Genomic DNA, 72,089 nt, shown 5'->3' with positions numbered 1-72,089 from the left:
TTTTGAAAATTTTGGCCTTGAAAAATGAAGAAAGCCGAGAGCAAACAATGAAGAACAAGGCCTTGGTTGATTTTTTGATTTTGATGAAATGATTTGCTAGTTGGTTGACTTGGTTTTGTATTTGATTTAGCAAATTACCACCTTGCCCTTGAATTTGTGTGGTCCTTAATCAACCACACCTCCCTTCTTCCATGTCATGCTTACCTCATCCACATGATGTCATCCTTCCTTCCTTGTCTTCTTTCTATTGGTGGGATGACATCATTCCTACTAATCCCTTTTGATTAACTTCCTAATCGTTTGCCTAATGACCGCTGATCTGTTATGCGGTTCGCTTAACTTTCGTTCTCGTTTATCGTTTGAAGGATCATACCCGGGATCTTATTACTTAGGTTCCCTTAACCTTTCTCAATACATTATATTCCTTTTTATGATCCTCTATTATAATCCTTTAATTTAAATCCTTTTTATCCTGTTACCTTATACTCAATTCTCTCCGTATCTTGTGGATTTCCGGGAAAAACCAAAGTGTTCGGAATTGGATTCTGACGATCTTTACATACACTTATATACTTCATAGAGTACTAATAATATCCCAGAATATCCATAACAGAATCCCTACATAGTGTGGCGCGAAAAGTTTTCTCATTCAGCTAAAACACTATTCATAAGGGTTACAAAAAGTTGAAAATTTTGGGGTTATTACAATAATATTCCTCACAATCGAGGGAATAAAATAACAATTATTTAAAACAATAGTCTTGCCTGTAGGCATATGTAAATGAAATGATCCTACAGCTTCAGCAGCAACTCTTTCTCCTTTTCCCATCCGTAGAATCACCTCCTCTTCCTCAAGAGTCCTACTTCTCCTTAGTCCCTGCAACGAATTGCAAATGTGAGAACCACAGGCAGTATCTAATACCCAAGTAGAAATTTGATTTAATGACATATTCAATTCAATCATGAACATACCTGAAACAGAAGTGGTAGTCTCACTACCCTTATTTTTCTTCAATTCTACAAGGTAAACCTTGCAATTCCTCTTCCAGTGCCCCACCTTGTTACAGTGAAAGCAAACAGCTTTGCTCTTGGGGTCTTCAGCTTTTGGTGGAACCGGATTTTTCTCACCTACTTTCTTCTTCTTGGAAGGGTTCTTCTTCCTTTTCTTAGGATTGGAACCTTCACCAATTAGAAGAACAGAACTCTTCTTAGGGGGAAAATTCGATTCCGCAGTCTTCAACATGTTGTGGAGTTCAGGCAGGCTGACATCCAGCTTATTCATGTGAAAGTTCACAACAAACTGCGAGAACGAACCCGGAAGTTATTGCAAGACCAAGTCTTGGCTCAGCTCCCCATCCATGGCAAAACCAAGTTGTCCAAGACGTTCAATTAAATTGATCATCTTAAGTACATGGTCATTCACAGATGATCCCTCAGACATCCTACAACCGAACAGCTCCTTCGATATCTCCTATCGAGCTGTCCTCCCTGCCACATCATACAACTCTTGTAGATGCATAAGGATAGTGTGAGCATCTATATGCTCATGCTGCTTCTGTAGCTCAATGTTCATGGAAGCTAGCATGATGCATTGAGCAACATTTGCATCATCTATCCACTTATGATACACAATATGTTCATCATTATGTGCATCGCTAGCAGGTTCAGTAGGTTTAGGTGAGTCAAGCACATATTCCAGTTTCTCAACCCTGAGAACAATTTTCAAGTTTCGAAGCCAGTCAGCAAAATTAGGACCAGTCAACTTGTGAGCATCTAGTATACTCCGGAGTGATAGTGCAGAAGACATAACGTATATAGTAAATCTGTAAATGATGAACACATAACAATACTTAGCAAATATTCAATTTCATTTCAAAACACTATATGAATCGGGTCTTTATTCATAAGTGGCTCCCACTAGTTTATCTAAATTATATAACCCTCTTAAGTGAAAAATTAAACATTCATAATGCTAGTGGGAATAGGGATCCTACATTTCATCACACAACCTCAGCTGTAGCACGAAACGTCATGTGATGTTCAATAGGCAGACAACTCTTGTCAATTACATCTTATGTTATTCCCTAATAAAACTTTAGCCTCTTGAATAATTGAGTCACGGCTGTAGCACGACAGACTCAATATTCTAAGTCAAGTCTAACCCAATATTTCGTACAATTGAATCAGTCTCCAACGGCCCACAGCTGCAGCACGTAACGACCTTTAGATTCTAATTCAATGTACACATCTCTATGTAATAGACAAGTATTTCTTATTTCGAAATGAAAGCCCTCGGCTGTAGCACGAAACAACAATGATTTAAAAATAAGAACTACTTTCTACCATGTTGGAAGGCTTTGATCGACACAAGCCTGTTGTGTCATTGGCCAATTACTACTTGATATTATTTAATTTTAGAGGGATTATATTATGTTACAATCATAATCTTATAATAAAGAGATTCTTCCTTTTAAGTTAAATATTTCAAATCAATAATCGATAATCAGATGATTCCCAGATCGGGGGGAGCATTGTCAAGATGCGTCACTTAATACCCCTTTCTTACAGATAGAAATCTGCTTTTGACAGAATCATCCTTTCTCTCAATATTGAAAATTCGTATTCAATTATGTGTTTCATAAACACAAGAATCTCATGATTGTATTCATAATATTTATATTAAGGTCATGAAATAATTTCACTATACTAGATTGTCTAACATACGCCTTATGTTGATTAAGTTCACCTAAATCTATCATCGCATGATAAGTTAAGCATATATCACATATATAAGCATGAATAAATGTAAAGGTAGGCATGTTAAATCATGTAGCATATTAGTCTAAGCATTATACATCTCTATGTATCACATGAGGCATTTAAAAGTAATTAAAACAGTTAAAAACAGCTTTAATACACTACTGTTAGCTATAAACAGTCCGAAACAATTTCAGAAAATACAATATAATATACCATTAGATGCGTCTCGAAAAGACGAATCCAACGGCACCAAGCACGCCCCAATCTGACCACACACGCGCCCTGAGAAACTCAGCCACGCGCCCCCACGCGCACACGCACTGTCAGGCGCGTGTCTGACAGTCATCCACGCGCCCCCACGCGCACACGCGCCTCACGCGCCCCAAACGCTGAGCTGACGTCAGCATGACGTCATATGATGACGTCAGGATGACGTCAGCACAAGCACTGACCGTTGACCGCGCGTATCTGACACGCGCCGCGCGTGACACACGAGCGCGTGAGCCCCATGCGCGCTAGCCAGTCGCGCGGCCCTTTGCCCGTTTCAGACTCCAGCCGCCTTTTTTTTATTATTAATCAACTGCTGCCGCCTTTGGAACTCCGTGCCACCATCAACATCAGTAAACCATTGATGTTTCAGCAGCAAACAAATATATATATACAACAGATTACAAATATATATACATATTTAATTACGAATTTTAATTAAAACAACTTCAAAAAATCATAATAATTAATCCACACATCAGAAAATTATGAAAAAATACCCAGACGATCTACAACACTTGTAGAACCCAGATCTACAGTCAAAACAATTTTGAGAAACAATTTCTAATCAGTCATAATTAATCCATGATATAACTTGCAAAAATCATAATAAATTCATACAAGATCATAAAATTCTGAAATTTTTATCACAGATCTATATGTATACAACCTATGCTCTGATACCGTTGTGGGATTTTATACATCACAGAAGCATGGTAAAACAATTTTCTTGATATAAAATCCAAATAAAGGCATACAAATCGTGATTAAATCATATGGGATCGATTTCTAACCTTTAAAAGCGATCCAAGAACGATGAGCGGAGATCCCTAGCAGCTGCTCCTCAAGTGTGAAGCACTCCACCGGTATCCACCAAGAGATCAATGTAATGGAGGAGGAAGGGGTGGGAGAATTAGGGTTTGCTTAACCTTTTTGGGTTGAGGCAAATAGGGTTTATAATAGTATATTTATAGGCAAAATTTTCAACTGAAAATTTTCCCATACAATTTTATTATTATTAACCCTTTAATTGATTATTCTTATTAACCAATTAACTAATAATTAAAACACCTTTTAATCATTAATCCCTTTTCTAAACACTTTAGAAAAATAATTCTCTCACTTGATTTAATTTTCAAAATTAAATTCTTAATTTATAATATTAAGAACTTTTCTTAATTAATTTATAATTAATTAAATCTCATTTAATCAATTATTAAATTTTCTAATTAATTATTTATTTCATAAATAAATAATTACCAGTCATTATTAATTAATTCCTCCACCATTAAATCATTCTCTTTTATGGTGTGACCCTGTAGGTTCAATATTAAGCCGGTAGTAGAAATAAATAATAATAAAACTATTTTATCATTATTTATATAAATTCTCTAATTAGTTAAATATGATTAATTAATAAATTAATCATGTTTATTCTACATCGTGAGAGATACTTCTCAGCATATCGCGACTATCCGGATAATACAAATTCACTACTTAGAATACCAAGAACCTATTCAGTGAATAGTTACCATACAATTAATTCCTTCTACCCTGCAATGTCATGATTAAATATAAGGCATGGAACTCGTGTCAAGCCTATCTTATTTAATCATATGTTTTCCCATTCACTATGCTTAGTTCTAATTAATGTGAATTAGAAACTCCTTTCTAATTTCATTCACTCTGGCCAGAGATTCCTGAACTAACATAAGTGGATCAGCATTGAACATTCTCTTCCTTCACTGGAAGGGGTAGATCCTTTATTGATCATACACTATCTTCGTGTACGAATTCTTACACCCAGTAGAGCCCTTATTATTGTCCCTAGAGACTAAGAACTAAACCAAAGTATAGTTCAGTGTATACAAGATGACTATGATGACCTCAAGTCTAAGGATACTTGTACAACTATCACTATGTGAACATCTGCTGACACGTGAGTGAACTCCATCAATTGTTCAGCTGTGTGAGTCATGTTCAGTGAACTTATTCTATAATAAGCACCTACATACTAGCTATAGTGTCACCACACAAATATCTATGAGAATAGACATCCTTCATAATGAAGCAAGCATAGTATGTACCGATCTTTGTGGATTACTAATTACCAGTTAGTAATCCTACGACCAGGAAATATTTAAGTTCAGAGTTATCATCTTTTAGGTCTCATTATTATGATCTCATCATAATCCATAAAAAGATTTACTCTAAACTATGGTATATCTTATTTAAACACTTAAATAGATAAAGTCCGCAATAAAACCAAAACAAGTCTTTTATTAATATCAATGAAATCAAAACAGATTACATAAAAGTTATTCCTAAATCATCATACATGATTGGACTTAGGACACATCTCTTTCATAACCTTCTAGAGGATCAAGTATCTCTAGACTTTAATCTCAAATAGCTTTTAGCATTTAATCCATTTAGTACAAAAATAGAATAAATTCATGTCGAATTTATTCTAGAATTGTTCTAAGTAGTTTGAGAATAAAACCTTGTAATATGTACTGTATTTGTAACACCCTTCAAGTTTAATATAAATTATATTTAACTTGAACCTTGTTTTATTTTTATTCCGCAATTAATTCGAGAAAATGGTATAGTGTGTATTCAACCCCCCCCCCCTCTACAAACATATTGGGACCTAACATCCTATATCTAATCTTAAGTTTTATATACCTATGAGAATCATGCTAACGCACTATTCTCTTTACTACGTTACTTAAGGCATAACAAGCCTCTAGTGTTTCCTGACCCTAAATTATGAGTTCTCACCTAGGGTACCAGTTTACACTCATACCCTTAGTAATAATCACAAAGTATCTAATTATAACATAAAAACTATGCCAGCTTACTCACCATTTCCATCAAAAGTTACTTCTACATATATATAACACATTTTAATATACAAGTCGCCTTTACACACATTTAACATATTAAAAGCAATGTGAGGGACATCTAGGCAATAGCGGTACCTAGGGTACTCACAACTTGTCTCTATCCTCCTAGGCTCACCTGTACTAGCCAATTTCATGGTCCGCACCGTGACCAACACCTATATTTTTGTGGGTTTATACCGGGGTTAACATCCCAACCAGAACCTATATTTCTATAGGTTTTTCCACATTTTCTTGTGCAATCTCCTTGCACTCCATTCCAGTCCATACTTATGTAAGACTTCACGGGATCTACACTCACTCAGTTTTCCTGAGGTCGGCGTGCACCTGTGGAAAGGGATTTCCTCCATATCCAAAGATTCATACCTTCAAATGAATCTATCCAATGAGGTTCACATACTGATATGAACCCAATTCAGGAGTTGCGTATCCTCATAGACTCATCCAATAAACATATTTATATTCCTGCATTAGTTAAACCTTACCACCCACAAGAAATTACGTAGGTTAAATAAGGACCTCACCGACTTAAAGGCTTCACGTGGGTCAACAACTGGGATCTGTCCCAAATCCATGTACAAACCATACATGCTTGGTGTATTATCCATACACCCTACCATTTATGATATACGTTCTCACATATATCTCACACACAACCTGTATGTGATTCCATATCCAGGTACAAAATCCTTTGCGTATATCCATGAGGTACGTTCCTACGTACTGAGCACATATAATCTATATAATTTTTATAAATCCAGGTACGCATACCTTTGCGTACATCTTTTATCATCCAAGTATTATGTTTATTTTGAGGTACGCAAGCCATCGCATATTCATGATATAAAAGTCATCTACTAATATCTAAGCGTACCTCCATGCCATTTACATATTTTCAGGGTTCATATCCATATTAACCCCTTGTTTTCCATATTAACCATACATATCCATAATCCAAGTTCTTAAATTTGTTCAAAAATTTAATAATTTTCCAAGTTTGCTATATTTTCCATATACATATACCGCCCCTAGTTCTTTATCACTAACATGTCATGGTGAAGAACTAAAGTAGTACGTCCAATGCAAATAAATTCATACATGCATACATTTTTAAACCAAGATCATATAATATATTAAGCCAGGTATGTGAAGTAAATTTCATTTTATTTATTTCAAATGAGAAACCCTATCGGTGGGGGTGTACATGCACTACCCCCCGAGTCTACGAGCATTGCAATTACTCATAAAAACCTAAACGTATCATGGCAGTTACAACTATTTAACTGCTTTTATTTTTTAAAACCTGAAAGAGGTCTATTTATAACGAAAATAAGGAATTACGTATACCTTTTGAGGTGTTCAACATTCCAAGCCATTGGGATAAGTTTCCCATTCATATTCGTGAGATGATAGGTTCCTTCTCAGAGAACCGTTTTGATGATGTAAGCACCCACCCAGTTTGCACCAAAGTTTTTCTAAAAGATTTAGTAAATCTTTCATCCTCCTCAAAACCAAATCCCCAACCCTCAAGGGTCGAGCACGAACCTTCTTATCCAAATATTTCCTTGTTCTCTGCTGGTATGCAGCCAGCTTCAGTTGTACATTCACACATACCTCTACCACTAGATCGAGGTGCAACCGATGATTGAGCTCATTGTCACTAGGATCATAATTATCCCTTTTAAAGGAAACATCATCGATCTGCACAGGAACCATAGCTTCACACCCATATGTTAAAATGAAAGGTGATTCACATGTAGTAGTTCGGGGTGTGGCATTGTAGGACCACAACACCCTAGGCAATTCCTTAGTACAATTCCCTTTTGTTTCCTACAACTTAAATTTCAGAGTATGTTTAATGATTTTATTTATGGCTTCAGTTTGACCATTACTTTATGGGTGATATACTGCAGAGAACCCCTTTTGTATGTGGAGGTCCTCACAAAGCTTCTTCATCTCCTTGCTATCAAACCGTTTTCGGTTATCCGAGATCAATTTGTAGGGTACACCATATCTACATACTATAGCCTTGAAAATAAATTCCTTAAACTTCGCAGCTATGATGGTAGCTATGGGTTCAACTTTAGCCCACGTGGTGAAGTAATCAACTACAACCACCGCATACTTCACCCCTCCTTTCCCCTTAGCTACCTTTCCTATCAGATCAATACCCCAAACTACAAATGACGATGGACTGGTAAGGGGCTTCAATGGCACATCAGAGCTACTATTAAGGTTTGCGAATCTCCAGTAGCAGTTACAGGACCTAGTGTAGAGGTGACAGTCTTTTTGCAAGTCAGGCCAATAGTACCCCTGACGAAGTATCTTATGAGCCAAAGATGTTCCACCTTCATGAACCTCTCCCATAATATATTCACACTGGCTTCCTGAGATGCACCTTAACAGGGGGTTTGTTGAAACCTCTTTTATATAGGTTATCATCGTATACCACGTATCTCGATGCCTTGTATTTAAGCCTCTTAGCCTCTTCTTGTCATTCTGGAAGAATCCCCTTAGTTATATAATCCATAATTGGGGTTATGCATGAAGCCTTAGCTGGATTTTAAAATGATGTCACCTTCAACTTGGGGATACTTGGTTGATACTGTACCTCCAAAGGAATGAACCCCAAAAGTGTAGCCTCCTTCTGGGACCCTAGATTAGCTATGGCATTTTAATTAGCATTTTATGCCCTTGGAATTTGCTCTAAATGTACTTCCCAGAATTTGCTCATCAATTCTTAAGAGTATCCCATGTACAGATCTGTGAGAGGACCCCGAGCTTGGAACCCTCCTCGAATGTGCCATACCACAAGAATAGAATCACTGAAGATATTGAGATTCTCAACCCTCATTTCTAAGGCCATTTTTTAACCCGCAATTAGGGCTTCATACTTTGCATCATTGTTCGTAGCATAAAAATCAAAGTGAATGGAACTCTATAGGCGATGCCCCTCGGGGCTAATGAGTACCACACATGTGCCAACTCCCTTTCCATTTACTGCCCTCATCAACATATAGTGTCCACCAAGGGGAGCAGTTTTCATCAATCAATTCTTGGATGGGGTTCAGCTGAACATTCATTCTCCTCCACATGAAAAGTTTCGGGGAATTCTAATAAGAAATTCGCAAGAGCCTGATCTTTTATAGTTGTCATTGGTTTGTAATCCACATCAAACTGCCCCAACTCAAACGCCTATTTCAACAATCTCCCCGAGGCTTCGGGTGTATGTAATACCTGCCTTAGGGGGTACGAGGTGCGCATCTCTACCTTATAAGCCTAGAAATAAGGACGAAGTTTTCTTACATCTAGAATCAATGAGTAGGACAACTTCTCCATATTAGTATAACGGGTTTCAGATATCAACAACCTTTTGTTAATATAATAGACATGAAATTGAACTTGTCCTTCTTCCCGTACTAGCACCACACTAATTGAGTACTCTGAGACTGCTAGATAAAGAATGAGAACTTCTCCCTCAATTGGCTTAGACAATAACTGGGGGCTTCCTAACTAGAAATTCAGCTTCTAAAACATAGCCTCGCATTCTGGGGTCCATTAGAAGTTATTTCCTTTATTAATTTCCGCAAAGAATTTCTTGCACCTATCTAAAGATTTAGACACAAATCGGTTAAAGGCTACCACCCTTCCAACGAGACACTTACCTCCTTCATATTACGAGGTGAACACATCTCAATTAAAACCTTTATCTTTGCAGGGTTTGCTTCAATGCCGCGGTGATTCACTATAAACCCCAAAAACTTTCCAGACTCCACCCCAAACACACATTTTTGGGGGTTCAGCTTCATCCAAAATTTTCTCAAAATACTAAACATTTCTGAGAGGTGGGCTACGCGATCAGTAGCCGTCATTGACTTCACCAGCATATCATCCACATAAACTTCCATTATTTTCCCAATTTGATCTTTAAATATTCAATTAACCGACCTTTGATATATTACTCCAGCATTAAGTAGGCCGAATGTCATTCAAGTATAATAATCAAACCTCTATCAGTGATAAATGAGGTGTGCTCCTCATCAAGTTTGTACATGGGAATCTGGTTATACCCAGAGTAGGTGTCCATGAAGCTGATGAGTGCGTGTCCTGCCATTGCGTCAACCAACTGATCTATCATGGGCAAATAAAAGCTGTCTTTTGGGTATGCATTGTTAATATTAGTGAAATCCACACAAGTATGCCATTTTCTATTGGGTTTTCTTACGAGAACCGGGTTAGCAACCCACTTGGGGTAGAAAGACTCCCTTACCAACTTGGCTTCCAGTAGTCTGTCAATTTCCTCCTTGAGAGTAGTAACCCTCTCTCCATTAATGGCTCTCCTCTTTTACCGTACAACTCTCTTTTTTATGTCAATATTAAGACGATGACACATCACCTTTGGGTTAATACCAATCATATCATAATGATACTATACAAAAATATCTAGGTTCGCCTTTAGGAACGTAGCCAGACCCTCATTTACCCCAGCTTTCAGCTGCAGTCTAATTTTTAATTCTTTAGATGGGTTAGTTGCATCCACCTTCATGGAGAGGGTGCCACCAACTGCCCCTGTCACCTCCTTGGCCTCCGACATTCGAGGATCCAAATCAATCTCTACTTGAACCCCCTACAGGTGGTACTAGGGGTTGATGTTCCTCATCAAGACCTTCAAATCACTTTCATTTACTTCTTTCACGGTCCCATCAACCATCGGGTCATCATCTCTAAAAAAAATTGTTGGGGGTGCTTCAAGCATCAAAACCTCCCTAGGCGTATCTACCCCCGAAGAAAAGGAAACATTTGAATACATATCTTCTCTAGGATGTTGAATGATCATAATCACATAACAGGTATACCTCGCACTTTTTTGCCCAACTTGGTGGTCACCGTCTTTCTGGGATACCCCCACATACTTGTAGGAGTTGTTTGGAAGAGGACCCCCATATCCAAGAAATAAATTCTTGTAAGTCTATTCAGCAGTACGAAGGGATTTTGTATAACAAGACCTCGATTCACTCTGACATCCCTGGTAAACAACCTATCCCATTAGGAGTTGAAAATTTAATGGAAATATGATAAATTAAGGTAATCACCCTCATTTCCTTCAACAATGGTCTGGCAATTATAGCATTATAAGATATGTCTTCGTTGACTACCATGAATTCTTCTACCTGGGTAGCACATAGAGGTTCCTCTCCCAATATCATGGGAAGTTTCACCCTTCCAATAATATCAATCGGTCCTCCAGTGAACCCGTATAACTGATTGTATGATGGGTAACACTATTTATCTAATAATCTCATTTTCTGGTAAGTCTCATAAGACAAGATGTTGTAGGAGCTTCCATTATCCACCAGGACCCTATGGACGTCCAAACCTCCAGCCATCACTAGGGCATCATTGTGAGGGTGATAAACATATCTTGCATCTTCCTCGGTGAAGGTGATATCAGCATCTTCACACTGAAAATACCTGGGTGGCCTTTCATGCAGATGAAATACATTGGTGAGTGGTCGACCTCGGGCTTCCCGTGAGTACTTCTTCATCGAGTTCCTTGTTGAACCTCTATAATAAGGACCACAAATGACAGTATTAATGCTCTTGGATCTCATGGTACGTTCGGGGAATAACCTTTTCACCATTTTTTTTAGTCTTGTCCATCCTTATATTTCTTTGCTTCCTGGTTTACGAACTCAGTCAAGTATACCCCCTATAGATGAGGTCCTCAATATGATCTTTCAAGTGACGACATTCAGCAGTGTTAATGCCCATTAACATCATGAAATGCGCAATACCTTCCCTCATATTTTTTTTCAAGTGAGCCGGTTCTTGGGGACTTCCTGAATATACCAGCTTTATCCTTACCTCAAAGATATGATCAAGTGGAGCTTTTATAAGCGTGTATTCCGAATACTTTGCACGCTCTCCTTGACTAGGGGTACACGTACCCTAAGCCCTTTGTAGAAGTGGTGGTATTGGTTGTGATTTGGGTAGTCTTATTATCATGATGATCTTCTCTAGATGCACCCCCACCAAACATAGACCTCTTAGCGTACCCCCTGTCTCTCGGGCTGAAGGATCTATTTCTCTTATTTTTGGTCCAATATCCAAAAGTACTAGTATTCTTCTTGAGGTTCTCCAAGGATTCCTCAACAACTTTGTGTGACTCAGCCCGTTTATAAAAGTCACTAAGAGTTTTGGGCTCTTCGAGCTGAAGCTCCTTCCAGAACTCTGTGCCCCGCCTCACTCTAACAATTAAGAAATTTTTATAAGTCTCATCAGGAGATTTTCTTACCTTAGACACCTCATAGTGGAAGCGTTTGAAGTATTCCCTTAGTGTCTCATTTTCACGTTACTTGATGTTTGCCAACGTGTAGGTGGGTAGAGCAAAAATAACTGAAGCCTAAAAAATGGGTGATAAAGATCTCACACATCTGCCTCCAGGATCGAATTGAGTTTTCAGAAAGCCTCTTGAACCACTGTGAGCATTCTCCCTTAGTGTGGTAGCCAACAATCTATACTTGGTCAAGTTTTTCACCTGGTAGACTTTCATTTCAGTGTTAAAATGGCTGAGGTACTCCACCGGATCAGCACCCCTGTCAAACTTCAAGTCACCTACCCCCTGTATGAACAGGGAGGAGGTGAATCTTGAATTTTCTTTGTGAAGGGGGATTCCACTGTTAAGCCTGAAATCCCTTTCTTTTTTGCCTTAATTTTCTCCAATACCTTATGGAGGTCCTTCTACTTATATGTACCCCATCCTCCATATGAAACTTGCTCATCATTTTCATTCCCTTCACTGAAACCAGTGGTATTATGGGCAAATTTTTTAGTGAAACTAGAGCCACTATTACCCTCAACTTGCGTGGGTACGCGCTGAGATGCAGACTTGCGGTCCCGAGACTGACCTGTGACTGTTTCTTTTCCTTCCTTGGACCCCTCGAACCCCTAGAACCTAAAACTTCAGGCCACTCCTTTCTAGTGGACCTTTCCTTCTTTCTATCCAACTCGAACCTGAGGTCCTTGTTAGTGAGTCTTTTCCTGGTGCATTCAAAGACACTCACGCTATGTGCGACTGGGGGTTTAACTTCTTCATCATTCTTCTTTTCAGGGTCCCATTCCTCATTTTCCTGACTAGTTTCTACATCAAAGAATGTAGGCTTATCTTTCTCAGGGTCTGATTCTTCTTTCTCATCTTCAAAGTCTAAATGAACAAGGTCAACCCTAAGTTTCTCCACAAGATTCTGCTTCCTGATTCGCCTACTCATCTTCGTGGACTTCTTCTCCAATGACTCAATCATGTCACTCATTTGCTGTAAATGATTTAAGTTGTCGTTGTTGGTCACTTTTCCATTAGGGTCTCCATCATTTCCATTTCGACCTCTTCTCGGTGTTCGTTCCACGTCAGAATTGTCCGACATCTTCCTCTCTCAGAAAATATTTTAGGAGTCTCATCCTTCTAGTGCCAAAAATATTGTGAGAGAAATTTGGTTACAACACCTCGTGATTATCGTACTGAAATAGTTGTTTAGCCCTTGGTTCTCGGGTTTAGGACTGCTGCTATAACCGGGGTAATGGTGGTGCAGCGGTAGCGGCGTAGCGGAAAGTGTATGGTGGTTGAGCTGAATTGGTAAAGATAACCAGTACAAATGGTTGAGAATAATCTTTCTCAGTCCGACCAAAAGTACTCGGTAAATAATTACTATGGTTACACGTGTCAATTCGTGTAGATTGTGAAAATCCGAACCCATTTATCAACTGCCTACATACTCTGTATATAAGAATCAAGCTCAATGTAATTCTCTAAGGTTGGACTCCTATCCTTGAGCAACAAGTCGCGTTGCTAATAAGACAAAATCCAGTCCAATAGCCGGCCCAACTGCTTCCCAAGTAGGCTCCCAAAGTCCATGCGTAGAAAAACTCCTTAAACCCATTAAATCCGTAAAATATAATCAGTATCCATGATTCCATGTATCTATCAAATAAATATAAGTAATTATCACGTTTTAAAGTGATTGATTCTTGTTTAAAAATCATTCATTTATGATAAGATATATCTTTTTCCTTTATTTTAGGAGGTACAGTCTCTGTCCAACACTGATACCGTGATAGGGGTACGCATGTACTCCTGCTCCTGCACCCATTCAGCCTCATTGGTTATAGAGGTACTTTCAGTGCCTCTCCCGCCGTCATGAGTTTTACCTTGCACATAATTGCACCTTCCATCCATATGAGCCAGCCTGAACCCTGCCAAGAGGTTCGCAAGACAGATGAAGCCCCTCCTTAAGGATCCCTAATTTCCACCGGTTTACAAGATGGCTCTATGTATCTATTTCCATGGGCCTTTAGTCATGCTAAAGCATTTTAATTATTATCAAACAAACCCAAAATCACTCACAACCTTAAATCGAGTCTATGTAAAATTTTGGGCACTAGCATTTCTGTGAATCATTTTCATTTATATATCTTATATATCGAGTTATTTCATATTTCCATGTTTGATTTGATGTATATCTTATGTATGTAAACAAGAAGGTTGCTCAAACCAAACGAATATCAGTGGATATACCAGTTGTAACAAATTTGCTTCAAAAGCATAACTTAATTATATCGAATTTCATAAGATCCCAAATTCCCGGTTGCACTGAGCTCGCAGACGTAGTTAAAAAGTAAGATTATTTATGTGACAAAATCTTTGCCAGTTCTTTTTTTACGCACACTCAAATCATTGTAATATTTTCGATCAAAGAATATTTAAATATGTGTAAAAAATCAAGCGCTATAGTATAATAAAAAAAACTAGGGGAGTAATGTACAACCATGGTTTAATCGAATTGTAACATTGTATAAAAGAAAAAGTACAAGTTTTAACGTAAACATGCCAGTATATTATATATTTGTCATTTTGTATTTTATAATAACGATGTGCGATATTGTTTTCATTAATTTACAATCTTCAAGCATAAAGGAGATTTAGGATGTTAATCTCCATTGTAAAGAATAGCGATTCGTACAAGATTAAACAATGTCAAGCTGGTTCATCTTTTACAGTTTAAAATAAAATTAATTTCCGAACATGGACACCTCGGCTTTATGTGTACTGCAGGCTGCCGCATAAGTGCATAACAATAAAACATGCAAGACATGACAAATCAACTATAGTGGAGACCGCAAGAAGATCGTATAAATACATGTACTTGTTCATGTGTTTACACAAACCAGCACTTTCAAATCCAGATTAACATTACCAACACTATTCAGTTACCCCAGAATAACCGTAACTGATCAAGTAATGGCTGGTTTAGCAAGGATGAACAGCTTGATTCTGGCGGTGTTAGTGGTGGCCATGACGGCGAGTTGGGTAACAGAAGCACAAACCCTTCCATCGTGCGTTCAAAATCTGATAGGTTGCGCTGATTCTCTCAACACCACGACCAAACCGCCAGAGACTTGTTGCGCACCACTCAAAGAAGCTTTAACTAATGAGCTTCCGTGTCTGTGTAAACTCTATACCAACACTGATTTGCTTAAATCTTTCAGTATTAATGTTACACAGTCTATGGAGATTCCTGCTCGGTGTGGCCTCGATGCCAATCTCGATGCATGCAGCGGTTTGTAATTCCATATATTTATAGATTTTATTTTGGTACCAGTTTTGTTCAATATGTATTTGTTTAGTTTATTTAGGTTCTCTGGAAATTTCTAATTATTTTCTTTTTTTCCAGCAGCATTATCTCCGTCTCCAGGTACCAGATGTTTTTCATTAGTTCCAATTTAATTACGTATCTTTTTATCTGAATTTGCAGAAGTGATACAGTTGCAAGTTTTTGAATTGCATCCGTTTCTTGTTCTGGATGCAATATTATAAAGATATGCTTTATGCTTACACTTAAGTTTCTGAGCCAGTTTAGATTCGTGACATTACGAATAGAAAGTACTCAAACAAGGTGCAATCAAGTACATTAGTTCCATGGAATTATAAGAAACAATTCCATAAATACTAAAGCCTCGAGGCAGCTGTACTCATTCATCTTTTTTCGAACATTTAAACAAGATAAAAGGCATAGCCGGAGCCAGGAAGCATCAAATTATCTGAGTAGACAATTATAGCATTACAATTCTGCAATATATTGTCTTCACACTCTGATCTTGACTAAATCATTCCAATTCATCACTTCTTTTTTATTCTTTTTTTTTTTGGTTGCCTTTTAGGACCTTCGAGCAATGTCGGCAGGATTGCATCAACCGGAATATTTAGCTCATTAATGATTTTGGCTGCTGCAATGGTCTTTTGAGTAACACTTTCGATGATCTGGGATTTCTCCAGCCATTTGAGAATTCATAACGGAAGTAGAAGATACCGAGCTTAACTAATTGGTGTTCTCATTTTCTCCTTTATTGTATCATTTATACATGTATCAAAATAATCAAGTAGTATCATGTATTCCTATTTAATCTCATGTGTAACCTCTGTTAAACTATGCCATTTTCAGCACGCATCTGTTATTTTGCAGTCGTAAACTTGTAGTCCAACAAATTTCTAGCAAAGTTTACCTTTGTTTGATCCGTCTGAGCAAGATAGATAGCCTCTAGCAATAATATGATACTTCAAATGAAGCAAGTGTAGCTTTGGATGTTAACACATTTATCCCAAACAAAATCTAAATTTTTTATATACCCCCAATTTTTAAGAAATAGATGGGATAATAATTTAGCTAGTCATTTGTTAATGGATGCTGGTTCGTCAAATTAAAAAATTGTTCCTTTCCGGAATTTTTTTCTCAGATAAGTTTAAATAAATTAAATATCGATTGAGTGAAATATGACTAATTAAATCATTTAATTTTTTATTTTTCCGCAAAAGTTTAAAGATAAATTTTAAAATAAATTAAATACCAATTGAGTGAAATGTGACTAAACCATTCAATATTAAGTGTCCGTTTGGAAAATTTTAAAATTAGTAACTTACGACTTAAAATGAATAATTGACTTATAAGTGGTAAGTAGATGAATACTTATAAGTTATATAAGTGTTTGGATAATTTTACTTATAAGTAAGATTTTTTTTACTTAAATAAATAAAAAATGATAATTTTTAAATATAATTATCTTAATTCGTGAATTTTGATTTAGATTAACATTAAATAATATATATTTTAAAACTAAAGTTGATAGAAAAAAATGATAATTCAAAATAAGTTGAAAAAAAATACGTCATTACTAAGGGCCCGTTTGGGATTCCTTAAAAGATGTAATTTATAAGTTAAAGTCGGAAAGTGCCACATTAGAGATATGTAAATTATTTCATATAAGTTATTTAGGTGTTTGGATAATTTTACTTATAAGTTGGTGATGTGTTTGGTAAATATTCGACTTATAAGTTATATTTTTACAAAAAAAACAAATTTTTCAATATAAAAATTTAATACATGAATATAAAATTAAAAAGATAATATAATAAGACATAATTAGAAAACATAGAATTGAAAATTAAATCACTTAAAAAGAAGGATTAACGAAAATTTACTACATTTACAAAAATTTAAGTGGGAAATTGAAAACTAAAAACATAATATGTGAAATAACCGTGCTTACAGATTTCGAAAATAGGAACTATTCAGTTGAATTACCGATTTATAATTTATCGGACAATTTTAAAAAATCGGATAATTTACCGAAAATCGATCAAATCGGACAAATATTTTTAACATACATTTTGAAAGTAAATAATTATTTATTTTTTTAATCATTTACAATATTTATTACATATGCGTACACGGGATATACATTCATATATTAAATTATTATATAAAAAAATTGAATTTATAATAATGACTATTACAAACCAAATAAACAAAAGTTTAATGACAAATGTTGGGTTTCTACACTTTCTATATTTGATGATATATGACCGATTTCACGTCTCATAAATTGATTGCCAAATAGCTCATTAAAATGTGCAATGGTCTTTTGGCCTAATAACGGTCATTTTGCCTTTACCCAAACAGACACTAACATTCAACTTATCAAATTAATTTATAATTTATAAGTTGGTTCAACAAACACTCGTCAATAAGTAATTACGGACTTATAAATGAATAAATAACATTTTAAAAATCAGCCAAACAAGCCCTAAGTTTTTCGGCAATAGTTTATCTCACCCTTTACTATTTCTGTAGAAATAGGTTTGAATTTTGAATTGGGGAGAAATAATGGGAAAACTAAAATAGACCAAAGTTTCCCCAAAAACTGGGCAAACTTTTTTTATCTATGCTGACTCGGATAAAACAGAACAATTTATTATCAAAATAAAAAATTATTTGACGTTGTACGTAGGGGTAGGGGTGAGCAAAAAACCGAATTAAAACCGAAACCGAACCGAAACCGGCCAAAACCGAACCGAAAAAACCGAAACCGAAACCAAACCGGCGGTTGCGGTTTTTAATTTTTAAAAACCGAGACTTTCGGTTCCGGTTCCGGTTATAGGTTAAAACCGAACCGACTAAAACCGAACCGAACCGATTATTAAAATAAATAAATAAATAAATATATAATTTATATAATTTATATGTATTCTTAAAATTAATATTTGTTGTTATTATTATTATTATTATTATTATTATTATTATTATTATTATTGTTGTTGTTGTTGTTGTAAGTTGCAAGCTAGTGAGTGATGCAGTGTCGGTACCTAGAGGTATTTAAAAAGTGATTATACTGTAACATAATATTATAATACTATATACGAAAATTACAATTTACAAGAGAAGAGGCAGAAATACTATATACGCATAAGAGATGAAATTAAAATAAACCACATATGACCATGATTTATATTGACGTTTAAGTTAAATTATTTATCAAATCAATGCAATGTCCCGGTAAAATGAGAATGATAATGAGAATTATTAATAGACAAAACTGCATATTCCAGTGACTAAGAGCACTACAGCATATTTACCAGCTTCATTCATTTTATTGGAAGGTTCTTTCCGCTTCCCTTTCCCGTGATGAGGTTTGTTTTTTATTTTCATCCGGTTTTAAAACCGAAACCGAACCGTTACAAACCGAACCGGGGTTTTGAAACCGAAACCGAAACCGAACCCGAACCGGTGGTTGCGGTTTTCGATTTTAGAAACCGGGGATCTATGGTTCCGGTTCCGGTTTTACCCTAAAACCGGACCGAACCGGCCCATGCTCTACCCTACGTAGGGGTGTACACGGTTTGGCCAACCCGACCAATCCAAACCGAACCGACCCTATTTCGGCCGAACCAAACCGATTTTTTTCAACCCGATATATAGTTGGGTTGAAAAAATGTCAACCCGATTTAATTGGTTTGAATATGGTTTTCGATAATTTTAAACCAATCCAACCCAACCCGATTAAAATATATATGTACATGCTAATAAGTTAATCCAAAATTATGTTTAGGCTATTTACATAGATCCATATATCTCTAAATCTAAATGTAACTTATAACCTCCGTGTTCATAGTTCATTTCGTAACAACAATAGATGTTTGATTAGTGTTATATTTTTGCATTTATGATTCATTCCAATATTTAAAGCGTAAGCAATATTATTAGTACTTTTGATGTCGAAAATTAGATGCTTAAGACTATTTAATATGTAGGATTGTAATATTGTTTTGAACTATTTTCAAGTATTTTAAACTTTGAAACCTTATGTTTTATTATAATTTTTTATATTAATTTTGTATATTTAATAAATCGATCAAACCGAACCAAACCGAACAATACAAATTGGTTTGGGTTACAAATTTAAACGGTTTGGGTTGGTTTGAAATTTTGAAAACCCGAACTAGTTGGGTTGGGTTGCTAAATTCTCCCAACCCGCCCAACCCGATCCGTGTACAACCTAGTTGTACGAAACCAAAAGCAAGAAAATCAGAACATTCCGGAGTTCATGTCCTTTATTAATAAAAAAATACTTGGGCAACAAGCTAGGGGTAGTTAAGACATTTCCTCCCTAAACCTCTTCCTTTTCATCTCACAAAAACCAAACACTTTTGTTGTCTTGTCTTTTGAAACCCTACTGTAGTAAAATGGAAGCTGAAAAACTGAGCAACTTGAAGGACTTCATCCAACAATGCAAAGCTGATCCTTCTCTTCTCACTCATCCTTGTCTCTCCTAAACTGATTATCTCCACAGGTTTCTCATTTTAACTTTACTAATTTTCGACTTCTCCTTTTGTTTGTTTCTCGCAAAATATTGTGTTTCGGGAAATATTTGGTATAGAAAATAAAATAAAATGAAATAATCTTCGTGTCGTTTTGTTTATTTCAGTTTAAATATTGTGTTTCTTCACTCTTAGCTCCATGGATATATCATTTTAACTTCACTAATTTTTGACTTCTCGTTTCATTTATTTCTAGCAAAATATTGTGTTTCGAAAAATATTAGGTATAGAAAATAAACTTATATAAGTTGTTTTTTCTTGATCTTCGTGTCGTTTCGTTTATTTCTCTTAAAATATTGTGTTTCTTCACTCTTAACTCCATTGATATATCATTTTATGTTTACTAATTTTGGACTTCTCGTTTGGTTTGTTTCTCGTAAAATATTGTGTTTCGGAAAATATTGGCATATAATGTTTGTAATGATATTTTACTAACTCCTTTGAGAGATTTTGCCTAAATTATTTAGTTAATATTTTTCTCGATTTTCGTGCCAGCTTTGGTTGCAAGCTTCCTCAATCTGCTCACAGATCTGGAGGCAACAAATCGGTAAATCTTATAAATAAATTAATATTCATTAAATTTGAGGATGACATTACAACTTTGTTTAGCTGAGTATGGTGTTCATGTGCTGTATCTGTTTTTTTGTAAATTGTGAACTTTTTATTTACGAGTTGTTAACGATATTTTGGGGTTTCGATGATATATTTAATAGTGAATATTCCAGACGCTTATAAATTTTTAGTGTAACATGATTATTTTTTTAACTGTTAACAAACTGTATGTGGTTTACAAAAGACTTGTGAAGAAGACGAGAGTGATGAGGATGACAGCGATGAGGATATGGATGAAGTGGAGGAAGTGGGAGAGGCTGAATGTAAGACGTTTTACGAAGATGAAGTTGAGGAGGACGAGATAATTGAATCTGATGTTGAATTTGATGCTGAAATGGTTGAGCCTGATAATGATCCTCCGCAAAAGGTGTCTTGTTTAATGACATTGCAGTAATTTTTTGCGTACAATTTGTGTAAGGTGTTGAGATTGAGTTATTTTTTGATTTGGTTGTAGATGGGAGATTCTTCTGTTGAGTCTAGTGAGGAAGATCGTGATGCTGCTCAAGAAGCCAAGGGGAAAGCAATGAGAGCATTCTCTGAAGGTAATAAATAAGCTTTCGGTTTTCTGTGTGTGTGGAATAGAGCAGATTCAGACAATGTATGAAAACAATTTCTTTTGTAGAAATGTCGATTAGATGTAACAAACGAGACTTCAGCTCATAATTTGAAAACAGTCCAAATCTAGACGGTATATATATATAGCAATTGTCGTTTTGGCTGTAATTAAAATTGGTCAATTATAGTTCTACAAGTGACTATGGATAATCATTTGTAATGTTTCTCAAAACTGCCAAACAAAAATCTTTGATTGAACTTCAATGGTTACGTGGATGGAACTTTACAAGCTTTGTATAATTGTATTTAAATATTAATCAATAACACATGCAACTGTAATATGATACGAAAATCTAATTTAGTGAAGAAGTGTTCAGGTAACCATGAGGAAGCAATTGAGCACCTTACGCATGCTATCTTGCTCTGCCCAATATCAGCTATGATGTATGCTACCAGAGGTATATGTAAGGCTAAAGCTCCATTGCAGAACAACTGTGATTCAGTCGTTTTTAGTAACTTCTCACTTTCTCCTGTTGATTTTTTGTACAGCCACTGTGTACATTAAAATGAAAAAACCAAATGCTGCAATTCGAGATGCCAATGCTGCTCTAGAGGTAGTTCTCAGCTTTCTTGATGTGCCCTGGAAAATGAAGAGCTATGCATAGTTTCCGAAATTTTCAGTATTTTTTTTTAATTCATTGGAATTGTTAGTGTCCTTAATACCATTTTGTCCTTGCAACTCTACTGCTAATTGTAGTTGCATTTTCTTGGTTAATCTAATATTTCAACTTAAGGGGCCCTAAATGGGAACGACATAAAACTCTTTTGAAACGAATTCATTGGTGTTCACTTTTACGTGTCCAAACTCCAAAGTTTCATATTTTAAAAATAACATCCAAGTAATTATGTCATTATTATCTGAGGATTTATGAATTGGCAACTCTTATTCCAGATTAATCCTGATTCTGCCAAAGGCCATAAAGCTCGAGGAATGGCACTAGCAATGCTGGGCCAGTGGACGGAGGCTGCAAAGGATCTTCATGTAGCTTCCAACATAGACTATGATGAGGAGATAAGTGATGTACTTAAAAAGGTTGGCTTATGCCACTGTAGTTCACATCTACTTGTGTGTAGTTACTTTGTTTCTGCTTGTTTCTCTAAATAAGATGTCAAGGGAAAAAAGTAGTTAACTGTATATTGTTTGATACTGGAACTTAATTGCTATGCTTGTTTACAGGGTAGATATCATATATTTTATTTTTATTGACGCTTTTGTATCTTATGCCAATTTTTGTCGATGCAAGGTGGAACCCAATGCTCATAAAATCGAGGAGCACAGACGGAAATATGACAGGCTGCACAAAGAGAGAGAGGACAGAATGGTTGAAAGGGATAGACAATGCCGCAAAGCTCAGGCTCAGGTGAATTTCTTTACTCTATAACTTATCTCTTAACCCTTTTTTTTTCTTTTGCGAATTTGTGCCTAAAAACTGGCACTACTTTAACAGGCTGCTTATGAAAAGTCTAAGAAGCAAGAAAAGACATCTTCAAGTAGAGGGTCTGCTGGAGTGCGTGGAGGCTTTCCCAGTGGAAATCCTGGAGGCATTCCTGGTGGCATGCCCAGAGGCTTTGGGGGTATGCCTGGTGGCGGTAATATGGCTAGAGCTGGGGGTATGCCAGCTGGCATGCCTGGAGCTGGGAGTATGCCAGCTGGTTTTGACTATAGCAGAATATTCAGTTCTATGTATAATGTAAGTTAGTATTGATTGTTACTGTTGTCTGACATCATTTACATTGTTCCTCCTTAGGTCTTGTGATCGTGATTCATTTGAACATAGCTTTTGAAAATGATAGTACATGTTTATTCAACTGTCATGGTCTGGGGTAAAATTATTTACTCTTAATTGCTAATGATATCCTTAATTCTGTTTATTTGACTAGGACCCTGAGATGATGGCGGCAATGAAGAATCTAGAAATCATTGCTGCTCTTCAAGAAGGTACTTGTTATTTCTATAAAATTTATAACTGTCAGGCTTGTTTCCCTTGTTTATGCCTCAATAATAAATGAATTGAAATGGCGTCAAGTCGCATACAGTTTTTTCAGAGGTATTGTAGTAGACCTATTGTATCGGGGATGCAGTTCAAGGAAAAAGCTGCAGACCTTGCTCTTAAACTACTCTATAGTAAATTGTAGTAACCATTTGTTGTCAAATTTGGAGGGTCAGAAGTTATTGTTGTTTTTATCGCTTTAAATTAATGGCAGATAGAGTTTAATTTTAGTTACTAGTGAGCATTTTGGGTGGTAAGGAGTCCTGTCATATGTCTGGCGTGGTTGCGTAATGTAAAAAATATTATAAGCCTCAATATATGCTCAGATTAGAATATCTTATTGAGGAACTATGGTGCAAATATCGATTACATCAGCAAAACTTCAATGTTTATTTCCCCAGCTTACAATTACCAAACTTATTTCTTGTCAGTCTAAGTTGTTGCATATCTCATTTGATATCATGTGTGCTGGAAACTAGCCTGTCAAATATAACTGTGCTGGATTGTTTGTTTAAAGTTACTGTATGTATTATCTAACCTCCGTAAATTTTCCTGCAGTGTCAAAAGATGCAGAGAATTTCGAGAAGTATGAGCACAATCCCAGGGTAGGTCCAATGCTTAAAAAGATGTTTGACCTCTACCGTGGCTAAATCTTATTAGTTCTTTTTATCAGAATCCATGATACCATTAATAAGCCTTAATGTTTTTAATAGTCTTTTGAAACAATTAACTTGGGCTATGAATTGGTTTTAGCGGTTCTTTCTTGATTCTTCTCTGTTTAAAGTTGATGAAACAAGTTACTCGTGTTACAGAGTTTTTGTAGTACAGTGGATTGTCTTCGAAGATGGATATTATGGTTATATGTATCTAGAATTTCTTTTGCATTAATATTCTGATCTCTTGTTTTTCTTGAAAAGGAAGAGAGGTATGAAAAGTGGGTAAATGAAGAATGACTAAATGAGTGGTTCTGTTAACTAATGCAGTGGATAGGCCAATGTTTAGTTGAAAGAAGCATATTAAAACATAACAAAGAGAAAAAGAGAAAAACAATAACAAGGTTCATGAGGAATGCAATAAAAATTGATCAAAAACGTCATTTGAAAGAAATAAAATATAGTACTGTAAAATGCCATAAAGAAAAAAGAAAAGGAATGGGGAATCTAATTGCAAACACTCGATTTACCTCCTGGATGAATTTATTAACGGTAAATCACGTCAATAAGAAGTAAATTTCAAATATATTGTCATTGTTTTAGTATAGTTATCATGGCCAACCTTCCACCAAGGTCCATATTATATAGAGGTATATAGAGAACCCCTCATTTAATGTCAGCCCTTAGATTAGAAATAAAGTTAACGGTCCAGATTTTTTAATAATTAAATATTAAATATTTGAGACAAAAGCGGTGATAGTTGTATCTAGAGAATTTATCAAAAATATACTAACTTTTCTAAATTTTTTTGCAATTTTACTATCTTCTGATTTTTTTGGCAAAAATACGGAATCGACCAAAATCAACCAGATATACAACCAGTTGAATAAAATTTTTTTTATTGTTTTAAGGTTGCAGAAACTCGTCAAAACTTGTATGTAGTTGATTCGAGTTGCCAAAAAATCGTATTTTTACAAAAAAAAATTGAAAAATAGTATTTTTGCAAATTAAAAAGTATTTTTGTAATTTTTTTTTTAAAATGATAGTATTTTTTAAAAAAATGATAATATTTTTACAAAAATATTTTTAAATTTGGGTATTTTTCAAAAAAGCCCATGTATTATATGCTGATAGTTAGATACACACACGTGATTACTGTTGATCCGACGATCTCCCTCCGACGAGCTCCCTGCGACCATCTATCTCTCTACATCTCTCTCAATTTATGCGATTAGGCCTTTTCTTCAAATCAAACTTAAAATTTGGATTTTGCAGCTTCATCAGGTTTCTCTCTTCATAGGTTTCTCTCTTCATCCTTTATTTTGAGATCTTCAAATTTGTTAATTGAAGTCTGTTTCAATTTTAACCTTTAATTTATGGTATTTATATCTATATTCTTGAAATTTAACTTCGTATTTGTACGTGGTTGCTTAATTTGATGTACTAGTCATTTTTATTCTCTTTTAGAATTTTAATCTACATTTAAATTGAAATTTGTTAATTTGTTGTTAATAAGTTGATTGACAATCACATAATAAGTTTATTTGTATATATTTAAGGTTTTTGATAGTGTTTTATATTCATAAGTTTTTAATTCTACATTAGAATCAAATTAAGTTATGAACATAAAAATATTTATTTTTCTAAAACACATTTATTTTAGGGTTCTCGAATGTAATCAAAATTATATAAACTCGATCGGATAAGGATAGGTATAAGAATATTTTTAGTGTTCTAAAATAATTTTTTTGTGAGTTGGAATCAATTTGTTGTTAATATGTTGATTCGACTATCATAAAATACATATTTTTACGGGTACATTTTTTTGATTCAATAGTAGAATCAAAAAATATATATTTTATTTGTTTTTTATAATTTCTGGCAGTGATTACTGTTATTTTTTTTTTGGCAGTAGTTTTGATTGTAATTGAACAGAACTAATATACTAATTTTACAGTACAAGTATTGATGGGTGCAACTTTCCATCTACAGCTTACGAACTTGAGTATTATGCTTCCAAATTTTAAATTGTAAATGAATCTAAAACTAAATTATTAAAGGTATACATCGGAAAATGGGTCTGTAAATATCATTGGAGTGTTGGGTTCAGCTAGCCAATTTGCGGTTGAAACTTACTCGAGAGATTGTGATGTAAAGTTATATATTTTGTGTTTTGTTTGCTGTTTTTTTTTGTTTTTTTCAATTTTTATTAATTACAAATTAGGGGGACTTTACTTTCTTACTGTTGTCAAGATATTTAATTATATTGCTAGCATCCTAGTTGTAATAAATGTGTGCATTTTAATAATTGTAAGGTTGTTTCCGAGGGTGCTGCTAGCATTTAATTTTAGGGTTTTTTAAAAAAATATCTAGGGCTAATTTTTTTTTTGCAAAAATACTTTTTTATTTGCAAAAATATGATTTTTTTTGTAACTCGAATCAACTGGATGCAATATTCGACGAGTTTCTACAATTATATGCAACCTTAAATACAACTAAAAAAACTCGATTAATTTTGGTTAATTTTGTATTTTTGTAAAAAAAAATCAAAAGTTAGTAAAATCGTAAAAAAAAGTTAGTATTTTTGGTAATTTCTCTTAATTTTATTTTTTTTAAAAAGGTCATCATAGGTTCTTTGTTGGTAGCAAGAAAATAAGTTTTGGTTTGAACTATAGGGAAATTTCATAGAGGTCAAACTTGGATAATTTTATAGTCATATTGTAACTCGATGAGAATTTGATTGAAGTAGAATTTGGAATTTTCTGGAGATAAAAATTGATTTTACAGTAGAATCAAATTAATATTTTTAGTACCGACAAAAAAAATAGTTTTTTTAGTACGTCCTCGTCAAATGTTTCTTCTTTTTTGGATTCCTATAAGTTTTATATTAGAATCATATTATGTGTCAAATTTATGTGTTTTCTTTTGGAATTTATGTGCGCTTCTATTTTAGAATCAGTTTATATGTATAATTTATGTCCTTTTAAAAACTCATATGAGGTTTTATATTATAATTATTTTTTATGCCTAATGTAATTGCTGCCTTTTTCAAATATATGAGGTTTTGTATTAGAATCATTTGTTGCGCCTAATTATGCATTTTATTTTTGAATTCATATGATATCAGAAAGAATTTGTGTGACTATTGTATGTGGTTCCTTTTTGTATATACATTAGCATATATATTAGAATGATTGATGAAATTTGTTGTTTGGTTATAAGCATTTGGTGTGAAAATTTAAGACGTTGGTGTTCTCCTTTTTATATTTCAACTTTTATGATTGTAAAAGGTTTATGAGTAATTGCATCATTTAGTTAGCTTGGTTACGAGTCTAGTGATTGGATGGCTCTGTTGTCCAATTATTTGCGAATATGTTCTTGCATCTTGGTAGAAGTTTCAGGTTTGCTTATTGTGGCTTTAAGGTGTTATCTCTGGAGCCCATGGAGGGTGGTTTTTTAATGGTCATTGGTCATCACTTTGACCATAGTAATTTTTATTAAGCTCATGATGGACTTGTTCAACTTTTGAATAATAGTAGTACATTATAGAGTAAGTTCTCTAATGACATAATTTTAGCCCTAATTATTTTTGTGTATTAATTTTGCCGAGTGTAGTCATTTTCTACAACTCCCAAAGAAGCCATTCCATATTTACTACACTAAGTGTGACATTTTGAACCTAAGCAGTATCACTGAATATATGATTATTCTGGTCACATAACAGCAGAGTTGCGCACAAAAGTTCATGACAAAGAATATGTTTCTTATTTAGCATTTAACTTAGTTTTTGATTTAGACAAGTCTAAGAAATGGATTTCACGTGCTTCAAGTATATTTGAAGGTCATCTAATGATGTAGGCTTGAGGAAGAAATAAAAGGTTAAAAAGGATTACGAGGAAGAAAAAAAGAGTTTTTGTAAAGAGGTGTCCCGTGTGGTTATTTTTGCATCTAGATAAGTCTTCCACTGCAGGGTTTACTGTGATTTTTGTTTATACAACCAGTGATACTAAGTTAGGAAATATTTAATTATTCATGTAATGAGTTTCTTGACTCTGTTATATTTTACGATTTATGTTGTGATTAACACTTTCATTAGAGAGACCTACACTTATGTGATAATAAAGATATATAAACTTGGCATACATAATTTTATAGGTCAAATAAATTGGTATTTCCCATACTGATGTAAAGTGTATGATACCGTTATTCCTTTATTGAAGTTTATGAGTGGTATTTGCAGTATCAATTTATTATATGAGCTTAAAGCTTTTGATGCATAATTTTTATTATTCTTTTGATGCATAATTTATATTGTTGATTGATAGATAAATGTGGGAAGATGTTACTATTCAATTAAGAAGAGAATATTGCTAAAGTATCAATAATATGTAGTGACTCTAAATAACAAGTTAATACAAGTTATGAGTATATTTTAACATCATTTTTTAGCCGGCGCCTTTAATTCATTATTAAACTTCAAATTCCAATTAAATACAGTACCAAACAAGATATTTGCATCTCTTATGTAATAATGAAGTTTTCTATAATGACTGATAAAAAAAATTGAGGCAGATAGATAAGAGTAAGACTTTGTTTTCTCAGGAGTCGGCGCATAACTGTTATTATCCATATGGATATACGATTTGTTCCCTAATCAAACAAATTATATTACTTCGTATAATAATATATCTCTTCCATGATAGTTCAGTTTTCTAGTACTTTTTTCTTCTTTATGACTTTTCCTAACATCCCAGTAAATATATAACCAAATCTGCAATGTAATCACCTTTCTTTGCATCTAATCCACATCTCCCATTCAAAAAAAAATATCCTTACATGTTACAGATATGAAGCTGATTTTTGTTCAAGAAATAAGCACACTAGTTATTGAATTCACAAAAGTAGATAATCAAATGCAAGCTTAGTACTAGCAAATTATCTTTTATGGAGTTTACGTAATACAATTTTCGTCGTTCTGATTATATAAACCATAACAAAACGTACATATATTAACCCAGTTTCAATGTTATTACTTTTGGTGTTCATTGAAAATACCTTAAAAGCATCTAATGTCACACAAATTAAGGTCAAATTTCGAAAGGTTACAGTTTCGCATATGATTACAAAGTACACAAGAGTACAGAGTGTCATATCTGGGATGATGTCTGCTAAAAAACTTACATTTTAAATGTTTAATTACTAGTTCGATACCGGAACAATTTCACCACATGTGCTTGACTCAACTGATGCTGACTTGTTTGTGGGAGACTTGAGTATGTCGATAACATCTTGATGACTTAAATGCAACATTGTTATGGGTGTGATAAAAGCACGCACATGTGGCAAAAGATTATACGCAACAACCCTTGACCATTTGTAAAGATGTAGCCCTCGTATTTTATATATTTATTAATTAATTAATTAATTAATTTTTATACACGAAATGTACACGAAACAAATACGAAACGATGAGTTACGGATATGTGTTTACTCTTAAGTACACGAATGCTAAACGGGTCGGATATGTGTTTGCCCTTCCCTACACGAAACACAAAAGTACACGACACGAAAAGTATACGAACGACACGGATTGTCAGCTCTAGCTGACAGTGGCAGATCCAGCTTCGAATATAAAGGGGGTCGGAAAAAAATTTTGACGAGCTCGAACCGAGCATTTGGCATGTTCTGCTCGAGTGCTCGAAATAAGCTCGAGCTCGCCTAAAAAAAAATCAAAAATACGATCTTATATATTAGATTATTGAGAATATTTTCGGCTGAAAATCCTCTTTAATTGTTGTAGTTGCAACCGTTAGAATTACTAGCAATTTTACCGACATATAAACTCAAGGATATTCAATATCTTTATGTAAGGTTATAATACGATCCGGGTAGCTCGCGAGCTCGCCCAGCTCGAATTCGTTTTACTGGGGTCGGCTTAGCTTGTTTCGTAAACGAGCTCGAGTCCGGTAGAGGTTTCGGCTCATTTAATTAAACGAGTCGGCTCAACTCGACTCATGAAATTAACGAGCCGAATTCGGGTAACGTTTTAGACTCGATTTAGTGTAAAATTGAACGAGCCGGCTCATCCGGCTCGTTAAAACTGACTCGTTTAGCTAAACGAGTCGTCTCGGCTCGACTCGTGAAAATTAACGAGTCGGTCAGAGGTTTAGCCTCGTTTAATCAAACGAGCCCGCTCAACTCAGTTAAACCCGGCTCGAATTACACCAGGCTCGAAACCCGGCTTGCCCGGACCAAATTACACCCATATCTTTGTGTTTTTCAACCATTTTTTGAACGAGGTCAAGAATATTGTTCAAATTTTGAAAATCTACTTTGGTTCTTGTGTCAATTATATAGTTAAAAAGCTGATCTTCAAGTGATTATAATACGTATTTGATCGAATTCTGAAGGATAGATTTGTAATCAAAATCTGATAAAGAATTATGTGGATTAAGGTATGATAGGCAAGAAATCAACTTTATATTAACTTCATTATAATTCTATCAAAATCAAAATTAATGGTGTTAAAGTGATTTAATTATGAATGCTCGTTCAGTATCTATTCCTATCATTTTTTGTCATCTATTCCTAATTTCTACTATCATTTTTAACTCATAGTTTTTTAAAACAAAAAATGTATAACTTTCGCATATAAATGTTGTCCCAATCAAATGACTTTTGACATCAAAAAATTTTAAGTAGGGGGCAATCTTTTTTTTACAAAAATTAAGGGGGTCATTTTTAATTTTTATATAATTTGAATATATAAATTTAACTAAACCAAAAATTTAACCTTAGAGGATCCGCCTAATGCTGATGCTAGATACAATTATTAATACCGAGAGCAATCTTTCAGGAAAATTAAATTGGGCTTTGAAATAGTTCTCTTTTGAAACTTCTCTATTAAAGAAACTAGGTGAAAATACCGCGTTTCGCGCGGTTCGAAAAAATAACTTTAAAAAATGAAAAAAATCAATTTAATTAACTATAAACATAGATAAAGAAAATGTATCCATTTATATTTAAAATTTAACTTAAATTTATTTATGCTATTTGATACTTACACAAGAAGTCAAAGCCGTCAAAATTCGGAAAAAATAAGATGATTTTGCAGAACTTTTAACATATATAAAAAACCATGTTTTGATCTAGTTAGTACAATTACAATCCTTGGTCACAATTCAAAAATTTGAAACATTGTACAAAAACTTGGGATTGCTTGAATAACCATCAAACAGTCAGTTTCAAGCGGCACCTCTGGCTATCAATGCTCAAACTTCCTTGAAACCTTCGTATATCTGCAACTTTCTATTACTGTCATGAGCCACAAGACCACGCCATTATATCCAGACTACTCACACAAAGTCATTCTTCAACTAATTTACTTTTACACAGTAAAGTTTAACCTGATATTAAAAATAGAAAAAGTTAACTCCCATCATATATTAAACAACGCACCTTACACTTTTTTGTGGTTGGTTTTTTATTTTTATTTTTGCATTTTGCACATATGACACCAACGTAGCACCTGACCCTTGCTGTTAAACAAACACGGTTCTTATTATGATGCCCTGTATAAAACCAAAATAGATATGCTTATATAGGATACAACTGTCATGTTTGAAATTCAATAAAATTATACATTCTACATTGTAATAATGCTGTCCAGATTATACAAGCTGGTAGTTAGCACATAACTTTTTATTGCATTACCTTTACGTATTAGCAATCAAATAGTTATCATCTATACTTAGTACTAAGTTATCTGTCGATCACCGAAATAATTTATATATTTGATTCATTCATAAGTTTCTGATCTAAAGTATTTATACCTTTTAAAAATTGGGCGTTTTAAATTGGGCAAAACTGTTATTTACTCTTGTAAACATGGTAGCACCTTCAGCAACATTCATCCTCTTAAAAGACACTTTGATCATCATTCTTCTTGGAACCCTAAGACCTGAACAACAACCACAAAGCAGGGGAAACATTTTTCAACTGTAAACATATTATTTCGCGTTTTATCATCAAATAAATTTTCAAAACATGTATTAACATTAATAAGAAATTGACTAAACATACTAACATTAAAAAGAATTGCAGACCTTAACCTGTACGGGGCACGTTGACATTGGAAAAAGTGTTAAGTCTACTATCAATGATTCTCCATGTTCTTGATGATCACTTACAATAAAGTTATGTTAGCACAATAACTTTTTGGATGCTGGAAAGAGTCTAAAGCAAAAGAATGCATAAAAATTAAATGAAAACCATTTTGTATATGATATATATTGGGTTGTGCCGCTATCTAACATTGCCTAACTATGCCTAACATTCTAGCAAGACAACATAGATGCAAAGTAGCTCTTTTTAATCACCTGAATGATCAAGTAAAATAAATTACAATTATCAATAAATCAATATTTGTCGGTCATGTTGCTCTTTAGCTCCAATATAGCCTTTCTTCTCCAGCTTCTTGATATAACAAAATCTTTATAAAAGAACACCCAAAATGGCATTAACTTCAAAGTAACTTAGATATGTTCTATAATTAGCAAAAAAAAATAAAAACTTTGATATTCTTTACATACTTTGTGCATATACAGAAACAACTTCTGCTTTTTCATTACCTCACAAACTTATTTTGAAGGAAAAACGGAAGTCTATTTTGTTCCCTAATTCAAATCCATTAGTGGCAAAAAAAATAAAAACTGGAGTTTAAATTTCAAATCAAATAATTTTAACTGTAATACCATGTTATAGTTAGGCAATTTCACATCTCACCACTATTTACCATGTAACAGAGAAATATTTCACTGAAGTTGTGGCTTCAACAACCTAACTAAAGCATAAGTTCAATATGCTTATAAATATGAATGCCTTTATATGTGCCTATAGCAAAGAGTTGCAGGTTATTCGAAGTATTTTATCATTTCTAGTTGAAGAATTCTAAGACCTGGTAAACCTATTATGTGCACATATAATGACAAAGACAACAACACAATGATCAACATAATATTAACAGATCAATAGGAAATAAAATTACACACATTAACTTATATGTATAAAGGCTAGAGGCAAGATAAAATATTGAACAGAGTGTAAAATACGAACACAAAATGACATCTATACTGGTATATCAAAATCGAGAATAAGATATCAATGTTCCTCATCACAACCTAATTAAGGAACTTAATGGCATATTGACATTAATAAGTGCATTACTTAATGCTCTCTGACATAGGACGATTAGTTGCAATAAATTTATATTTGCATAACAATTTTGGTTGCACATAAAATTATCTAAAATTGTTAAAAAATAGTTGCATCGAAACAATACATGGTATAGTGCTGAATTAAGTGCTATACCGATATATATTTTGCATTAATTGCAAACAGTGTTGAATTAAGTGCTATACTGTCATTTATTTTGCGATTTTGTCGTGTTGCAAAGTGGTTGCCACACCATTGGCCGCCTAACTTCCATAATTGCACGACATGTATAGTATACAGTTTTAAAAGATCACAACCATATATAGAGAAATTGAGCCTTAACTTTGAGCAACCTAAAATTTTATACTGAATAAAATTAAATCCACACATATCGTCCTAAAGATAGACAGTAGAGTTAACTACATGAATTATAATTTAAATTATTAATTTTAAAATGAACGGAAATTTAGGGTAAATAAAAATAACTACCTGGGAGGTTGCCAAGTCAGATGCCTAAGATCCTCCTTTATAGATTCACTTGAAATACTGCAGCAAAAAAGATCGCATATTTTTAATCAAACAATATATATATACACAAATAACTAGCACAAACGGGTGTTGCAGTTCAATTATTTAACTCTCGTCAGTTTTAAATCAAAACACCTATGAAATCTTAGTTGCTTGATTGCTAGCTTCATACATAACAAAAAAAATCATGATGTACTCTACCATGATATACCCTACTATTGAGACTGCTCCAAAGAATATACACAACCTCGAAAAATACTTTTTTATAGCTTCTATTGTATCACTTATTAATCTTCTCAAATTCTTTAGCGCAAAATATAAAAGTCTAAATGAAGGAAAATTCAGGGAAAATAAATAACTACCTGGAAGGCTGCCACGTGAAATGCCTAAGACCCTCCTTTATAGATTTACTTGAAACTGAAATATATCTAGCAAAAAGGATCACATATTTTTAATCAAACAAAAAAAGTATCTTACTGCTCCAAAGAATATATAGGACCTCCACAAACACTTTTCTAGATTCTAGTATACGACCTCGACAAACAATTTTTCTAGCTTATAGTATATCACCCATGAGTGTTCTCAAGTTATTTAGCGAAGAATGTAAAAGTCTGAGCCTAACTTTAACTGAATTTGGCCTTATAATGTAAATACGTGTCTTGAACATCCAATGAAGAATGATTACATAGTACAACACAATATCTGGTGACAAAATTAATATACAAAACAAATAAAGTAATAGCTTAATTTAATTTATTTTCCCGAATTACTAGCTGAAAAGAAATTGTCACAGGAATCATATACAGTCAATGCTAATGTTATACTGTAACCATCTTGATCTCGATCTTATGATTAGTAAATCATGTATTTGAATTGAGATATAATTGGATAATTGAGGGTTAAAATCAAAACAAATACATATCAGAATAATTTTTGCAATTACATCAGAATTTCGAAAGCAAATACATTAGAATTTCAAAAGCAAGTACCTATCAAGATTTTCGATCCCAAAGCAACAACACTTTCGATCAGTCTTTAATGTACATGGAGAAAATAACATACGGTGCTATAATGTAACCGAGCAACCACTGATGGAATTAGTTGTAAATGCAGTACAACAATTAGAAAACAATGAACCAAATGTACAATCTGTTAAACATAATCTAATCATTGGATGTGCAGGAGAAATGATCTAATCATTTATATAAACTTTTTTAATCATTTAGATAAACTTATGTAATCATTGAATCGCGTATCATATAATATATACATACATCTCAAGAATATGAAATCAAAAACTGTGGATAACCAACCTAGGTAATGGGTAATTGACTTTGAATTCTTCCTTCATTTGGCGTAGCCATTAGTTATACCTACATGTATATATATACTCATGGTGTTTTGAGCGGATTTGGTAGATGAAAAGGTTGTAACTGATATATAATGGAAGAGTGAAAGCACAAAATTGATCATTTGCAAAAAAGTAGCCCATAATTCTTAAAATTTTAGAAATGCCAGAAATTGGCAAAGCCGGAGCTGAGATATGCCACGTCACACACACAAGATTTTCTTTTACATAAATATATAGATATATAGAAGCTTCAAGGTGTGATCATGTTAAACTGAGACCAACATTTTCTTCTTAGTTAGAGCACCTCCAACTATTTCCTAATTGCTCTTAAATACATAATAATATAAAATTGATGCATAGAATCTTGTTTCTAATTTCAACAAAATTCTTTATATGGGCTTGTAAGTTACAGAATATTAATATTTTAAATTTCTCAATAACAAAAATTTGAGTAAAAATATATTTAAGTAGATATTTATTAATAAAAAAAGTTAAGAACATATCAATACTGCTAATGTTAACATGACATAGACACATAGTGGTAGAAAGAAGAATCGATGACGATCAGAACATGCTATTTTTTGAGTAAATGTTAGAAGATCTCAACAAAATTTCCTGTAAATTGTTTATTCAATGGTCTCCCGTCCTCTGGTCTAGCAAAATTAAAATTTTTAAGTCAATTTTACCGTGAATTTTTACGAATTAATCATAATTAAAATTAAATAAAATATAGTATTAAACAGCGTCCGACAACATATATTTTTTTCCAGATTTTTTAACTTCATTAAAGATCGCCAATTTTTGGTAATTTTTCAAAAGTTATCGATAAATCCCTCATAAATTAGTTAAAAAATATTTAATCAAATTATGAAATTATTGATAAAGTATCCATTTTTAAAAAAATATACGATAAATCATAAATCAGTATATAAACAGAATAACTCGTATTTTTTAAATTTGTAACAATAACTGTGCACTTTTTGGGTGTTAAATCGATTCATATTCAAACTCTAAACAACACCAGAACATTCCAGAAATAACTCACAGGTACTACTATTTCCTCCCTATATAAACAAGCCCCTCTGATCTTTCCCACGCATTCAATTAAAATCCGATAAATTTAACAACACTAATAAAAAATCATCAAACTAATTAATCATCAATGGCAGACGAAGCTAAAGCCGCCGGAAACGCCGCCTTCGCCGCCGGAAACTTCTCCGACGCAATTCGCCACTTCTCCGACGCGATCAACCTTTCTCCGACCAATCACGTTCTCTACTCCAACCGATCCGCCGCTTACGCTTCTCTCAACAACTTCTCCGACGCTTTAGCCGACGCGAAAAAAACCGTTGAGATTAAACCGGACTGGTCTAAAGGGTATTCACGGCTCGGTTCGGCTTTTATCGGGTTACGTGATTATGTATCGGCGATTGAAGCGTATAAGAAAGGGCTTGAGATTGATCCTACCAATGAAGGTTTGAAATCGGGTTTATCCGATGCGGAGAAGGCGGCTTCGACCCGACCCGGGTTTGACCCGACCCGACCCGGATCGAGTCCGTTTGGAGATGCGTTTGGGCCGGAGATGTGGGCGAAGCTGACGGCTGATCCGTCGACTAGGGCGTATATGCAACAGCCTGATTTTGTGAATATGATGAGAGAATTGCAGAAAAACCCGAATAATTTGAATCTGTATTTGAAGGATCCTAGGTTTATGCAATCATTAGGTGTTTTGCTTAATATTAAGCTTTCGACACGGGGGAATGAGGATAAGGAGATGTTTGAAGCTCAGTCGGAGAGGAAGAGGCCAGCTGAGGAGGAACAGGTGAATGTGAAGGAGAAGAAACGCGAGGCGGAGCCAATGCAGGAGGAGGTGGAAGTGTCGGAGGAGAAGGAGGCGAGGGAAAGGAAGGCGAAAGCGCAGAAGGAGAAAGAGGCGGGGAATGTGGCTTATAAGAAGAAGGATTTTGAGAATGCAATTAAGTGTTATAGTGAGGCTGTTGAATTGGATGATACGGATATTTCGTTTTTGACGAATAGGGCTGCTGTTTATTTGGAGATGGGGAAGGTATGTTGTTAAAGTTTCAATCTTTATGCATTACTTGCTTGGAAAATTGAATGTTTTTTTTGTAATTTAGTGCGCTTAAGGTTTGATATATCCTTTTTTGTTATTGGGATAGCCTATACTTGGTTTGGAGATAATTTGAATAAATTTGACGACTTGTGCTTGCTAGGTTGATATTTAATTTTTGTAATTTAGCGCGCTTAAGGTTTGATATATTCATTTTTGTTATTGTGATAATCTATTCTTGGGTTGGAGATAATTTGAATAAATTTGACAACTTGTGCTTGCTAGGTTGATGTTATTTGAAGGCTTTCTGTAGAAATATTTACTGTTATTTGCTAAACCCTTTTTTTTAAAACTCGAAATTAAGCAAAGTATCGATTTAATTCGCAGTTTTATCATTCAAATAAAACTTTCAAGTGTAATTTTTTTTTTGTTACATGAATAAGTTATGCGTTTGATTTAATTTGATTATTTTGTTTATATTATCTGATCTAATAATAAATTGATAATATTTCTATATGCTGTATATCCTGAAATCCTATATGGTCCGGCCACACCTTTAATTGCTTCTTACTTCTTTGGGCATATCCTACTCAGGTTATTGATTGTGCCAGTGCAAGCGAATTTTACTCATAATAGGAAGTCACTTTAGGTTAAACAAACCGGCTTAAAAAATGCTGCTACTGAAGCTTTTATTTCAGTTAAGATGTAAAAATACTATTAAAATCTGCATCTAATTTAGTTAACTAATTCCACCAGTTTGAGGAGTGCATTAAAGATTGCGACAAAGCTGTTGAAAGAGGCAGAGAACTCAGATCGGACTTCAAGATGGTTGCAAAGGCTTTGACGAGGAAAGGGACTGCTTTGGTGAAAATGGCCAAATGCTCCAGGGACTATGAACCTGCCATTGAGACATTTCAGAAAGCTTTGACAGAGCATCGTAATCCGGATACACTGAAGAAACTTAACGATGCTGAGAAAGCAAAGAAAGATCTGGAGCAACAGGAGTATTTTGATCCAAAAATAGCAGACGAGGAGCGAGAGAAAGGTAATATTTTTTTCTTTTTACCCTGGGGTTACTTGTATAATGCTACACTTCAATATGATCTGCTCCCTCTATAATGCTACACCTTAATATATTCTGTTGCATGAGTGGTTAACGGATAACATGTTCCCCCAGGTAATGAATTTTTTAAGCAGCAAAAGTATCCCGAAGCAATTAAGCAGTACACGGAATCATTGAGGAGGAATCCAAAGGATCACAAGGTTTGTCAATGTCATAATTAATATGCTGTTATTAATCGTGTTTATGTGGGTATGTGAGAGAATTTTGATGCATCTTTGACATCTACTTGTTACTGACTTGTACAGGCATACAGCAACAGAGCGGCTTGCTATACAAAACTAGGGGCATTACCCGAGGGATTGAAGGATGCAGAGAAGTGTATTGAGCTTGATCCCACATTCGCCAAGGGATATACCAGAAAAGGTGCTGCCCAATTTCTCATGAAAGATTATGACAAAGCTTTGGAAACATATGAAGCAGGGTTGAAACACGATCCACACAACCAAGAACTGCTGGATGGTGTTAAGAGGTACACTATCTTGACTGTCTTGAATGAAGACACCGTTTATTATGTAGCACTTTCACTAATTGCTGTATCAATTGTTTTGCAGATGTGTCGGTCAGATCAACAAGGCCAGCCGCGGTGATTTAACTCCTGAGGAATTGAAGGAGCGGCAGGTATATTTACTCGTAATATGATTACAATCCTACATATTTGATTAATAAATTTGAAATCTTATCTTTACAGATTAACTTAATTAATACTTTTGTAGGCCAAGGCAATGCAAGACCCTGAGATTCAGAACATCCTCCAAGACCCAGTAATGAGACAGGTTAGATTAATGGGATTTAAAAGTATTGTTTGTCGAAATTATTAGGTTCTGGTTATTTTTTATTCTTCAGTTTGTGTAATGACTATTTTCTCTACAGGTTTTGGTAGATTTGCAGGAGAATCCCAAGGCGTCACAGGAGCACATGAAGAATCCCCTAGTGATGAACAAGATTCAGAAGTTAATAAGTTCAGGGATTGTGCAGATTAAGTAAAGATACACATTAAGCAAATAGATCGGAAATTTCTTTTGATGGAACAAATTAAAATGTAGTATTTTTGTTAGCTTTGCTTCTTCTTTAGTAATGACCTTCTTCCCTTGTCGTAAGAGCTTCTGCCTTGTGCTTTGACTTGGACAATGTTCTACTTTATAATTCATCTCTCTAAGTTCTTATGATTTTCCAAACTTTCCAAATTTATGCCCTTATTTGTTTAAACTTTAAATGTTTGGTGAACAACTGAACATTATATTTTTTGGTAAGAGGGAAAACTTTACATATTATTTTTGGTAGTACACGGCAGCAAGTATTTTTTTTTCCAGTAAATAATGTATTCATTGATAAATTGTATACTGAATATAATAAAAAAGATAAAACATACTAGCATATAACCCGTATAACGCATGGACTGATTATAATAATTATTATTTAATTATTTTTTATTATATAAAATTAAATTATAGCAGATAATAAATATGTTTTATTGAAATTCATGACAAAATTAATAATTTATATATCATGTTATTGACAGATTCAAATTCTAAATAGTTAAAGTAATAAAAAGTCCACCGACTGACGTTTACCGGAGGAGTATATGGTTGATTTGGTGTATCCGATTGATGTGATAATTTTTTTTTAATTTGTTCTTGATTTATTAAAAAATTGTTATTTTTAAATTTGAATTATTAAAATTAATATTGGAATTGTTTGGTTCCCTACGAAAAAGGTAAAAAAGAAGTTGAGTGCGATTAGAAATCAAGTAGGATTATCAAAGAGTTTGTAATTATATCAAATACATGATTTAATTTTTTTTAAATAAAATATTTTTACTTTAACTTTGTTTTGGAAAGTGTTAACAACCATTTTAGGAAGGTGGTCATCAACTAACCAAACGAAACCATGTTTCGCTTATAATAATATAGTATATATTTCATTCAGAAAGTGCTTATTATCTAACCGAAGGTCATGCAAAGATGTCCCTGGAAATTTAGATAATAATACCTTAATGTTTGAAGAGATAATCCACAAAAAGCCTTGTTAAAACCTCCAAGAGTAAAACCTAACGGGAAAAAAAGGCTCAATGGGGAAAAAGAGTGTCCTCATTAAAATAACTAGTATCTTCCGATAGAGATAAAAATCGCTCGTGTCATCAAAATTTTTGATTAAGTTGCATTGTACTCCGAAATCCTTAACTATATGACTTGTGCTTTAAAATCTGAAACTCTTCCAATTATCGAGAAGAACACCATACCATCAAAATTATAGCAAATTGTCTTGTACTTCAAGGTTCATTGAAGCTAATCACTTTACAATCTTATAATAGAACACTCAATTATATTTTTTCAAACATCCTGAAAATGAGAACAAAATAAATAAGAAGAATATTTTAGAATAAAAGAAAATATAATATTTGTTCAAACGTATAATTTAACCAAAGAAAATCTCAAGTTAGACATAAAAGTCAACAAAATGGCACACGATTGTCTCTAAAGGCCAAAATTATGTCATCAATAAGTCAACCATAAAAGATACAATAACAAACCATCAACGTCACAAAACCTCTTCAAGGTAGCAAAACCACCTGTTATGGTCTCAGAAAGGTACACAAATAATTAAGAATAAAAGTTATAAAAATGTATTGCATAATTTTAAAATTTGAATTAAAAGATATAATGTAAAATTGTTTAAAATTTAAATTTTAACAATGGATAACAAAGATCAACAATTACGACAATAATAAAAGACAATTAAAGTCCTTTAGCTAGCACAAAATTATATATTTAACTATTTATTAGTAACATAAAAACGCCAATCGTCATAAAAGACAAATACGCCGTCAATCATGGCCTCCAAAAATGGTACAAATTTTCTTATAAATTAAGGCACAAAGTTATCAATCATGATCCCCAATAATGATAAAATATATATTAAAACAAAAAGGTAACATATAATCCAAATATCTATTTTAAAAGAGTTCAAATTTTGAATATTAAATCTAAAGGTTAAAAAGGTAACTTATAATTAAAGATTCCATCTAATACTAAAAAAAAGATAATCAATTATTAGTCATTAATACCATATAACTCAAAATCATATTTAAAAGATCCCATTTAATAAAAGTAAAAGATAAATACACTAAACAATTCGTCCATCTAAATCATGTATTTGGAAAGAATTTAAATTTCAAATTTGAAGAATACAACTCATAATTACTAAAATTATTGCAAATTGATATTTTCCACGATCATACTTGCAAAGACTAAATAGTCAATCTAATTATATTAAACACTAAAAATCTAAATAGAAAGTATTGAAACATTTACAAAAATAATGGTCAAAGTATATTGTACAAAAATAATTTTAGATATTATTTTAAAAATAATTCTCCAAAAACATTTACTACACGATTTTGAAAGATCAAACACCAGGGTTTATTAACAACTCAGTAAGAATATCAAGAACACAATTAAAATTATGATTATGGAAGATCAAAGACTAGGGTTTAATGACAACTCGTGAGAATATAAGAAACACTCCAAGAACACATATCACCAATTAACATCAAATATAAACATATGAATTATAATCAACACCAAAAAAAGAACACATAATATAAGATTTATTAAGGCATACATGTATGGCAAAACAATACAAATCATATGAATTATCTACATTTGCGCCAACATAAATGGATAATTTATAAAAACATACTAATTAAAACAAAAAAGCATATGTGATTCGGATTTGGCAACCTAATCATATCTTTCAGAAATATATTAAAACATATAAATATATGCATCTGAATAATAAAATTGAGAGAATTAACGTACGTGACAGATAAATTTTTGTACTACATACATGGATTGGTTATTGAAATTAGAAGTATCAAAATTGAAAGAACTAACCACGAAGATAAATCCTTAGCCGGAAAATCGATTAGCCACCGTGGTCCGTGGCTCCGTGACATCTCTCTGGTCTTAAATTAATTAAAAGAGTGAAAAGAAATGTGAGTTGCAAGAGAAAGTTATTGACTTGCTAAAACCAATGGATCTTTCTATCCATTTTGACTTTTGGTTAGTAGAGATAAAGAGAATAAACTAATCATTGTTATCACTTGAAAACCTAAAATAGTCAATGATATCACGTGAAAAAGTCAATTTTGCTATGGTAATTTTTTTAATAATGAAAAAAGCTACTTAAAAATTAAAACTAAATATTATGAATTTGTAAAATCTCCTGTCAAATATTTAAAAACGTTAACAAAATGATGTTTGCTACAAGATTTTAGCATGATTAAAAATAAAAAATGTAACTAGGTAACGTGATCAATTGATCTTGATACATGCTTCAAGCCTTCTAAAGACTATCACAAGGAAGGATCTGCTGTAGATTGTTTGATTCGACAGTTCTTTTTTTTTTCTTTCTATATGGCTTGTCAGATTGACGAATGGATTTTAAAGTTCGTTAAGCTATACGAGGAGGCAGAGTTCCTCCTCAAGACTAGAGTTGTAAACGAATTGTGATGAGCCGAGTTTTGTCCTTAACGTGTTGAGCTTAATTTTTTTCTTAACAAGCCGGATCGAACTGAGGCGAACTTTTTTATCGCACAAAAATGTGTTTGAGCTCGGGTTCGTTAATGAACCGAGCCGAACTCGAGTTTCTATCAAACAAAAACGAGTTGAGCCGAACTCGAGCCCTTAACGAACAACTCGTGAACAGTAACATTTAATTTTAAAAAAATTGATTGAAACCCACTTCGACCAACTTATTATCAGTTTCGAGACAACTGAAACTCAAATTTTAATCTATTATCCTCAAATAATTCAAATGATTTGTGTATTATATATTTAGGAGTAATTTTATACTAAAAATGTTAGGAATATTTTTAAAATCAGTATATATTTATATTTTTTTCGACGTTTACCGAGCCGAGTTCAAGTTAAACAAATTCGAATCGAGCTCGAGCCGACTCGAGCTCTTTAAGTTTAGTGCACATATTTTCGAGTTCGAGCTCGAATTTTTAACGAACCGAGTCAAATCGAGACCTTAATAAACCGAGCTCAGAACAGCTTAGTTTGTTCACAGCTCTACGGGCCGGTATGAATTACAACGGTGGTGCTTGGCTGCACATTTGATTCCTCAAAGGTAATTGGTTTTGCCGAGGTTGAATAATCTAAGCAAAATCTAAATAAACGAAAGACGACATCAGATATTGCCGGCTTGTCAAAAGTTTTAAGAAAAATATAGAAAAGATTATATGTGATTTCTCAATAAAAGTAATTTATGATTTTAAGTGGAAAAAAATGTTAAACATAATTATTTTTTGTAAGTTGTTTATAAGTTATGAATTTTTCAAAAAAAATCAAAGTTTTAACATAATAATTTTAAACATGAATATAAAATTCAAGAGACAAAGTTTAAAAGAGTAAGATTTTGGAACAGGTGAAAAAGGTTAAGTAGATGAAGCAGCTACGGTTTGTCAAGAAGAAAGGGAAGGGAAGAAATGAAGAAAGAGGCCCGAGAGAAAAATGAAAAGCCTAATGTATCTCTTATTTTGCAAAACAACTTACCAATTTGCACAACGGGCTTTCAGCCCAAAATAGCTCAAAATATAAATTAATTTGCACAAGATATCGTGGGTTTTATTTTTTCAGGCCCAGGTTCAAAATCATCATTCCTGGAAACAGAAAGAGAGGAATGATATCTTTGGTTTTCTACAAGCCGATATGTGAGATAGTTCGCAGGCCAATTTCGGACGTAACGAAACAACTGAAACTAATTGGGCGTTTGGATATATAATGAGAACGGGAATACGTAATGAGAATGGAATCGAGGGAAAATGGGATTAGTAAAAATAATAATAAAACGAAGATTCAAGGATTAGAGTGGATTTAATTACTTATCAAAAAAGTAAAGGAATTTTATTTTGCACTACTAAATTATTAATTCAAACACTATCAATTAAATTTTAAATTTCGATTTCTCTTATTCGGACATATTAACCATCAACTAAATACCTTCTGTAACTTCCGACATTGTGAATCTTGAATAAATGATATATGGGAGAACACTGCACGGTCCTGATTTAGTGTCTTTTTGAACTCACTCTTCGATATATATGATACTACACGAAAGTATATAAATTAATTAAATAAATATAATACCAATTTATAATATATGTTATTTATTATAATGACATAATAGAAAATACATGATTTACATGATTTTCATAATAAACTCTTTAAATATTATATAGAGGCATATAAAATTCAGAATCCGAAAATGTAGCTCAGATTGATCGGATCATAACTCAATCAGAAAAAGTTCAACCTAAGAGCAGTTAACGGATTTTATTTTCTAATAAGGGCTGAGATCCGGTCCATGAATGGTTTGGGGTCACGTATATTTAGTTTGATTGGATCAATAGGGGAACCAAAATGAATCATAGAATTAAAAAATTTAGTTTTGGACTTTGGACGCTTTTACAACATCTCCGATATTAAAAACTCCTTAACCAAAGGTATAGATAGCATATCATAAATATAAGTTATAGAAATCTTGTAAAAAACATGCATTTTAACGGGACATCTCTTCTATATATAATAAGAGAAGATGATGATAATATTTATAAGATTAAAAAAAGTCTTGTTGAAATTATTAATTTACCCCTGTACTTTAAATTTATATACAAGAGGTTGTTCGAAGGAATTGAACCGAGTCTATACATTTACAAGCACCATCAATTACCATTACACCATACTTCAAGTTTTTTATAATACACATAATATGTGAGTGTCGTAAATAGTGACAATTTATTTAACTTTAAACATGATTACTGAAATATTTGTAGACGTAGTGTTGAACAATTGAATTTGAGATATAAAGTTAAGCATAATACATAAACGGATCATTCCCTTATTTATTAAACAATTTTTAATTTGAAAGGTATGCCTCATACATTTTTAATATATATTTTTTAATAAAAAAATAAATTATACATAAAATTAATTTTTTTATATGTTGAAAAGAGATACACTTATAAAAATAATATATATGTGTACTACACATTTAGATAAGCTATAATTAGCGTATTTCAATTTATTTCAAATTCAAAATTAGAATTTGACCCATTTTTCAAAAAATACTCGAAATTTGACTAAATGACATGCACGTAAATACCACGTCACTACCTAGCTTTAATTTAAATTACGAGTTCGACTAGAAAATCTTACCAACAAAGAAAAGTTTTGTGATATCTTATGTTGGTGATAATCAATATTTTTGAGGTCTTTATAAAATCAAGACAATTGATAATATGTATCAAAATTACTAGCTTCAATATCAGAATTTTACCCATTTTGAAAAAATACTCGAAATTTGACTACATGACTTAGCCGAAAATACATCATTACTATCTAGGTTTAATAAATTTAAATTACGAGTTAGACGAGAATATCTTACCAATAAAGATGAATTTTATAATATCTTATATTAATAAAAATTGATATTTTTGAGGTTTTCATACGATCAAGTCAATTGATATTATGTATCAAATTTACTAACTGACTGGTTTTACATTATTACATCTGGAACTTGACCCAATATTAAAATATATTCAAAATTTGACATGAGATGTCACAAGCTCCGTTAAAACTACGAAGATATACTAAATCAATTTATTTATTAATGTTCCACTTTAAAAAAAATTAGATTTAAAATATTATTCAATGATGGTGAATTAATAAAGGGTTGCTCCTAAAGTCCTATTTTTTCATTCTCTTTAGAATTAATTAAACTACAACTATAAAGTAAAATTAATAATTTTCATTAACATGTTATTTGAAAAATGGTAAAATATTTGATGCTTCTTCATAAAAAATAATTTATTTATTGCATTATTTAATTAAAGATATATTTATATTCAAAAATTTGTGAGACAAATCCTAAATTTTATATTATTCAATTTGATATGGTTATTATAAGTAATCATATACATAAAGTCCTTATTTTTTGTGGAGATCTGTAGTCCAAAATCCTAACTTTATATTACAATCCAATCTAATGGTTCAGATTTTATGTTTCTAATAATTTAAAAACTAGAATAATAAACTAAACGTGTGTTATGATGTTATATCATTAATGTTCACCAGGTTGAATATTTACGAGTTCTACAACGTGAATACGTATGTTCTTCAAACTGATCATGCTTAATAAAATCACATGTACTGCAATGTTTAACTTGTCAAATGTATGAGATTTGCAAGATATTTATTAAAATAGTGATATTTGTAGAATATGATTCACACTATAATACGTTTTACAAAAATTTTTGTATTATTTTACTTGTAGAACATATATGCACTCTCGTACTCAACTAAAAATAAGGACTCAATAGAACTTACCTCATATATATATATATATAAGAAATTTGAAAAATGACAGAATTCATTATTTTGAAAAAAAAATATATTTAAAATTAGCAATAATAAATTTAGAAAAAAAAATTAGTGTTGGAAAAATATTGTACAACTATTTTGAATTATTTGAAAAAAGGTCTAAACTATAATGTATTGTACTATTTGATTTAATCCATATTATGCTATCTAAATAAAAAAAATTAATATTAGTCGATATTTTGAAAGGATTAACAAGTTAAACTAATATTAAAAAAAATCATCAAATTGAAAATATTTAATTTTAGAAAAGTAATATAAAATTTATCAAGTTACTATAAAAAGTATTAGAATCATAAATGAAAGAAATTTCAAAATACACACATGTGATTTTATCTTTACCAATATTAAAACATTAAATTATTAATGGTGTATTTCAGAGTTATTGATATATATATATATATATATATATATACACTATAAGAAAATAACAAAAGTTTTTTTTGTTCGGAAAATAAGAATGATCAATTAAATTTAAGTTTTTTTTAAAGTGTTAAAAACTAAATAGATTATGTCAATTTTAATTTATGAATTGACAATTATCTGACATCTTATAATATAACTTTGTATAATAGAGATGATTAAAAACTAAGTACACGACCGATATCAACTTTAGTTAATGAATTAAGACATTAGCAATGATATTAAATTAACAAAAACGTTGAATTAAAAAAATAATATATTTCTTAAAAAAGAAACTTATATTAATTGTATTGTAAATTCTACTTTGTTAAATATTACGGTTGTAGGTCTTGACCACCTTAATTATGCATTACTAATCTTTTTAAATTAAGCAAGGTAATTGTAAATTAGTAATGACTTTAGTAATAAAATATCTCATCGGGGTTTATTTGACCAAAACTCAAAAGCAAGTTTTAGTTTTTTTATAAACATATTGATAATATTTGATGAATTAATTTCAATCTTTTCCTTTTACACGTACAGTGACTACCCTGCTTATATTCATTTAGTAAATATATATTATTATTAATGAGATATATTAAAAATGTTATGAACGTTATTAATGTTTTACATGGAAATCATACACATTGATAGATACTCAACTTGTATTTGATATGTTTTAGACGTTATACAATATTTATCAATAAGAAAATGATCAGGAATTTTACTAAAATAATTTTATGGTGTACAAAAAAAATCTAAAAAATGATTTGTGCCTCACCCGAGTTATTATGCTAGTATCTGTTTAAAGTGGAAGCACGCCTTTTTTTGGCTTTTTATACACCGATAGATGCCAAATACTATACTAGAATTATCATAAATCAGTTCGGCAGCAAGTAATTGTACTGAATTAAATTTGCCAATGCTGTGTTCAAAAGCAAAACACGTATGCAACAGAACTTTCAACTAAAACTCCTGATGGTTTTTTAACTGGAAAACAATTTTAACAGGAAAATAATTCTAAGAGCATCCCCAAATGGGCTGTCTGATTAAACTAATATAAAATAATGGTTGGTTAAAATTTATGCAAATTATTGTTATAATGGTTGGCTATATTTTGAAATAATAATATAATTTAAATAATATTTTTTTATAAAATTGAATTTTAATAAACTAAAAAATTATTAAATATTAATATCTAAATATTAGCACTAACACTTTTTTAAATTTCAAATTCAAAAAATTAGATAAGTTATAGAATTTGATCTTCGCACTCATTGTTTCTTATTAAATCAATAGCTTAATATTGTAAACTATCATGGATGTCCGCTTCGCGGGGCGTTAGTTTTTTAATAAATTAAGAGGACAATCAACTGTTTACATAGAACTGGTTCTCCAAAATCAGGAGCTTGGACGCACATCGGTCTTATTTTTATTAAGGCGCCAAGAAAATGAAAAAAGGTTAAATTGATGGAATTACATAATTGTGAAATACAGTAAAAAGAAAATGAGGTTGCGCCACATTTCTGTATTTCTTTGTTTTGTTGCCCGAATACTCCCTCTTCTTTGTTATTGTTGATTTTGATTGGAAGTTGATATGGGAAATCTTTTGAAGATTGTAACATGAGCTTGAAGGCTAGTTTGATATTTAAACTCCACGTTGAAAAGTGACAAATTAATAGTTGTAAATAGAAAGTGGTATGTTTAAAATATGTGTAATGTGATAACACACCTTATTTGATCAACAATTTGAAAGCCATAAGTGCATATAGTTAGACTGGAAAAACAATTAATTCATTACATAATAGTTTTTCTCCCTGAGTTTGAAGGTTAGAGGCAAAAAGAAAACCATGACTACATATAGTTACACGTTGTAGTGGATGCAAATTCAAGCAAAATAGAGTTTGGAAATCATGTGGATTTGAACTTTGTGTTTGAAGTGGACTCATGGATTGCTTTTCAGTTTTGTTGGTGGAGACCGAAAGGTTAGATTTGGCATCATGTCTAGGTGGTAGGTGCTACTTAATGCCTGTAATTTGCAGTAAATTGAAAAAGTGTATTGAGAGATAACCTCTTTGTAATATTGTAATAGGACAGTTGGGGTGTAATGGCATATCGTGGATGTTTGTTGCTGCATAGAAGCTTTTTCATCAGGTAGGTGTTGGTTTGGATCGATGAAGCCTGTGCAAATATTTGTTGCCAAGTATGTTTTGGCCTTGTGCACTACATTGAATTCGTTGATGATAAGTTTGATGGTGTATTTTTGGTTAACCAATTCTTTCAAGACTGAAGGGAACGACTTATCTTCTCCCATCTGAATGCAGATAATGAAGTTAATGATGTGTGAAATGATGCATAAAAGGTTTGGTTAAAGTTTGAGTTGTTACCTGTTTCAGGAAATGGACAACTCTTTTTCCGAGGACAACTCTAACCTGCTGGTCATGGAGGATAATGTCAATGCAACCCATGTCATCCGATGCCTTTATATTTAGCTTGAACCTATATTTGTTGAAGAGGCAATAAAAGATTTGAATGGGGTGTGACATGAAGACAATATTAAATTTGGCGGAGAAGTTTGTAAGCTGTAATATACCTCTTGTCGGGGCAAGGCAGGATACGATTACAATGCATACAGTACCACTTATCTTCCTCAATTTCTATTTCTTGAAAATATTGTGTGCAAACCGTCTTGTACCACGTATCTATCTCTTCCATAGAAGTGATAATGAGGTGTGCACAAATTTGTCTCTGCAAGTACATATACAGTCACTTTCAATGAACAAAATTTAGGAAGTTGTTTAGTTTTGTAGTACCATGATGTATTTTTTCCCCAGACTTATAATTCTTGCAACATTCAGCATCTCCACCTGTGCATGCTTGTCCATTGCATACATTTGTTGTTGGAAAGCTGGTTGGCTCAACCTAATGAGAATTGGGCAATGTTAAAAGTGTTGCATATATTAGATGTTTAGACATATTTAATAAATAAGTTTTTTACTTACTTCTGCCTTAGCTGCATGAAACTGTAATGATTGTAGTTGATATAACATTGAGTTCCTCCTACACTTGAAAGATCAACTTGATATTGGAAGCGAAATGCGTTAATATACATACACAGTGTTTGGAATGATCAATTGACAGAAGAAGTTAGTAATATAATACCATTCCACATTCCTACTCGACTACTTGCTATAATCAGTATAGTTGGTTTTTCATGAACTTCTTTCATCTGTTCATCGAACATTTCAGCAAATGTATCCCAGAAAGTGACATTGATTGAGGACCTACGTATGATTTTCGGTATATATGAGGAATAACTATTAAAATGACCTATCAATATGGATATGAATCGTAGAAGAAAAATGTAACCTTCCATCGGTGAGTATTAGCCTAACTTGCTTATGAGCATCATTGAATCTGTTAAGCAAATGTGTGAGTGGCTGATAAAATTTGACAATTCCAATTACATCTGTGGATAAAATTATTTTCAATTGTTACTTTCAGTTATAGCTTGCGAACTAAATAAGTTAGATTTATCGATTTCACCTGCCAAGTGAGTTATTTGTTTTGTAAGCTCCATAAGCTCGCTCTGATCATATAAATCAAACGCATTTGTTTCAATACCACTTGTAATTTCCTCAATCTCTTTCATTTGAGTGTCTTTTAAGAAAACCAACTGCACATCATTTGTGAGGCATAAGAACTTGTCATCGGTTTTAAATGCCTGAACGATGAACTTCCTAATGATATAGCACTTGCCCACAGTGAACTTATCTTTTAGCAGGTCATCTGCGTTTCCAGGGATAAATGCATGCATCCTGTTATTCTGGAAATTTTACAGAAACTGGACATTACAATCTGCAGGTGAATGTATAATAATAAAGTTTCATAACATAGTTTACCTTGTCATCTAAGAGAATGATATTGAAGCTTTTGAAAATCTCGCCCTTTCTTGTTGCTCCTCTCCAAAAATTTACATCTCTTACTTTGATTTTCCAATCAAACTTCTCAATTTTCAGGCTACTTAGGTCGTCAAACTTTGCTTTTGACATTATGTTCTTCACTGCCTAGATACGATGCTATGTATTTTTGTGATTGAAAGTCTGGCGCTGTGAACAACTTACCTTATGGTTACATACGCATTATGTATTAAGTTTATCACCTACCACCATTTGCAATTATGTTTGATTTGATATTAGCAATGACTTCCCCACAACTGCAAATGATGAAGAAAAGTTTTAAGAATTTTCCTTTATATTTGATTGCAGTGTGTTCATTAATGAGTTGCTTGCTTTATTGATATTGCAAAAATCAACAATTGGTTTGTCATAGTTTTGTTTTTATAGTTTGCAGTTATAGGTGGAGAATTTTCCGAATATCGTACCGTAGAAAAGTGTTTGTAATGTACAGAAAATTCGCTTTAATTTGCGGTTATTGGTCATGACCAATATGGGGAAATAGTTCCTTCGTATCTTAAAAATACAAAATGCAGTCAACTACAACTGAGGTTGTAAACAAAAGATAATGTCACATAGTTTCAGGAGTTACAACTGCAAATAGTTGTTGTACGTAGACAAAAGTCCTGACTTCACTGAATCTCATACTTCTCTTCACTTTGCCTTCTTTTTTCTGGGAAACGTATATTTTTGGTCGGAGAAGAAATATAGGAAATAATAACACGTAGTAAATGGTAACAATGAGGTTACATACTTTGTCTGATTTAGGCTCCTTCTGAATTTGACCTTCTTCATCAAATGGCACTGGTGCGTGTAGTTTCCTTGCTCGAACCTTCTTGCTTGTTGATTTGGCTGTGTTTAGGGCTTGTATTAATGTATCTTCGTTGAATGATACCTACATGCGAACAGGTAGTCAGACATTAGATGTTTTTATAGCAATAAGGTACTTATGATGCTAGTATCTTACATTCATAGCTGACATATCATTTATCTCAACAGTTTGGTTAGAGGACGGAATGAAGGTCCCACCAGATTCAATTCCGTGACCAATTTTAGTAGCTTCGTACACTTGTGAGCCATTGATGACATTTTCCTCTGTAATGAGGAGCGTCATATTGTATTTCTGCTTGTCAAACATTCTCAAATATGGCGGGAATTGTTGTTCTCCTACATGTGTAATGGAGGGATTATAGTAATATCTACGATATATTTTACAAAATTATTCAAGTAAAATGTTCGAGCTGAACCTCTTTATCCGGAGAGTACAGATCTTCAACACTTTTCTGTGTAATTTGAGCAACGGTTGCATGAGGTAAAATTATTGTCAACGATCCAGTGTCATCTGAGCATCTTGTTTCCAACCGAAAACTGTATAAGGAAGAAAGTGATTATGCATCCACAAATTTCTTACTGCTGATACAACTGTAAACTAATTCTTTGTCATATTACCTTTTTTTGGGATGTGGTATAATCCTCTTACAATTTTGATATTTGAATTTGTCAACTATGAAAGGAACTTCAATAAGGCATCTTGTGCATTTTGTTAGGTACCAATTAGCATCCTCATTAACCTTCTCAATTATAACTTTGCACACAACTTCCCTCTGAACGGGAGTATCATAAATTAGTATTTGTGCAATTACAATTACAATACCACCAACATAATTATAGTACCTGAACATGTGTTTCGTTTAACAGAGTAATATCTTTCACAGTTAGTGTCTGTTTGATGTCTTCTTCATCAACATTAGACATATCGGTCATTTGATTGCATCTGAAGACATTTCAAAGTAACATAAATATATATGTACATTACATATTGTAGATCCTCTTAAAAAAACATATCACCTGTTTTTGAGGTCATCCACACTGTAATGATCGGGATTGATAAAAATCCTTGTAGCAAGATAGTTTGTAAGGTGTGCTTTCCCTATGTCAGTAATGTAGATTATTAGTGGGCAATTGAAGTTTATTAGTTAATATAAATCATTATTAGGATGCCATTTCGCATACCTTCCTACGAACTAACTCTAGTACAGCTGATAATAGTTATAGGATCTTCCTTCTCAAGTTGTTGCAAAGCGTTGACAATTAAAATCCTAAATTCATCAAACAAAGTGACAGGCACACAACACCTAGGTGATGAAAATTTTCTAAAGTACGTAGTTCAGTAACTATTTACAAAATGCACTAACAAATCGTTATTTAAGAAGACAAACCTGCCATCTACCAAATCAAATTTTAGCCTGTGTCTGTCCTGACTATTTTTAGTCAAAGTAATGAGCGGTCTTCGGTTCTTCAAGTAACCAACCATGTCTAAAATTGAATACATTTTAGTAATAATATACATTGTTAATATGTTGAAGAAGAGTATAGCTTCCATACCTACTAAGAACCTATTGTCTGTTGCAAGTTTCTCAATTTCAGTCATATGGAAAAGATCAAAAGCATATTTTTCAATTACTAATCCCGGCTCAGTTGCTTTGCTTAATTTTGTGTCTTTGATAAAGAAGATGTGTTTTCTGTTTCTGACAGGGCGATATGTTTCGTCCCCTAAAAAATCGTTCGCTTTAAAGTTGTCAACTATGTAAATTCCCCCTTCAACCAAATTGCAGGTTAAGTCCGCACAATATTTTGAATTTGCAAAAGCGTGAATTCGATTGTTCTACATATAGTGATTTAGCATCATATTAAAAGGTGTTCTGAAAGTTAAGCATGTAGTGAAAAGTTGTAATTATGATCTAGTACTTACCATACCATCGATTAGAAGCATATTAAAACCCTAAAATTCCTGCATTTCTCTGTTCATTACTTTCCACAGGGCATGCACTCTTACTCTACATTTCCAGTCATAACTTAAGCTATCCACATCACTTAAATTGTCGTACTGGTGTAGATCCATTATTAGGGAAGTTATTGCTTAGGTAGTAGGTACCTGCAACTGGGTTCAATCAATGTGTTCATTGCTGAGTATAGTTACACAATTGAATGCAGACTATAATTTCAGAGTTAAAGATTCATACCCGATATGGTGTTTGTCGGAGCTTCACTAAGATTTCACCTACCTTCTTAATTGAGATTTACAGTAACCATTCCTAAGTAACGATGTATGTAAGTAAATGGTATGATATGGCCGAAGTTAATGGCTAACAGTCTGTACAGAAATGACTTGAACGAAGGTTGTTGAGTTAAATAGTAGTTAAAAATTAGGAAGAAATTAGGTTTGTACGGTCTCCAAGAAATAGAGATGGTGCCAAGTTGACATAGTTCACTATTAGTATTAAAGGTATATAATTTTATTCAAAAAAATCTTAGCAACTAAATCAACTATGCAGCTCTGCATTTGCACCTTTCCAAATATTTTAATAATTTCTAAAATTTTACAAAATATGATATAAGTATTTTTCCAATTCCACATGAAAAAACAAAGTCAAATATATTCAAAGTATTGAAAATAATTTAATTTAAATTTACTGATACGTAAAATGATTTCTTTCATAAATTCGGATGTTGAATTTATAATACTGGAAAGATCATTTAACCAAAAGTTATATTCTATAATTAAACCTTTTTTTAAAAATAAGTAAAATTTATAATTTAATTTATTTTGTACATTTTAGCTCATTTATTTAAAATCGATGATTAAAGTGATTTGTAAACTATGTACGTTGGTTGATTAATTTTGTTAGCTGATTCATATGTTTATCACTCCAAATTTGTAAAATTACTGAAAAATATCGTGTAGTAATCATGTTTAGGTAATTTAAATTGTAAAATTTTGTATGTTTAACTTTTGTAGCTTGTGAAAGAACAAAATGCTAATCTTAATATTCGGATTTCATTACTGATTGTAGTATTTGTTGTTACAACAATTTCATGTAAGTGCGTAATATAAATTATTTTTAATAATTTAATGAATTTGAAGTTGTATTAGATGTAAAAATATGTAATTTGTTATTTGTAGAATGTAATTTTTATAATTTCTTGAATTGGAGGTTGAATAATAAAGCTTTGTAAAACTGTTAGTAGCGAGTTAATATGTAGATGTGAATGAATAAAATATATTTTATCAGTTTCATTTAAATGAAAAGATGAATATCCGAAAGTCTTTAATTTAATGCAAGACGATAAAAGTAATAATTCGTATATATCTAAAGTTTCATATGTACTTAACCATGTAATATTATATATAGCATATAATAAATATGTCAAAAAGAGCATTACCTAGGTACATTAATGTATGAAACATAATAACATGTATCTATATTAAAAAAAGGTATATACATACATATATTTTAAAAAAGTGCAAATTTTCTTATAGCTTATACATATATTTTAATACGCTAACATGGCTATTAAAAAAGTGGAATATTTGTTTAACCACGAGATATAGTTTGTGTTGTCAATTTTACAATAGTCGTCGTATTCGTTCTGACAGTAAGTCAAAACTATGTTTCGTAAGTCTTAAATTAATAACTTCAAATGTGTATATTTGAATAGGATGTTTCGAAAATTGAATCCTATTGATATATAATGTAAACAAATTTATAAAATTTGTGATCATGTTTTTTCCCTACAATTTCATATAATTTTTAAGTTACAGGGTTGTGGCTTAGAGTGTGCAAGTGATTGAACGTAATATGACTCGAAATTGTAGAAGCACGTTCTGTAAATGTAGGTGCATATAATAATTATTTATTATAATAAGCAGTAGTAGAACAATGTATTGGTACGAAACAAAATTTAATATTTTAAACTTGAACCTATATTTTGTATGACACTGTTGTTTAGAAATGAACGAATTGTGTTATACTTATATAATAAATATTTCACAATGTACACAATGTACTTATGTTATATTGACCCAAACTATATGATTACATTGAATTTTTTTTTTTATATTGAATAAATACATACTGAAATACAATTAATTATGACAATTCATTATATACATAAACAATCTTAGCTTAAACTATTTTCATTTTATTTTTTTTTAATTTTATTAATTAAATAAAATATTAGATTGAATTTTTTTATTCATAATCACATATTAATCTTCTAATATTTGTAGATTCATATGTGAATAAGGATACGAAATTGCGGATATAAATAGAGGCAATTCTTATACATACTGTTATTTTGACATGAGTGGAACTACTATTTGTAATTTGAAAATAAAGTAATATATGTCGTATAAAAAATAACATTGATTACTAAACTGAAAAGTTTAAATTTTAGTCAGTTTCAAGCCTCGGGCATCTTACCGAAACAAAACAAATATTTCCGTATTCGAATCGCACCATTTTTGTATATAGATACGAAAATAGGAATTTATGTGCCTGATAATCTTCAAATCACAATTAATATTATTTATTTTATTATTTATTAGAATACAATTTTTGGTAAATAACGTCACGTTTTTTTATTATACCATTTATAAAAAATCATGTGTGACCTCTCTTCATTAGTTATTGCTTGAAGCCTTTTGATTTGCTACCTCATCATTTATTAAATAGTTCCACCTGTTAGATATCGTGTGTTGGAGAACGGAACAGACGAACCATTGTATGTGATACACCTAGACTATTCATCTCCTCCCAAATCCTCTATTAAAGCACACTTCATCAGACTAAAAGTGGTTCATTCATCATCTCCTCTCACTCATATGTTTACTCTCCTTCCTAAGGACCAATGGCATCCGCTTCAAAGAACAGGTGATTCTATTAACTTATGCATGTATATACATATGTACATACTCCCCTTTCTCTGCTTACTCGCGCAGAGGTCGTCTTTCTCCGATCTTCTATCCCTTTTCTATGATTATTTTACCTTTGCATCATTTATGATGATTTTGTTAGCATGTCTGTCTTCTTCTTAATTTATAATAGTATGTCCACACTTATATATCTTTTCCTCACTTTATGCATGAACATGTCTACATTTATGTTTCATAGCTTTTGGCACAAAAAGATACACTTACGTCTGTTAACTTATTTTTTATTCATGTGTTGTAAGTGCTAAAATGGTGGATAAAAGTCCGTAGTTTTACAGTTTTGGGTTCATCTTTCAAACATGCGATATGCTTCCTTTCCCTATTCTTTCAACTGACTTATGGCATTCTATTCGTTTCATATCATTTCTCAACTTATATTAGATTATTTTATTTTAGTGCTATGACATCGCCTAACCCACTGTCTCCTAACAGTGGTAGCAGTTCCGATGAGTACGACAGTGGCAGATATGAGAACCGGAGATTCATCAAGTCGGAGAATATGGAAAAGAGCATGACCAATCTGAATATGAACTTGGCGGCTGTGTCGAGGATAATTGAGGCGCTGGGGGAGAGCCACATGCAGTTCACTGGCCACATGACGATGCGGCAGGAAGAGTTCAACAATAAGTTTAAGACGCAGCAACAACTTATGCTTGAGGAGATTAGGCTTCTGAGGATTGAGCATGCTGAGATCCGGAAGAAGATGAATGAATGGTTCTGAAGGTGTAACTGTTGGGGTGGTTTTATGTTTATTTATGTTGATTAAGTTTTAATTAAGTTGATTAATATTCTGATGAACTACGAGGCTTTATTTTGATGAACTCATGTAATGCTATGGAATGGTTTGCAGTATCGTTAAATATAAATGGTTTTATTCTGCATTTTTTTTTCTTTTTATTTGCTTTAAAAGTTTTTTTTAGTCGTGTCTTACTTTCATAAGTAATGCTTCATAATATATCATCAAAAATTTTACACAGAAAATTTAGAGATGCAAACAGAGTTTTTAGACTCGTCTGTACGTAACTATCAGTAGAGGGAACCAAAGATGAGGATGTTAGTAGTAATTGTAGTTGGTAGTTAAAGAACATCAAGGTTTTGTACTCTGCATGAACTGTTACTTCTCTATAACTTACTACTTCTCCTAATGAAAGATGATGTCAGTAGGCAATGAGTATTGTGCAGCCTCGAGCCACTCAAAAGGAGTATGGCTGATCTCCTGTCAAACGCATTTAACGATACAACTACTCTGCTCCAACTTCTACTTCCATTTCATTTTATTTTTTTTAAACTTTTGTCTTCCACTACAATCTTCCATCTGTGGTTGTCACAGGAGGAATAATATATATATATATATATATATACATGTACTTTTATAGAGAGTGTAGTGAATATAATATATTGGGAGTTAAAAAAAATTTCCAATTTTTTTAAATTAACATAGTAAGGTCATATTACATTAAACAAATGAGTAGTCTTACTTATTCATTTCTATTTCAGTTGGCCGCGATAAGTGTTTCTCGACTAAAATTATAACATTATATTGTAACTTATAAAAAGTTGAATATTAGTTTCGTCATAATTTGTCTCAATTTTTTTTCAAAATATGATTTTTATTCTGAATTTCAGTTTTATAAAAAAGGTTCCAATTTTAATGTAACTTAAAAGATAGGATCTAATATAATTGTATTTGAAAATTATTTATTTTAGTCCAAGTAAGTAAGAATATATGTTATTATAATTGAAAGTGATTATATTGAGCAAACTTAGACGATTTTTTTTAAAAAATAAAATTTTTTAAATTTGAGAGAAGTACCTGTATTATATATGGCACTATAGTTTAAAAACGACTAAATTCTGACATCGTTATGAAAGTAGAGACAATTTTGTTTACCCATGAGAAATAATATTGTTATGCAACAATAGTTGTGTTATTCATTCTGACAATATATTACAACCATAACAGTTTGTATCTTAATATTTTTTTTAATTAAGATCTGTATATGTTTATATTAAAATAGGGTGATTTGTAAAGTAAGTCCTATTAATAATTTATTTGGAGATATAATATTATTTTGAGTTAGGTTTCTACCATTACCAAAAATGTTATAAAGTTAGTTAAATACACGATCGTACCTCAATGTGTGTGGTAGTTGTTGAACGAAAAAGGGCCCTCAACTTTGTAAGAGCACATGTACAGTTGTATGTGTACATTATATTAAGTCGATATAAATTGGAAAAAATGATAGAGAAAATATTTCCAATGAAAAAAATGCACAATTACGAAAGGTTGGAAAATAGGAAGATTATAATATTTTACCTTTAATATATAATTTGTAATGTTACAAAATGTGTACATTACTTACCATAAAAATGAGGCAGGACCTGGATTTGGTATTACATATCATATGAGTTGGTGTAAAATTTATTTCTTATAATCCAATTAATATTATCAATAAAAGAACGGTATAAAAATGTACCAAATGCGAAAAATCGTAAATCGAAAAAATATAAAAATGATATAATCAGAAAAATTAGAAGCATTTATTTGTGAAATAGAAAATTGATAATTTACTACTGTACCTATATTATATTTGACAGTATATTTTACAAATGCACGAATTGTAATATACTTATTATACTCAAACATGGTTATAAAAGTTGATTTTTGTTTATTTATGATTTAGTTTAAATAATAAGTTATGTAATTCATTTTTTCCTCCACAATAAAAGTTTGGTACAAATAGAGAGGGCTGAGAAATCGTAGATGACAACATTTTAAGGTTATTATACTGACCATAATTAGTATAATTTATTAATTAAAAAGGAAGTTTTATATTTGACAAACGAACCTATAGTATATATGCCACTATATTTTAAAAAATGAATTTTCTTACAGTTATGATAATACAACATGGTTTAAAAATTACATAGATTTATTCCATATAGGGGAAATAAGATCGTCCTGCCAACTTAACAACAGTCGTCTTAGTCATTATGACAGTACATTACAACCTTAACACTTACTATATTAAGTTGTTTTGAATTAAAATCTCAATATGTGCATATTTAAATAGTAAAATCTAAATTGTCAATCATATTAATAATTTATTTAAACAATTTATGTCCTTGTTGGTCATGTTTTTGCCCTTACAGAATTTGGTATGTAGTTAGTTACATAGAGGGTCGCAGCGCTGTGTGTTTAAGGGATTCAACGATACAGGCCTCTGAAATTTGTTTGAATAGATGTACAAATGTATGAGTTCAATATGTTTTGTCTAAACTAATTTCAATTAGTCATAAAAATATAATTTTTTTTAAAATTGGGTGCAAAATCATAAAACGACAAAAAATATAAATTCCAACAAATGTATTTTATTACTTCTAATGGTGTGCGAAATTATAAGATTAGATTTTTAGAATTTAAATTTTTAGGTAAAAATATTGTACATTACTTACCATAAATATGAGACAGGGCTCGGATAATGTATGACTGAATATATGAGTTAGTTTAATTAAATAATTTTATAACAAAATATACACTTTGAAATTGTAAGCAACATCATTGTAATATGTAATAGGATTGTAAGAAAAATGCATTGTTTTTATAGTTAAGTTAGTGGTCGGTTGAACCCAACAATAAAAAACTCTAGATTTCAATCAGAAATACTACTTACTATTCCACATACAACCCAATAGAGTGGTTAGTTGCAGTTATTGAAGACGCAAGGGTGAGCATTAGACCCGACGAAAAGGGGGTGTACAGTAACTTCTACAAACTAAGAAATGGGTTTGTTAGGTCGTAAGGGGAGCATTGTACATTATTAAAGGTAAGCAGTTCTCTCTTTCAATCTTTACTATCTATTCATCTATGCGCTATATATGTTTAATTAAACTATTATACATATATGTTACGGTTAGCGACGACTTTCTATCAGGTAGGAGGAATGTGTTATTCAAAATGAAAGGAATGCAATTGGTATGTCTTGTATTTGTAGAAGCATATAACAGAGGAGAGCTGGTACGTTTTTTCCTACATTTTGAGCAAACATTTGTACATTAAGTCATGTTCTTGTAGTTCTGTTCTTTTTAGATTTGCTTAGGTAGTACAATTAATCTATTTAAATTATTTCCAATCAGCCTTTGTCTGATGAGTTTGTCATAGATGTGGGTAACAAAATTTCGGGTATAGTTTATCTCCGAGTTAGAAATGGTGATGCATGACAATGTTCATTGGATAGTGCCAATGCATGCATAGGAAATGTTGGGAAAATTATGAATTTCTATGCAATCAAACCATATAGTGTTTTCCTTGTTGATTACAAAGACCATGGACGTTTTCATGTACAAATATTTGATGGTAATACGGTGAAGATTGATTACCCACTAAGGCCTATTCAGTATCATAAAGTGTGTAGTACAGCACCTGATCAAAAAACTTTTAGTCCGGCTGAAATAGATAAACTAGCCGCAAGGTTCTTCTACAATGCAATGGGTGACGACCGCATCAGTGAGAGAGTTTACATTGGAAATGAACACCTTCAACAAAATTCTTACACTCAAGTAACATTTTTTTCATTCAAATGTCATTTCCCCTTCCTAGTTTTAATATAAGTTTAATTGTAATTCTATATGTGTTAGTTGCTACCCAAAGATGTAATCTCCCACTTAAATGTACATGAACAAATGACCTAGGTTCAGTTATGCCTGAACAAAAGTACTTGGATTATAAAGTTAAAATGGGAGAATGGGAATTTGCTCTGTAACAAAGAGTGGACAAAATTCTGTGGATATGTGAACTTGAAAGAATGTGATATTTGTGTTATATCACGTACAGAGCATTCGCAGAGGTTGAATATAAGTATCATTGAGAATAATAATGACAATGAGTTAAAAAGAGAAGGTATATTTGCCATTCTTTAGCAGTCCTCACCAATGGACACTGTATATGACAAAATTGTTAACCGTGTTGTATTTTTCCTGGGCAGTTCATGAAAGTGGAATGTCAGAGAAAAAATGTTTCAAAATGCTTAGTCATGACATGCTACAAGGCGGGAATCTGGTAACCTAACTGCATTACATATTTTTTTGCAGCAATTTCGGTTTGTGGTTAATACATTTATGTTCTTGACATATATATTTCTAATGTATAGGAATTACATTCAAAGTTTATAGAAACTTATGGTTCAATGTTGGCTAAGAAAGTTAGGTTGTCTGTTGGTGACGGGTGGCAGTACATTGCTAAATTCTCTGAGCTAAATAAAACTTTGTTTGATTTGGATGAACTTTTCAACAAATATTCTATGAGGGAGAGTTTTTGGATATTCTTCAAATGTGTGGGTCCATCAAGTCTGTACTTAACAAGTTTTAGCACAAATTGTATGGATATTTTTAATTCGACAGCCGCTAAAATGTCTTTGAAAGACCTTGGGAAACAATTTTTTTTGAGTGTATAGATATGTCTACGTCAGATTCAGATTCATCGGGTACATTTAATTTCAGTATATATTGTATTAGCAATGAACCATACAATATAACCAAATCTTCCTTTGATTTATAACAGATGCTCATTTAGAGGATTTCTCAGGCCATACATCAGGTACAACAGTACTCTGTCTATTTATCTAGGGGTGATCGTTGGCCTCTATGTAAAATTCTAACTAAAGCAGAAAATGTAAATCATATGAATTCTTTCTATTCCAGGTTCGGTTAATGAGATATCATCGAGAGGAAGTCAATGACCTGGGATTTTGCTTGATGTTTCTCGTACAAATATGGAGGAAGGTACATTTGAATTGATGGGTTAATGACTTGTTACAATTTCATAGCTGACTATAAATTTTCATGCCTCTTTAGGAGCCAGTCAAGCAAATACAGAAGTATATTTTGTTGAAGGAGAAAATATCCATTATTTCACAGTAACTCTGTTTCCGTCACATGTTGATCAAAGAGGACATGGGGTGGTATGAAAACTTGTACAAAGTCCTTGCAAAAAATTGATTATGCTTAATCTGTACTTATACTCTAAACTTTTTTTTGGCTCTTCCATATAGCATTTCCCAAGACACATGCTCCAAATATTTCGACCATGGACAAAATCTACTCTCATCAAACTTCTATTCAGAGATGGTACTTGGTATGTCGTTGTCCAGCGAAAGGGAAAAACGTGCCGATTTGGATTGTGCTGGAACAATTTCACCTACGACAATAACTTCGTTGAACGAAACAAACTACGATTCATGTACCAAAACAACTTCACATTCAGAGTTGTTCTAGTTACTTAAATGTGTTTGCAATATGGTCATGAACGTAATGTGAAAGACAATTCCAAACCACTTGTACTTTAATTAGCAAGTTATTTCTACTTTTCAAGTTTGTTAAGTTTGTTCAACTCTTCGTACTGTAATTAGAACCTTTCTTCATCTCTTTCTACGGTCATTAGCAGTATACTTTTATTATCCCATTATATGTTAAACAAAACAATTGAAAATACGCTCGTAGAACAATAAACTACTACCAATACGTAACATAAGTTACAATAAATAATGGTAAAGAACAGTGTATTTTAGACAGTACAACATATTCATAACTTTACACTTACATAATTAATTAATCAAAATTGTGTGGTTCAACACATACATAACATTAAACAAACTAAGCTGCTGGAAGGCCGTAAAAAACTTCTTTGTACACCATGTTCAGGGTTAAATTTGTAGCTGCACCAGACTCATCATCAACAAATATAGTCAGGCCAGTGGTGATGTTACTCGACTAATAGCAACATAGTACTGACCATGAGTGAAAACTGACTTAGGTAAGTATAGCCCAACAGTCTTAAGGGATTGACCTTGAGATTTGTTGATTGTCATGGCATAGCATATCTGTAGAGGCATTTGTTTCCGTACCAATATGAATGGCATCTTTGTATCTGAGAGAGAAAGCTTCATACGTGGAATGAAATACTTCAAACCAACAAAGGTACCACAGATGACCTCACACTCGACACAGAATTTCAGGTATTTGGTCACAATCATCTTGGTACCATTACACAAACCTATGGTTTGGTTCAAATTACGCATTAGTATAACCCCAACCTTAAGTTTCACATCATGAGGTGGCATCCCGGCAACATTTAAGGAGTTTAAATACTCTACTGGGAAGGCTTGATTCAGATCCTCATCTGTGCCACCAAATTCCTCTGCAGCATCAACACTAAAATAGGACACTGATTCTCCTGGGAGCTTGTCTACAATAAGCGAATTGAGGTGGTCCACAGTCTGGTTGGTAGGAGTCAAAATAGCTCTCTCGCTCAAGTACTGTGAATTGTGTCCTTCATCAGAAAAATTAGGATACGTGCTGGAAATCATGTTCTCAACTGTGTTTTCAGTTTGTACATCACAGAACTGAGACGAAATTAAAATTTGATTTTTAATCAGTGGCAAATTGCAACCCCGAGGTGGACTGACCTGGCCATTACCAATGTCAATTACCCATTTTGCAAACTTTTTGAGCTCTTCACTTTCACTATTAGTTTCACCTTGTTTCAAGCGCATGTTTTGTGTCAGCAAGAAAACTTGGCAAATGGACCACAGTCGTGACCTAGTGATACAGGCAGCTATAATATAAGCACTATCACCATACGTAATGACTGAGAGGATTTGACAGAAAACACCACCCAGAACCACAGTAATACCGCCAAAAGGCATGTCGTACCATTGTGGATCAACAACTTTCATAATATCCTTTAATGATCGGTCTAGGCATTCAAATGCGTACCTATGCTGCATAGGCGCCTCATCCCATATTATTAGTTGTGTCTGCTTTATGAGTTGCGCAATATCTGAATCATTGGCAATATTACATGTTGAACATTTATCAAGAACTATTGGAATTTTAAATCTGGAGTGCGCAGTCCGACCACCTGGCATTAATGTAGCAGCAATCCCAGAAGACGCAACTGGAAGCACAATTTTACCTTCTGCACGTAACTTACATATAAGAGTTCTCCATAAGAATGTCTTTCCACATCCACCACTACCATAAACGAAGAAAATTCCTCCAACATTACTGTCAATGGATTGTATTACTGCATCATAGATTTTTCTCTGGTCCTCTGTACAGTCCTGTAATAGCTTCGAATTTTCATACTCCATCTTCCCAGTGTCATAGCTTGTCTCTTCAATTATCAAATTGTTTGTTCCATTGTTCAAATAGCCGCGAGGAGGTTGAGGCAAGAACCCCCGTGGTTTGCAAGAACTATCAGCGGTCTTCTGAAATTTTATCTTGGGGTGAAATTCGTCTTCTCCACCTGAAAAGAGTAAAGGATACTGTAAACCCATCAACTTGGGATGAACGTAAGAAACACGGACTAAACCTTTACTTTTTTCACTCACAACAATATCACGGTCGCCACATGTTTCTTCAGTGTCGCCAACCATAATGCCAGCAACTTCATCAGTGCTAGAAATATGACACTCTCTTCCACTTTCGGATCTAATTACTTTCAGTATAATCTGCAGATCAACAATTTCATCGCTTTCATACAGATCACGCTGCTGCCTAAACTCACCAACCAATTGATTTGTTTCATCTAACATTGTTATAAGACCTCGTACAACCTCTTTATCAACACTTTGTCGGTCCTGAACACTAACCCACCGAAGACGATTATCAACTTCGTTAATGGTGTCATAAATATAAAGTTGACAAAATTTGGGGGTTTCATTGTCATTCGGTATTAAAGATCCAAAAATATGGTGGTTTTGACCATTTAATCTATATACATAAGGCGCCATTACATTGTTGATTGAATGATCCATGTTACCGCTGGTAGAAGTAAAGGCAAAAATTGCATTATAGAGCCGTATCAATCAATGAAAAGCAGGACCTTTTTTCTTGTCGTTATATAAATCCATCAAATACTGAGGGGTAGGAGGGATTAGAGGCAATCTCACTGCACCTTTCATACAGCAAAGAGAAAAAATAGGACAGTTTTTAGTCACATTTTTATTTACTATTTCCTCCTTCCACATCCGAGCATGGCATTTCGAACATATAGAAGTAGGAGCACCCAAAGAAGTATACACCTCAGGAATGACACGTTGTCGTACACGTTTTTTCTGCGTCAAATGAGATTCCGAATTCATCTCATTAACATAGTCTTCATCATCACTCTCATGAGACCCACTAAGATAATCTGCATCATCAGCATTTTTATATTTTAGTGTCACCAAATATAATCTGTGAAATTTCGCAAGAGCACCATCTTTGTATTTCTTACCACTTGATTCACACCCACTTGCTTCATATTCTGATACATTAGAATCATCAAACCACACTGAAGGAGCAACAACATTTGAACCTGCAAGAAAACATAAAATGGTTATTCACAATTACGTAACACATAACCAACATGAAATGTTACATAGATATCACCTTCATTAAAGTCATTATTTTCTTCCTCATCGTCAGTAATAATCTCCTCTGCGAATAATTCTCTACCAAACCCAAGAAAATTTTCCTTCCCTTTTCGGTTCAAACGATTTGGTTCATTTAAGGCAACATCATTTTCTCTACTACTAATGGTTGATTGTGTTTCATCTGTTTTATAATTAAAACAACAACTCTTTAGTTGTTCCTGTTACCATAATGATAGAAAGACAAAAGCTTAACAATTTTCTATGTAATACTTACCTCTGACTATTTTGCTAGGAAATGAGGCGCTACCTAAATTTGTTACATCTGATAATGGAGTTCTATTGTAACTACCATCAGGAGGATTCGTGTAGTTTCCTCTGCTACTTGATCGGGAAGTAACAATTGGACTACTACATTCTACCAACCAAATATTAAACGCATTATTGCATCATAAATATAAAACAGCAGTTGCTTTATAAGAAAAACACAGGGTAAATTAATAAAAGAAATAGTACTTGCAGCTGTTTTATTAAAATTGCTTGACCCAGGCAAGTCACAAACTTTCGTCCTCTTTCCCGGCAGCCTAACAATATTTGGCGTGGATTCCGTTAATATGCCTGCATTACAGACACAACAATGGGTAGTCACAACTATATAACATCTATATACCTTTTTCGGAATAAATGGTAGGATTATTCACAAACAATTCACAACAGAAGCCTAATTATGGCTGGAGTTTAAATTTTGTAAGAATTAGATTCCGTACTTGTAGGTATTTTATTTTGGCTCCCAGTACTAACTATTGTTGAGGTGAACAGAGATGATCGGTGGGTTTTTGGGGACGGAGTATGAACGTTGACCATTGATCCTGTTAACACACCAGCAGAACAAACACTAACAGAAGGCGTTAGTTACATTCACATATACGAAGAGATAGTACTCAATAACAACTAACTTACCTGTTCTCGTGCTCCTTATTGAGGAAGAAGATAAACCACTACGATCGGCGACAGTACAGTCGACAACCACATTCTCTTTGTTCCCATTCCACACTTTCGTTCTTCTGTACTTCCGACCATAATCTGCATTCAAATCTTCCGGGCTAAATAACTTATCAGCTTCTTCACCACCCATTCCTTGTACAATTAATCAACCTCTAATGAAATTATCAACTGATATTCTATACACAATATATATTGTAATTGAATATATAGTAGGTAAGGTGCTAGTTCTGTATTTGGGATTATCCTAAACAAAGTTGTTTCAATTTGAATTTCAGATTAAAGAGTGTGTAGGACACAATCTTAACTTCCAACAGAAACTTAAGAAGTTTTCAACAGAAGTTTGCTTCTTCTGTAATATATATGTAATTATGTATTAACAAAAACAAATCAGTGGCAACATCAGTAATTTTTTACAACTTGGAGGGAAAGGGGTGAAGTTACTATTCAAAAGAGGCCGTAGAAACTGTAATATAGATAGATGGATAACAATCAGTCTACCCATCAATTGAATAATTCTGCTTGCAAATAAAGTGAAATATGCGGGAGATAAAGAAAGTAGCGGGAGACATGGGAAACTCCCCTGCACATCTGTAAGCAATCAACAAATTGAATCAAGCATATGTGGGTGGCTATAATTTAAGGTGGAGATGTCAATTTTGAAGAAGTTGGCTATAACATGTACCGTTTAGTTGTCAGCAATTGAATAATTATGCTACCCAGCAATTCCCATTAAGTTGAATTACTATTATGGTTAAATTGTTAAATTTTGAAGAATGTGTTGGCTAAATTGAATACTGAATAATAGCAATTGAATTACTATTATGAATTATTCAAGAATGTGTTTCTATGGTTGTATTTAGCAAAAGATGGATCATTTTCCTATTTGTAGTAAATTTACCTGTGCATCTAGTAAATAAAATTATATAGATGCAAGTATTTTATACAATAATTTAAACTAGAAAAGCTTCAAAATTCAATTTAGCATCAATTTGTTTGACCGCCAAAAAAATGTGATACACATGTTGGGCCGCAAACGCATTTGACTCCGACAATCCAACAACAGAATATCTTGAATATCCGCCACACTCATGCCGGCATGGTAGCCTCACCTCCACCAAGTTAAAATAAAGCTGGTGATGTAAAAAGAGGGCCTTCACACAAAGCTGTAACTACTTTAATGGCCTCTACTCTACTACATAGAGGAGGGACACTATGTGGTATACTTCTTCATCTTCTCAAGAATGTGCAGCAAGTAGTAATTCAACTTTATAGGTAGTGTTTTTCTTGATGATGATTTTATTTTCTTGTCAGCTGAGCAGTAAGCTTCATGCAGTATATTAGATTTATAGTTTAAAACACTGAAGCAGTAGCTGTTCAACACAACAGCTTCTACTTAAAGTAAATGCCAAAACTATCTGATCCAAACAAGACAAATATTGAGAAGTTTCTCTTCGACTTGGATGTAATGAAGATCAAACAAGGATTCACAATTTGAAATTGGATCGAAAATTTGATGAATAGCCATTACAAGAATTAATAAATAGGGTAAACAAAAGAATGATTATCCGGATAAATAGTGATTCCCGGGAGCCTCTAGTACATGCATGGGAACAAAAAAGAACTAATCAATGTTTTGCTATCAACAAGCCTGCAATTTAAAACCTAATTGACACTCACAAGTTACAAATTGAGCCAGTCATGCTCTCGCGGGCTACTTAAATTTGCGTAATCCTCGAAATTGCTTACTGGAACATAATTACAATTGCACATATCATTACTAGCAGAGGAAAGAGAAGCTTTGACTCGGTGCTTGTGACTGATGTTGCAGAAGAAGTGTCCTGTGGCCTGAAAAATCAAGTGATGGTGTAAAAATTAATACCAGTCTTAATACTAAAACAGAGGATATTTGAAATGATCTTCAATAACTTTTTGAAGTACATACTTTTGCCGTTTGCTGAGAGCACCACAGAATAGAGCATTCTCAGGGATAGGCAATTCTGTTTTGTTAGTAGGTTCTGGATTGACGACCTTTACATACGTTTCTTGGCCCAGATACCATGTGTCAAGGTTCTCTGCTCTTATATTCCAAATTCCGACATTGTCAAGTGAGACTAAAACGGCTGTCCATGCACCAGGGAAAACCTATAATATTATAACAAATTTTGAGTTAATAGCAAATATATTATACATATCTACATGATCTAGATGCTACGCAATATAACTTTATCAGAAATTTGTAGAACCTCTTAATCAACTATATCTAGTCACAATGACTCTAAGCCAGTGAATTATATGGGTTAGTATCATGTGAAGAAGTTTCTACCTTTTTACATTAAAATGTTACGGAGGTACCTAATCAAACTAAGACAAGAGTGAAAGTGTGAAACATTTGAAAGAGAAAAATTACCTACTCCTAACATGGGTGCAAAATAACACAATAATAATCTAAAATATTTACTCTGATAGAAACCTTCTGTTTTGTTGTCACGCCCAGAGCAGATCAAGCATTAGACTTTATAGTTCTGAAAACTTATTCATCATTACCAGACATATGCACTAGTTTCTAAATACAGACTTTATGATATCTAAATCTTAATTAAGAAAAATGCAGGGAAAATTATTCCTTGTTGCAATAAGGGTCATGACTAATCTCACCTAGTTAGGAAGTTAAATCAGGACATACTTTATTGTTTACGGTTAAATAATTGAGATTCAAGATATATCTGATGAATCATTAATAGTCATAGTGGATATAGAAGTACAAGTCTGCAGCTGTATAGTTTGTAAACAATAAGAAATGTGCAAAAGTTTTGCAGTATCAACAATCGTACACAATATCCATATCCGACATTTGCCACAATTGCCCAATTGCTTCAGATCAATTAATTTGCAATAGGTACCTGTGTCGTTGCGCGAGCAATTCCATCCCACTTATTATATGTTCCCCTACTAGTTTCTGACCATTCCCCATAATCCATCCTGCATTCGAGTAATCAAAAATATGTTATGACTACTTCCAAAAATTTAGACATCAATAAGCAGACAGATGCTGCTGCTAAGAGGCAGGGCTTACCCAACTACAAAAAAGGCATATCCATCCATGTGGTAGCTTTGCATCTTAGTGTCATTGTTTTGAAAAATTACTTCCATAAATCCTCTAAACGTGCCATTAATTATCTTCGTTTCCATCTTCGGTGGTCCTGTAATTGGCCTAGTGGGGAAATCAGCCTTGTAAACATTCTTCACTTTGAACTGGTCAGCAAGTCTGATTGGTGTATGAGGATTGACAAATGAGATTCCATTAAGTGTGGTACGTCGTTTGCCATCAATGGTCACAGGTGGCTTATTTTTCAGTACGTATACGTCAGTCACATTGATCGAGCCATATCTGAATGACCCTTGTGGGTTTGGACGAGCACCACTGGCAGACACATTCCACCTATATATACATGTAACAAAATGGCCTCATTAATTTGGAAAGGTTCCTTACCGCTGAAAAGAGACTAGAATATTTCTTGATTCGTTAACATGTTTGACAAATGAAGGACGTAAAAGCAAGCTATACTTTTATGTGATAAAGCAATTAATAGGCTTGCACGAACCTGATGGACCTCGCTTGGTTCATCGAGAATGTTTTGTCAAATTGATCTTGTGGAGCTTCTGGAAGGGGCCCGGATGCCTTTCCTTTAGAATTTGAATAGCGTAAGATGCCAACACCAGTAACTCTTCTCCAAACTGATTCATTTACGAATCTTGCACTTGCCACTATGTAATAATCAGTGCTTGCATTCTGATCCGTAGTTAGCAAGAAAGAGTATGTTTGTCCGACATGAATATCTAAGCTAGTGTAGTTCTGTTGTACAGTATACGATCCCTCAGTTTCAGCCAGGAGCAGGTTATGGCCTTGAATTCTGAAGTTCAAACTAGTTGATATTCCGACATTGCTGACACGAAGTCGATAAGTTTTACCTGCCCAAAAACATATTTCTTTATTGATCATAACAAAAGATAGACACAAGCAATTTCATATCAAATAAACAACATATGTTGAAGTCTCAATTAAATACCAGGGCTCCAATTAATTGATCATAATCACAAAACTTTCATAAGATGTAGTCTAAAGAAAACTCAAAAAACTTTTTTTGCCAACTTAAGTCACAAATCTTCCTCACACGGAAAAAATGATAAAACAACTTCTAGTTCAAATCAGCAGTCTTTATGGTCATTTAGGGGCATAAAAGTAACTCAACTCCAAAATAAATAATCATGTCCTGTTTAACAAAAAATAAAGTCCCATCTAATTGGCAAAATGTCTATAACAAATGTCACATAATAGAGAAAAACAGGAATACTATTGCATAACTTCTGTATTTACTAACCAGGATGAACGTCGATTGTTAAATAGTCAATACCATCAGGCACAAGTGAATCATTATATCTATAGGGTCCTTTCCCATTTATGAGTACACCATTGGGCATGCCAAGATCTTTCCCACCGTTAAGGGTCCTTCTCAGGGCCTATAATCCAAGCAAAACCAAGAATAAATCATATTACATCTTTTAGCACTGCACACAAATGTAAAAGTAGCTGAAATAGACAAATCACCAAACACTAACCGTGTGGTTGCTAGTGTACCAGTCACCAATCATGATCGGAATATCGTCATGTGGGGTGTCAAAAGGGATTGGGATAACTGCCCGATTATTAATTATAATGCCACCAAATCCACCCGACGCCCTTTGAAAATTGAGTGAAGGGAAGTAAAAGAAACTCCCAATCTGGTCTTTCACTTGAAAATTGTAAGTCCA

The 72,089-nt window shown here is 32.9% G+C and overlaps 5 protein-coding genes and 1 long non-coding RNA gene across 8 annotated transcripts in view; 3 read left to right on the top strand and 3 right to left on the bottom strand.

Moving 5' to 3' along the window:
- Positions 1-15,225: 15,225 nt before the first annotated feature.
- LOC141664754 (non-specific lipid transfer protein GPI-anchored 7-like) lies at positions 15,226-16,228 on the top strand. The gene is made up of 2 exons (XM_074470708.1): positions 15,226-15,544; positions 16,146-16,228. The coding sequence occupies exons 1-2, from the start codon at positions 15,226-15,228 to the stop codon at positions 16,226-16,228; spliced, it is 402 nt and encodes a 133-aa protein (XP_074326809.1).
- A 3,768-nt stretch (positions 16,229-19,996) lies between these two features.
- On the top strand, positions 19,997-24,196 carry LOC141668187 (FAM10 family protein At4g22670-like). 2 transcript variants are annotated; one of them, XM_074474922.1, is made up of 11 exons: positions 19,997-20,108; positions 20,632-20,683; positions 20,933-21,115; positions 21,203-21,290; positions 21,681-21,761; positions 21,853-21,917; positions 22,256-22,396; positions 22,608-22,724; positions 22,812-23,054; positions 23,245-23,302; positions 23,913-24,196. In XM_074474922.1, exons 3-11 carry the CDS (start codon positions 20,978-20,980, stop codon positions 24,002-24,004), a joined length of 1,023 nt encoding a protein of 340 aa, XP_074331023.1. In that variant the 5' UTR covers positions 19,997-20,108; positions 20,632-20,683; positions 20,933-20,977; the 3' UTR covers positions 24,005-24,196. The 2 variants fall into 2 exon arrangements, with proteins under 2 accessions (XP_074331023.1, XP_074331022.1); XM_074474921.1 differs by lacking the exon at positions 19,997-20,108 and having other exon boundaries at positions 20,538-20,683.
- Positions 24,197-31,116: 6,920 nt separating this feature from the next.
- Positions 31,117-32,234, bottom strand: LOC141664020 (uncharacterized). 2 transcript variants are annotated; one of them, XR_012551791.1, is made up of 3 exons: positions 32,113-32,234; positions 31,840-31,967; positions 31,117-31,578 (listed from the first exon to the last, which is right to left on the bottom strand). It is a non-coding gene; the product is annotated as an uncharacterized LOC141664020 (long non-coding RNA). The 2 variants fall into 2 exon arrangements; XR_012551790.1 differs by having other exon boundaries at positions 31,117-31,413.
- A 3,899-nt stretch (positions 32,235-36,133) lies between these two features.
- LOC141665213 (hsp70-Hsp90 organizing protein 3-like) lies at positions 36,134-39,456 on the top strand. Its single transcript, XM_074471193.1, has 7 exons — positions 36,134-37,164; positions 37,924-38,212; positions 38,345-38,430; positions 38,536-38,759; positions 38,842-38,908; positions 39,004-39,063; positions 39,161-39,456. The coding sequence occupies exons 1-7, from the start codon at positions 36,262-36,264 to the stop codon at positions 39,272-39,274; spliced, it is 1,743 nt and encodes a 580-aa protein (XP_074327294.1). The 5' UTR covers positions 36,134-36,261; the 3' UTR covers positions 39,275-39,456.
- Positions 39,457-63,605: 24,149 nt separating this feature from the next.
- Positions 63,606-65,678, bottom strand: LOC141664753 (uncharacterized). The gene has a single exon (XM_074470707.1). It carries the CDS (start codon positions 65,676-65,678, stop codon positions 63,606-63,608), a length of 2,073 nt encoding a protein of 690 aa, XP_074326808.1.
- A 3,083-nt stretch (positions 65,679-68,761) lies between these two features.
- Positions 68,762-72,089, bottom strand: part of LOC141666866 (monocopper oxidase-like protein SKU5) — a 4,503-nt gene continuing 1,175 nt past the window's right edge. Inside the window, exons 3-9 of the mRNA XM_074473087.1 lie at positions 71,898-72,089; positions 71,660-71,798; positions 70,883-71,249; positions 70,354-70,719; positions 70,181-70,259; positions 69,223-69,422; positions 68,762-69,125 (exon numbers count right to left, since the gene is read on the bottom strand). The exon at positions 71,898-72,089 is cut by the window's right edge and continues 79 nt beyond it. Of these exons, the coding sequence (XP_074329188.1) occupies positions 69,023-69,125; positions 69,223-69,422; positions 70,181-70,259; positions 70,354-70,719; positions 70,883-71,249; positions 71,660-71,798; positions 71,898-72,089 (1,446 nt within the window). The 3' untranslated portion in view covers positions 68,762-69,022. The remainder of the gene's footprint in view (positions 69,126-69,222; positions 69,423-70,180; positions 70,260-70,353; positions 70,720-70,882; positions 71,250-71,659; positions 71,799-71,897) is intronic.

Source organism: Apium graveolens, chromosome 6, assembly GCF_009905375.1.
Source record: "Apium graveolens cultivar Ventura chromosome 6, ASM990537v1, whole genome shotgun sequence".
Lineage (NCBI taxonomy): Eukaryota > Viridiplantae > Streptophyta > Magnoliopsida > Apiales > Apiaceae > Apium > Apium graveolens.
This window is presented reverse-complemented; position numbering and strand designations above follow the sequence as displayed.

Coding starts and splice junctions, on each gene's coding strand:
- LOC141664754 (XM_074470708.1), top strand. CDS start 15,226: ATGGCTGGTTTAGCAAGGATGAACAGCTTGATTCTGGCGGTGTTAGTG. Junction 15,545..16,145: donor CAATCTCGATGCATGCAGCG/GTTTGTAATTCC, acceptor GTTGCCTTTTAG/GACCTTCGAGCAATGTCGGC.
- LOC141668187 (XM_074474922.1), top strand. CDS start 20,978: ATGGATGAAGTGGAGGAAGTGGGAGAGGCTGAATGTAAGACGTTTTAC. Junction 21,116..21,202: donor ATAATGATCCTCCGCAAAAG/GTGTCTTGTTTA, acceptor ATTTGGTTGTAG/ATGGGAGATTCTTCTGTTGA. Junction 21,291..21,680: donor AATGAGAGCATTCTCTGAAG/GTAATAAATAAG, acceptor AGAAGTGTTCAG/GTAACCATGAGGAAGCAATT.
- LOC141665213 (XM_074471193.1), top strand. CDS start 36,262: ATGGCAGACGAAGCTAAAGCCGCCGGAAACGCCGCCTTCGCCGCCGGA. Junction 38,431..38,535: donor GGAATCCAAAGGATCACAAG/GTTTGTCAATGT, acceptor TGACTTGTACAG/GCATACAGCAACAGAGCGGC. Junction 38,760..38,841: donor CTGCTGGATGGTGTTAAGAG/GTACACTATCTT, acceptor ATTGTTTTGCAG/ATGTGTCGGTCAGATCAACA.
- LOC141664753 (XM_074470707.1), bottom strand. CDS start 65,678: ATGGATCATTCAATCAACAATGTAATGGCGCCTTATGTATATAGATTA.